A 71,415-nucleotide genomic window follows, 5' to 3' on the forward strand; every position below is an offset into this window, starting at 1 on the left:
GCGTTGACTAACATCCCTCTTTTCTACAAATACAGGTGACTGCTGGCAGAACTCAGTCTGGTCATCTTAAAGGCTCGTGATATATTAATCTTTCACAGACACAAGAATAAGCAAAACTCGACAGGTATAAACAGACATTATTTCTTGGCCTGGGGCACTCGGGGTTAGCCAGGGCACCAGGGACCCTTTCCCGTGTGAGCAGCGAGCCCTCCTCCTTGCAGGCTCCACTTGCTGGGATGTCTCCGAGATGGGCAGTGCCCCACGCCTGCTGGAAGTACTGCACTTGCCACTAGCCAGGAGCACAAAGCCAAAGGCAATGTGCTTTCAGGGTGCTGGAAAGATAAATCAGCTGCCACCCCTGTTTCAACCATCTCCAGAAACTGATGGTTATGGATATACTGAAATAAAGACGTGCTTGTTAACTTGATGAACTTATTGTGCGAGGTTATGATTTTAGTCCAGTGGTATGACATTTGAAGTGGACTGTCAGACCCTACCTACTTGTATACGGCAAAAAAAGATCAGCTTTGGCCTTCGCAAAGAACACAATGAACTGAATATTAATTTTTTCTCTTCTTGCAGAAGCACCCCCTAAATTCAGTGATGAACAAGCTTCCCCAGACCCCATCAACCCGCCACAGCCACATGCGCTGCTGGTCACCGTCGGCTGCACGTGCAGCACCCGCCACATGCCACCATGTGGACAGCCAGGATTGCTCTTCTGTCCCGGTTCATTTCTGAAGGGGGAAAACCCTCTCTGTTGGTTTCCAGCCATGAACGTTATTTCTCAGACTTCCATTAGCAGTGACATTTACACAAATTACGTATTGGAGAGAGAAAAGTTTTTCTTTTTATGATAGTGCAGATCATGAGAGACGTGGTTGATTTTTCTTTAAGATATAATCTAATTCTGAAAGCTGCAGCGAGAGCACAAAGAGTCTCTGATAGCTCAGAGCTGTGATGTTCGATCTTCCTTGTACAGTGCACTTACTCAGGCACAGAAGAGACTGTTAATTTTGTGCCCCAGCACCGAAGATGAGGCACTTAGTGTGGTTTTTAGACATGGTAACAAAAGGCACTCACACAGAGCTTGCCATAAGACCAAAGAAGAAGGAGACAGAAAAGTGCTAACAAGAGATACCAGAGCAATGTTTCTTACAGCATACCACACACCATTCTCCTTATGGCCATTTATGCTGGTTTCCTATTGCCCCTTGTACCCTGAAGAAGTACTTGAGTTGTCCTTGTGGTTCAAGAGAAACCCTGAATGCAGGCTTTAAGCATGAAGTTTTACAGAAGCCTTGGAACTTTTATAGAAGTCTACAAAGGTACTGACAAAAGGTATGTATATCTTGTTTCTATTTTTCTCTCCATCTTCTTCTAGAAGAAGTCTTGTCACAAAATTTGTTAATGAGCTCTCCAACCATGAAGAAAGAAGACTATCAACACAATGCTGGGATAATTTGCTATATTGCTACTCTTCATATTTAGACACTATACTGCTCACCCCATATCTTCACAAAGAAAAATTTACAGTTTTAATAGCATGCCTTTTAAAACTAGTTTAAATTTAAGAATTCCTGCTAGGCTGCACCACCACCACCACCCCCCCAAAAAAGAAAAAAAGATACCAAAATACATTTCTGTCTTGATACTAGAATGATAGCTAAACATGTGGGGGGGAAGAGTAGATGGCAACAGCATTTATTCCACATTTCACTTCAATAGCCACCTTCCCCAGAGCAGATGCGATACACAGACGCAGGTCTATATTGTGTGATAGTACCTTTAACCGCTGAAGTTCTCCACTTCCTTTCACTGGTATTTGAGAGGAGTAATATCATTGGCACTGAGCCAAAACCAGAAATACCCAGAGGTAAATTGCAGTGAGACACAAAGGAAATCTAAGGTTGAGGAGGAGGCAGCCACTAAACAGAGGAATTGTCTTTTCAAGGTTTGTTAGTATGGATTTCATGGATCACAGTCCGATTCTCAATAGAGAGTGCAAAGTCTTGTGCTACCATCCCTGCGAGCGAGCCCACTGAACACTTCAGGTGGAAGGTCGAGTTTTGCACACCAGTGAGGTCCGGCGATTGCTATGGCCCAGCTTGTGTGCTTTTACATAATGAGTAGAGAATGAAATCACTGACAGCACACAAGCGGCATCTTCCAAGCTGAGTTAAGTCTCTTAAGTGATTCTCTTTCTTACTGTAAATTCTTAACTAATATGTTACGTACTATGGATAAACTGAAGATCAGCTGTAATACTGGTTTCCCCTTAAAAACTTTCCCTTCGCTCTCATCACTGAGCTGCTAGCCATGATATTTACTGCTCCAAACACAATTCTTACGTTCGTTAGGATTGCAATGCTGTACATGAGTCAAGTAAGTTTAAAATATTTTCTCAAGCTACTTCTGTTTAAGAAGCTTTAAAATTTCTTCTTCAGTGAAGTGGAAGCTGAAGTTTCCTCTCTCACACCTCTCTGCCAGGCTGTCACAAGCCACCACGCAGTCTCTGAAGAATTCACACACCCCGAGGATGTGCCGCCAACCAACGTAAAACGTTCATCCTGAGCATGGGAGGATGTACATGAACACACCTGCAGAGCATTCCTAGTGTCTTGACTCAAGGAGGGAAACATCGTTCCCAAACTCTAGGTTCTCCTATGTAATTGATATTATGGTACTTTATTACGAAAGAAAAACAAAGAGATTCCCAGCAAACTAAACACGCAACGTTGATACATAAATCCTCATAAGTTTCTCTCTTACATGAATGTTTGATTCTGGCTTCACTTGAGGGTTGGCTGATTCTACCCCTCCTTTTGTCCCATAAAACTATTTCCATTTCTTGTCTGCCCAGGTGCTTTGTCCAATGACTACAGTGTCTACTCCAGGAGGAGACACCTAAGGACACAAAATGGCAGAGGAGAGAAGGGTGGTAGTGGCTAAGGGACTCCCTCCTCAACCTGCTTCCTCAACCTGCTTCCTCCCCTTAAGAGCAGACTTAGTAATCCCTGTCGACAGAGGGTCAGGGCATCATGTGCCATCCATCTGCTGACAGCAGATCAGCACACAGGGCTCGAGATGGCTCTGCTGCCAACAGATTGGAGCTGCTCTTCCGTATAGTCAAAGTGCACTCGCTGCAGCAAGCCTAGGAAGGTAGGAAGTATACATGCTTTGAGATTTCACCGCTGCTACTTCGAAGAAGAGAAGGAAAAAGAAATGACAGTTTCCCTAAGAAAGCCCTTTTGGATGAAGTTTGGAGGACAACCCCTCTCTACTCATTGATGACAGAATGTCCCAGAAAAGATCAAGGTAGAAGAGTTTAAAAACCTTCAAAAATGAGACCTAAGATTGAAACCCTCCAAGACCATGACTCAAATACAGTCACAGCTTTTCAACACAGCATAAAAAAGGCAAAACAGAAATAGCAGCTTCAAAAGGAAGCCATGAACAATGCTGATATCCAGAATAGACCAAAGATACAGATCAATAGAAAAGTTTTTAGTGGTCTCCAACAGGTTGAAACATCCTGGGAGTCAGTTCCCCAAAATATACTTCCAAATGCTAGCAGATAAAACCTGCATTAATCACAATGTGGTAATTTGTGAACCTGATCTGGCTGCACTAAAGCCCTCCAGGAAAAAAATAGAAGTATGGAAACGAAGCAAAGAGGATAGGGGAGAAAAACTGAGAATGTGCTAGTCTCAGGAAGAAATGTGAGGAAAGAGGGAAGCAACTGCAGCTTTTACTGCCTCCCTAGCTGGCATTTTGTTGTGTGGTTTGTTGTTTGGTTGTTGTTGTTTTTTAAAAACACCACTAACGTCTTTGTTCATGCGTAGGTATAATCTGCAGGTTACCCGTTCCTTCCTCTGCAAAACTTTCTACTGCTCCTGCAGAAAATCTTTCTGGACTAGCTATTCAGTTGTGACCCTCCTCATAAAAGCTATGCATAGTCTACTGACACCTGAAAACCCTTGCAAAATCATGCAGTGCACCGCTGTTTGCACAGTTTTTCTAAATGGATACTGCAGATTCCCAGTCTGCAGTATTTGCCTCTATATTTGATTTCAAACTGGTCTCCTATGTCCATGGGCTGACTGAATTCTGCACACTTTCCTACCCTGTGCCTTCCCAGAGCTTGGATTCAATTACGTCCATGGTATCAGAGCTCCCTCAAGCCTTCATGAGCACCATTTTGAACTTCAGTGGTCAAATTTGGGTGGCATTGTTGAGAGTTAATTTTCTGTCCATCTGGTCTCCAGCTGCTGGAAGTGCTAGGAAGAACTAGAGTGGCCCAGCTCACGAGAATGGCTCCTCAGTCTTACACCAGCCAAAACCTATTCTCAGTTTTCACCTTCCTACCGTATTAATGACTCCTCTGTCTGAGCTTCCATTTCCACCAGGGTATGATGGGAAGCGCTATGTAAAACCTCCACTTGCTGCCTCCATTCCCAGAGAGCAGCAACACAAGGAAGCTTCTGAATAGCCCATCTTCCGCTGCTCATTTCACTCCTGAGCCTGGATGTTTTCAGTAACTGCTTGGCTGCAAGTTGCCTAGAGGAAGCCAACTTCACACAGTGTTCAGGTCCTACCTGATCAGTGCTGGGTGCTACCAGCAACTGCCATGGCACAGAGCAGAGCCCCTGAAAGGTACAATTCCCTGCATACAGACCATGAACTCCTACGGAGTGCATCAAACCCAAAGAGAGTACTGCATGGTGGTGCTTACACCCACGTGGATGACATTTTAAATCAGTAAACTGGGATGGGTGAATTCTTCCTGAAGAGCTTGATGGGGAAACGCTCTGCTAGTCCCCATGTGGCACCCCGAGAGGGAGGCACCGCGTGGCCCCTGGGCAAAGCTGGGGGGAGGCAGCGAGAGTGCTGATGGGCAACAGCCCAGCTGCCAAAACCTGCGCCAGCACTGAAAACCAAGCACATGAAAAAGGGCAGGTTTGGCTCTGCTCTGGAAGACAAGCATTTCTGCACACCCGGGGGCTATAGGCATGGTGAGCAAGTAGCGCACTGCTCAAGGGGAAAAGAAACCGAACAAAAATGAGTAGTAGCTGTCCAGAAAAGAGCATATCACAAGGGCAAAGGGTGAAAGAGTGGAATTATGTTACTCTAGGAATTAGCTGGCTGACTCCAGAAGTCCTGAGTATTTCTAGGACCTTCAAAACATCCCCGGTTTTTGTTAAATTGCTGCCTATCCTCTGCTTTCAGCTGGCAACATTCAGAGTGACAAAATTATCACAGCACTGAAAAGGGAGGAAGGCAAAGACATGCCCGACACAAGGCTAGCCTTTTAGGAAGGCCAACAAGTCAGATGTGGTCATTAAGAGCCTTTTCATACTGTACTGGTTTCTTTTTCACATACATGCTGTTCTAGTTTGTGGGGGGGGGGAATAAAAGCTTTCCTTTGGTTAGGAGAGCAGCTGAGGTGAACTATTGAACAGTCTCTTCTCATTGCATGGGGCTCCCTCACCTCGAGTTTCACAGTCAATGTTTGGACTTGCTGCTCTTCTTTGCACAAACTACATGCAGGAATGAGCAGTGGTTTTCCCGTAGAGAAATCCTGGGCAGCAAGTCTAAGGAAAGCCCACAATCACAGGGCCAAATGCTGAGACGATACCCAACAAGTGCTGGATAAACCCCATTAGAAAAACCTCCGCATGCTACACACCAGTGCTTTCATCTGCAAGGCACATGTTCGGCCATTTAGAAGGGACATAGCAACTCCCCTCTTTTCCATGGGCTGCTACCATCAGGCATCTTAGGGAACGCAGAGACCAAAACCTCTGTTTAATTCCCTTCACCTGATTTCATTGACAATGAGCATTTTTTAAAATGAGAGATGCAATTGTATTTATGGGAGGCAGCGCCTGCTCCATCGGCCCTGTCCCTCTGTAACTGCAGTGCTGATTCATGGAGGCCATCACCAAGAGGAGAAACCTGGGCGTGCATGTGGACAAGTGGTCGTCGGCTTTTACACAGCACTTGGCTGGTCACGGTGCTGCCCCGTGCATCCGTGCGGACAGGTATGTGCCTAAACCCCTCCTGCCTCCAGGGAAATACAGGCTGGGGACAAGCAAAAAAGCAGAGTGACCTCTGCAGGTCACACAGTAATGAGGAACCCAGGAATTGTAAATATTATGGTTTTAGTCAACAAAAATATATCAGTTATGCTCTCTTTGCTGCTAGCTGATGTTGGAGTAACCCCTGCCTGAAACGCTCTCCCACAGAGCAGCTACCCCAAGAGCAGCTGTGATGTTTTGTGGCCACTGGTGAGGAGGAACAACCCCAGCATTATCACTTGGTTTCACAGGACTCTTGTAAATGAAGTAAATGTCATTAACCCTGCTTTACGAGCAGCAGCATTTCTTGCCCAAGGTTACAAGCGCCCCTTGAGGAAGGAGCAAATTATGTTATTTAACCTGACTAGCAAATCTCCTACAACCCACTACACTGGAGCGCAACTTTCATGAAACCTTGCGATAACTTTGTGTTCCCCCCAAGCTCTGACGGTCGCATAAGCAGTCACGGGATGGTTTCAGCCTGCGGGGGCTTCGCGTGAGCCTGCGGGTCAGAAAGGCATCCTGCGCACCGCCGGAGCAGAGCCGGGGGGAGAGCCCATGCATCCAGGTGTCGGTGCGCCCCGCAGATGCTCAAAGATGCTCAAAACGAGCACCTCCTGTCTCCTTCCCTCCCTGGCAGGACATTCCCCCAAAGCTTTTTTCTGTTGTCGCTCAGCGAGACCGAAGATGGGGCAGCGAACGTGCTCCAAATGCAATAGCAGCCGGTTTTGGATACAAAAGAGTTAGCTCCTTCCCCTGTCATGGGCCTGGGCACAAGAGGGGAGTGGGAGGACAGGCTCAGTGTGTGAAAACAACTCTGCACCATTTTTCGGAAAGGGAAGACTGTGAGTAAAAGCAGCGACTCACTCAGCCTCCTGCACTGAAAAATACATAGTGTATGCGGGCATCGGCTCATGGAGCTTAAATTTATCAGGAAAAATCTCAAAACCTGGAAACTGGCCACCAAAAAGCCAGCCCAGGCACTGAAATACTGCATATCTCCCCCCAGGTGCACTACAAAAGCCAAGCAGGGTAGACACACAAGTGCAGCACACCTCCTGGTTGCAAGGCTAATAAACAGTAATCAGCAACTCGTGTGTCAGTGTAAGGAAGACTGAAAACTGTAGAAAGAGATTGCAAGCAATACATAAGGTTAAATCAAAAGGTGATAGCACTGGGAGAAAGCATCCAAGAGGAGGTTTTTGTGACATTTCTGGATTGTTTACTGTAGGGTTAGGATGTCAAAGCTGCTGCAAACTTGGACTGCATGGGACAGACCTGAGCACTACAGGGTCTCAGTGCTGCTGTTTCTGAGGACATGGCATCAGATGGAAAGCATCCTCTGCGTGGGAGAATATACGCATAAAATCATGGCTTGTTGTATAACTCGGCTTTGCATATACAAAAACGTATACACGTTTTTTTAAAGAAGACAGTGTTCCTATTGCCACCACTGTATGCATCTGTATATATTTCCTGCTGAGGCAGTATGAACGTGCTGAAAATGAGTGAAACTCTCTAGATGCGTGTATAAACCATATAAACCCACGCACCTGGTGAGCGTGGGCGACACTGAATACACGTTCAAGCACTAAAAACCACTTCCAAAGGTTATTTCTTCGGAATATTATGGTGGCTTGTGGTAGTGATTCAGTGAGATGCCAATACTGCCTAGCATCTGGCTTCATTTCAGGCGTAACACTTACACAGACAAAAAGTAAAAAAAAAAAAAAAAAAAAGGGTATGAAGTTTGTACCTTTTTTTTCTATCCAGGCTTGAGGAACCTGTCAAGCACAACCATGAATCACATAAAAGCAAAACTAATGCTACAATAATTTTCCATTCCCCGGAAGAGAAAAAATATGCATGCATAGTTGCATCTTGATATGAAACATGGTGTGAGTGTTTCAGCAGTCTCAGTGAGACACCTAATTCAGCCCCCTCAGCTCTGTGGTACCTGGGCTGTACATAGCATTCCTCACAGCTTTTGCTTGAAAATATCACTCGTTAGGCACTCCCTGGCCCCTTCCTTTCCCAAGCCTTAGGTTATAAGTGTAGAAAACGTCTAGGTGCCGGCTTTGAACAGCGGTTCCTAGAGATCACCTTTCAGAAGTCTAGGCGACTGTAAAAGCAGCGTCAGTAAAGGTTTATGCTTTCCTGAAGAGGGCTCTCCGTCTCAGTTTATATAAACAGCTTGCCGGTTTTACAATATCAGGAAGGAAAAAAAAAAAACAAAAAAGAAAAAAAAACAAAACAAAACAAGATAGACGATACCTGTTGTAACTCCATCTACTGTAAGACATGGTCCTGTTGCTGCCGACACCATCCATCTCCGGCTTGGCTACGGCGCTTCCAGCATCGCTCACCTCCCGCGGGCGCCGGCCGCCAGGCTTGGAAGCCAAACACCTGCCCCGAGACGGGCCCACCGCCGGGATACGGGCGGACGCCTCCGGCCTCGCACGGCCCAGCCAAAATTCACCGCCGAGAGACGGCTTCGCCTTGTGCTCGGGATGCGCGGAGCAAACCACTGCCCGCGCCAGGGAGGGAGGGAGGGAGGGAGGGATGGAGGAAGGGAGGGCTCCCAGGGTCCCCGCCGAGGGGACGGCCGCCAGGATGCTCCCGGCTGCCCGGCAGACACAAAGGCGCTCAGGTAATAAACTGGAGCGAGGGTGCTAAGCCGCTTAAGAGATATTCGGCGAAGCCGTGCTGGGGAGCAGCAGCTTGTACGCCTCCTGCTCCGGCACACGCGCTTCACTTATTTATTTATTTCTCCTGGTTGCCACAGATACGGGTCCATCGCTCTGACATCAGCCGTCTCCCACCCCGCCGCGGGTCCCCGGGTCTCACCGTCGTGATTTTCTAGGCAGACAGTGATCACGTCCCCTGGGCGCAGGGGCAGCTCCGCAGGATCACCTCCCTGCCGGGGACACGGCCCCGCCGCTCATCCCGCCGCGGCCCCTGCGCCCGACAGGTCAGCCTACGGATTTCTCCAGGGGTCACTTGGAGTACGGCAAAAAATGCTTCTCGTACCCCGTTCCAGTGACCGGTTTTGCGCGGCGCACAGCCCCGGTTTGCCCCAGAGCCAGGGCGTTAGCGTGGCATCCCTCCAGCCTCAACGGGACTCTTTCTGAGGGCAGGCCTTGGGCACAGGACCAAGAGCCAAGCTCCTGCCCCTGTTTTCCCGCTGGGCACCATCAATACTCAGTGTTGGGGCCCGTGCCGTGGAGCTGCAGGCGTCTCGCAGAGGGGTTTCTCACCTCCGCCAGCAGCAGGTAGCACCGGGTCTGCTCAGCTCCCAGGTGCCCCATCCACCCCTGTGTGCTGGTGGGAATCAGACCTTGCTTGCTCACTATTTTCTGATCAGTTCCAATAATCTCACTAGGAGGGGAGTGTGAGACAGTAGTTCAAATTGAACCACTTTACCAAAAAAACCCAAAAACCAACCAACCCAAAAAATTTTCTTCAAATCCAGTTGTGGTTTTCTTTTCAGAAAAACAAAAAGTTCAGCAGAACTTGCACAGCATCTCTGCATTTTCAAGCCACTTTATTGAACAGGTCTGCCTTCAAACTGCGCAGTGGTTTCTTGCATCTCTTAAAATATTAGCTTGCCATCAGTTTCCCAGGGCCACACATTTGTGAAGTTTGGTTGCCAAGATGCACAGCTGTGCAATGACAGGCATACAGAGACAGCTGGATCATGACCCTCTGGACGGGGCATCCATCATAGCTCCTACCAGAGTTTGATTTGGGCAGCAGATCTCAAAAGCAAGCCTTACTGACAATGCTTGGTGGATGCTCCTGCGACAAGGAGGATGTCTGCAGGGTCAGGTGTAGGCAGGCAGAGGGTTGTCTCTCCAGAAGCCAGTTCAGAGCTGCTCAAACCTTGTCATGCACAGCTGTGCTCAGGGCATCATGTCCCACTCACAGCCCCAAGGCACTGTGCTCTGTCCTACGCTTCATTCCTGATTTAAGGAGTTACGGCTTCCCAATAGCCCAGAATGCCACGGGCACAGGGGGCTACTGAGAAGACCTGACCATACGTTGGCCAAGTGAGCTGCTACCTGAAGTGGTGCCAGGTCAGCACGGTCAGCCCCCGGCATGACCCGAGATGTCTACGTACACACGTAGGGAATGGGGGGACCGCTTTCAAACCATTCCCAGACAGCTTCAGCTCTTTGGCCCACATTAGCATCTCCCGGCCCTTTCCCTCGCTGCAAGGCCAGCCAAGTGCCCAGCCCTGCTCTTAAGCTGTAGGACGCACTCCCAGCTCCTAAGATCTCCCAACAGAAATGACTAAAAATCCCAAACATACATAAATAAGGACTGGAAGGGACTTGGGTTAATCAGGCCCAGTCCTTCATCTCACAACCAACCATATCTGATGAGAGGTCTCAAGCTGAAGCTCCAGAGGCTGGTAGTGAAGAGCTTCTAGAAGCTCCTATTGCTCCAGAAGGTAGATGAAGCTCCTAGACTTTCACCTGCAGACAACCAGAGACCTTCCTGTATCTAGCTCAAAAGTATTCATGGACATCTGAGATCCACTTGGTCTTTCACCATTCAGTTCCTTTAGTTCAAGTTAAATCCTCTTTCTCTTGAATACCTGCAATCAGTCTGTTCATTTTCAGTCTTTATTTTGGGAGGGTGAATGGGCCAAGCTGTTAATCCTTTCACACAGGGAAAACATCATCCAGGTTTCCTCAAGATGGCAATGAAGATGCCCAGGCCCAAGCCTCATTCCTTGTAACTGTGTCTACCCTGTGAGTGTATCTTCCTGACTCCTGTTACAGATGCTCTTGTCGATGTTACGTATAGACAGTGTGTTCCCATTTATCTCATGTATAACCTGCACTGAGTGACCTAGACAAAATGAACCAGCTGGAAAGCAGAGAGTTAGTCACAGCCCAGCTCCTCCACCTACCCGCATCTGCTCACTGCTGTGCTCACACTAAGAAAGTCGTAAATGGGCAAACCAAAACCTGACCGTTTACTTGGCTGTTGGATTACTCAAGCCAACATTTTCCACAACAGACAAGGCGAACCCATACGAGTCCCTGCATCCCAGGGAAGACTCCTTTGTAAGCAAATACTTCAAGGCGCATCAATAAAAGCAAGGAGCACAGGTTGGCTGCCGGAGCACGGGCTCTCCTCTGCATGTGCCTCACCTGAAGCGTAGCTCACTGGCACTTCAGGCTCCTTCTCACTCATCCTGGACCAGGGCGTTGAGCAGGAATACACCAACCATGGCGGCTCATGCTGCGACAGGGGGAAACGCAGCTGTACACCCAGAGTAGTCCTGTCCCAGGAGCCTCGTTTCCTTATACTGTCATCAGAAATTAAAACTGTCCTGGCACACTGCAGCAGGTGGGTTGTGAAGACTTTGGGTTGACCCTGCTGAACTTCATGGCAAGTACAGCCTCTCTACGTGAGTAACACACCAAAACCCAAACCCCACATCCAAGCTCCAAATACAACAGGGTATTGCTTTGCCAAATCCGTGCTTTGAGAAATTCCGCGTGCCTGCTTCGGGAGACCCCTCCACAAACATCCTTGGACAAGAGACGCTCCAGAATAAAAACAAGTGCAACTTCTCCGTTGCTGTGCTGCAGGTGAATGACAGTTTGAGGCTCCTCAGAAAAATAGTCTGGGTGGCAATTTAGCCTCCTAGGACCCAAGTGTCTCCCTGCTTCCTGCACATGGATGGCAAACTCCCTGAATGCGGGTATGCAAAAACCTCCCAGCCCTTCCTCCAAGGCATTTCTCAACTCCTGTGTCACTAGTTCAAAACAAACACTGACAGCTATGATTAATTGTATCTACAGCTCCTGCTGGGCTGTGGCTTTCTTATGCAAGTCTCCCGGTGCCACTTTTGCCATCTGACCCCACAGCTTGCATCGCTGACAATATTACTGTAAACCTGAATTTTTCAAAACAGCTTTGAAGGGGAAGACAGGGCACTCATAAGCTTGTACAAGGTGAAGAAACACAAATCAGATCCCCGCTGGAGTTCGCTCAGCCTCGGAAATGTTTGTCTTGCCATTTGCTCTGCTCCGTTAGCAGTGTCACAAGGCAGGTGTCGTCATGTGTTTGTGCATGGGCACATCTACACACATCCGAAATGAGTCACATCTGCTCCCTGTTTCAAGAGATTCCCTCTGACCACTGAAGATATGGGGGCATCTCAAAGCGGGTATGTTTAATCCAGGAGGGAGCAAGGGGGCTAGGCTTCTGGATTACAATATGTTAATGCTGGAGCAATAATAAAATTTCAGTTCTTCGTTACAAGCGTTGGAGAGCCACACCACAGAGCAACCGTCCCAGTGCCAGCTGGGGGAAAGGTTGGAACTGAGCACTAAGAAAGCTCAAAACCTTCTTTTTTTCAGGTGTTTAGTATACGGCAAATGACCTTACCACCCAAATAAACATGATCTGCAATAATGGCTTGAGCTGTTGAAATACCACAGAAATGAAACTGGCAGGAGCACTGAAGCAAACAGGCTGTTCCTGCATTTTTATGCTGGCACATACCACGCTGCAAACAAGTGACAAAGTACCCGCTGAGTCACTGGATGGTGTCTAACAGGTTTAACAGTGGAAAGTCAAAAAAACAACATGGAACAACTCCAGATTAGGTATTCTGGAAAGTCTATGAGGTTTAAGCATACATTTTGGGCATCCCCAGACAGTAGTTTTTCCAGCAAAACATCGTGTTCACAACAAACCACCTGTCCCATCATCAGGTGTCTGTGGCTGCAGAATCTGCCCCTTCGTTACAGCCCAGTCCGAGTCAGGAGGTGAGCTCTAGAGAAGGACAGACAGGTCTCTGCATCTGTCCAGCCAGAAAGGCGCTGGCCAGAGCCGACTATGGCATTTGCTTTCCTGCTCCAGAAACCCACCACTAGCGTGGGTGCGCTCTGTCAATGAATTGCCAGGATCTCCCTTCGTATCAGATGGGGCTCGAAGCTGCACCTGCCAGCACGGCTCAGGTCATTTTCTAGCCACAGCCACAAAAAGTTCCTCAATGAGATTACGAGTCCTTCAGCAGTGCTAATTAGTACTTACGCAAGCGAGGATTTCTCCAAGCCCTCGGGCTGCTGCCTGGAGGGGAAGATGCTCCTTGGTCTGCAGGCAGTGCCCTGTGACACAGGGACCTGCGTGGGGGCAGAAGGGCACTAACTTCCCCCTTCTCCGTGGTTTCGACCAAAGAATTCCTCCCCTCCTCCTCCTCCGGAGGGGCTGCCCGTGTTCAGCCCCGTGGCCAGATGATCTCCAGGTGACGAGGAGATGAGAGGAGCGAGTGAGGACAGAGGACTCCAGCCTCCTAAGCGCCACTGTAAGCAGGGGCTTTTTCAGGAAATCACCATCGCCTGCTTTGAGACACCCGCTGCCTCCGGCACGCTGCCGGCGGGGAGAGTGCCAGGGTGACGTTTATGAGATGTCAGCAGGAGACTACTGCAACCCAGTGTCTGTGTCAGCTGCAGAGGGACTCAGGCTGACTTGAACAAAACATGCGTATTCTCCTTCAATAATCAGACTTATTTTAGGAAAGCAACAGGAAAACCTCGAGAAAAACAAATTATAAACCCTTTGACACCTGGGCAAATGTCCCTGCGTCCCCCTGCAGAATAAATACCTGGGCCCTGCTTAGAAAGAGACTTGGGTTTATACCTAAGCCCCTACACGACGACCCCCTGGGGTTTAAGCACACCCCTCAGTGAGGTGCATAAAACAAATGAGCAGAGCCTCAAAGCTGGTCACACCCTACCCAGGCAGATTTGGGAATTAAAAGCCTCAATCATTTGTTAGCACCGCTTGCTGTTCCTGCAGCTAAAGATACTTGGCCAGCAGCAATGCGAGATGCTATAGGTGTTCACGGGAACGGCACTGCAGAGCCTGTCCTCACGCAGGGCTTTGCCACCTTAAAAGAAGCACGAGATGCCTGTGAAAAAACACTACATAATTAAAAAGAAAAAAAAAAAAGGAAAAGACAGTCTGCAAGGTACATTATGTCCTACCACAGCTGAAGAAAACAGCTTAAAAGCATCTGTGCTGCCAGAGAACAGCTAGCCATAATGAGGAGAAATCCACACCAATGGGATGAGCAGTGGAGACTCCAGGCCACCTAACATCTATGCTGGGGACTAATAAGCCAGTGCCTTAAATAAAATAATGTTTTATATCAGGGAACAAGGGAAGTAGGAATGCTGCTGTTTGTTTTTCCACATGTCCTCATATTACCCTGCCAAAATTAAGCTCATGAAAGTTGGGCTTAACAATTTTCTCTGAAAAGAGGGTATTTACATCCTTAAGAACATCTGCCATATTTCTGTATTTCATCTTCTTTTCAAAGGATAATGCAGCTTCTAAAAATTCCCTCCAAGAGTCATTATAATTTTACTCTGCTCCCGATATAATAAACAACTTCATCTGTCAGTCTCCAAGCACTTCGCAAAGAAGCCAGCATCACTATTTACATCTTACAGAGAGGAAACTGAAGCAGCACAGCTTTCCCAACAGCAACCGAGAAACTACTGCCCGTAGTCTCCCACATCCCGCTCCAGCACCCCACACATTGCTACTCCCGCAAGTCCTACACGTGCACAGGACAGCACCGACCCTCTGACAATCTCGCCTGAAAGCATTTAGAAACCTGTTGTCCTTCCCAGCTGCCGTGCAATCTGTGCCTGTTTCAAAGTTCCTCTCTTTACAAACACAAGGAACTGGTGCTGCGCTCACAAGAGCTTGACTTCTTTCTTCCTTTGAGGAATTAGGAAATGCTGTATTTACTATATATGCTACATGTATGCTATATTTACTCTACAGAAAATACTATAATTACTAAACCAGAGAAAGTCCATAGTAGCATGGGTGCTGATCTGTATTTTTTAGCAGACTCTGCCTTCCTCATGGAGCATATTACTGAAAGGACCTCATGCTGGTTTTAGCCATTTGTACAGTCCTAATTGCTAAGGCAATCTCTTAGTAGCTCTTTTCATCCTCTACTCATCTCTGTAATATTTGGTAATTTCCCACATGTGCAGAAATTCTTGTACTTCAAACTCAAGATTGTGCTGATGGATGGTTATAGTGGCCTTCAGCAAAGCATTACTCCATTAATAGGAGTAAAAAATGAAATATGAAAATTGTTTTGACCATTCAGAATTTCCCTTGGGTTAAAGAAGGTACAAAGCTGCTCTGGATACTGATGCTACATTCAACCGCATCCCCCTCCTTTGGGACACTGGCGGCTCCCCAATGTTTACTTCAGGCTGCAGCAGCTCACATCAGTCCCAAAGGCCCCCAGGAGCCAGGTCACAGCTCTGCTCTTTGGGAAAAAAGTGCAGAGAATTTGACATAGTGCATCAATCCAGTCTGGTGTTTGCTGTATACAGGCTTTGCGTTTCAAAAAGTTTTGTTTCTATTGCTTAAGAGGCTCTAATGGTGCTAGACTGGACCTGGGCACGTGATTTGAGAAGGCAGCGCTCTGCTAATGTGGATCTTGGTTCAGATGGACCAGCTAACAACACAGATATAAAAACTAGAAAAAAACAGAGGGGAAAGAGCGAAAAGTGGCATAAGAGAGGGCCTAGGAGAGGCAGAGCAGAAAAACGCATAACTGCAGTGGGCAGCTACACAGAAAGAAGCCGAGTGAGTAATACATGACCCCAAAACACTGCTCAGGACCAGCAGCCGTATCAGATGCTTCAGCTCCAGAGACAGGCTGTGAAGAAATCATCTCTGAGTTTAGAGGACTGAGAGGGATTAAAGTTATCTTTGATCTTTATTTAAAAAAAAAGAAAAAAAAAACACAAACAAAATGAGTTTCATTCCAGTCTCCATCTGCTGGAGGATTTTTATAGTGCAGCCATTTCTCTGGACCAGCATCTTCGTATCTGTGAAAGAAGTTCCTAGCTTTACTGACAGAAATTCAGGTTCAACAGAAACAAGGTGGCTTTTAAAAACGTATCTATTTTTAAGAAGCCTGGATAAAACAGTGACTGTGCCTACAGTAATCCACATCATCTGCAAGGAACGGAAGTAAAAATCTAAGGATCGGAAAAGATGAACGACTTTATCGCAGCTAGGCCGAAGCGCCCAGCCCCGCCACGTTCAGCTGCTGCGCGCGCATGTTCATAACCCGGCGGGGGCAGAGAGAGGGGCTGCTCTCGGCCGACCCCCGCCAAACGCGGTGCCCGCGCTGGCCCCCGCTCTGTTCCCCAACCCCCGGAGCTCCCGCGGGCACCGAGCCCTTCCCCAGCGAGCTCCCAGCCGGCGCCCACCCCACGCGCCGTCTCCCGCAATAATTAAACCAGGCGATGTCCTCGCCGCTGGGACTGAGCTGCAGGCGGGGAGGCAAACGAGCGTCTGGGACGTCCCGCAGCAAGAGCGAGGTGAAGAGCGAAGGACGGGGAGGACACCGGCCCCCAGCGCTGCCTGCCTCCGCACTGCGAGGTGCCGACGGTTCGGAGCGTCCTTCAAACCTCAGGGTCCTGCGGGAGTGACGGCATCGGCCCCGGCACTGCAAGAACCGAGTCTCGCAGCCGAAAGGGGTTTAAATCCTCGCCCTGCACCATACCTGGCATTGCCGCTGCTGTTCCTCCACGGGTCCTGCCGGCTTCGGCATTCAGAACCAAACCGTCAATGCCTCTTTGGCTGCGTCCGTGAACACAACTACTGATGCTCCTGCGGATTTCTGTGACTACCACAGGCAGCAGATAGATTAGATACCCAGGCAGCCCTGTCCTTAAAGCAGCGCAGTAACGAGGACTGTCACTGACTGGCTTCTACTACGGGAAATTTTAAGCAACAGTAATCTTGCTGGAAAAGAAACTCAGCACCAGAAGCATTAAAGCAGTGCTCCTCCTCAGCTTTTTTATATCTGAATCTGAAAAAAAAAATAGCAAATTAGCCAACTTACCCTTTTAAAAATTAATTTTTAAGCCTTAAAAAGTGAGTTGATGTTGTTTAAACGTCATGGGAAACCGGGATTACTCTAGGAAGGTAACCAAACAACAGAACCTGAAGTACACAAAAATACCAAACTGTTCATTTGAGATTTTACAATGAAATCCAAGACAGACACATGCCCACATACCCACTTACTTCAGGCTGTTCCCTCTGCTGGGGCAGTGGGAGCTTTGTCACCTCAGTGCAGTGACACAAGCCAAAAATGAGGTGGCCACCACACCTCAAACAAATGCCATCTTTGGGAGAGCTAAAAAAAAGCACCAAAAAAGCCCCATGCAACTGTCAGCTCTACCACATCTCAGGGGTTTTATACAAAACAATGACAGATTTCATGTTGGAAAACACCCCAATTACACTTTCCAGCTTTTTAATATCATTCTGGCATGTATAAAGTAATTTCCAGTTATGGAAATAAGTCACTTGATCCTGCTCTGGCTGAGAAGAGCTTTGAATTGCAAAATCCTTCACTAGACCATAAAACCATAGCAGAGATTGGCTCTTGCACAGGGCGTTGATGTCAGAGGACCCATATCTGAGTATTAAGTAGCAGAACCTTTTTGCAGGTAATCAGTTGGAAACTAAACTGAAAGCCTAATAACTTATTGATTTCCCATTCATTAAAGACCAAAGCATCTTGTCCTTCCAGACGCAAGGTACAGTAACTATTTCATCATTCACTTGAAAAATCGGAACCTGAGCCGCAAACCACCACCGTTCGTCTCCTCGTCATCCCACTCGACAAGCTGCTTCTTGCCAATAAACAATCGACTTCTCTGTAGAAGAAAGTAACATTTAACAAACTCGAAAATATGATTAAGGTATCCGATTATCCCCCTAAAACACCCTGGTCCCACAAGCCGCTGCTCCTCGTTACTACCTTCCCCTTTGGCTCTCTGATGAACATGCGCCCGCGATGCTCCCCTGGCATGCCCTGGGCAGCCACCTGGGCACAGGTGCTCTGCTCAGCTGAAGCCGTAAGCTGCTTTAACTGAAAAGTCTGGTTTTAAAAGTTCTCTCAGGAACGTTTTTTAGAGACCCCCCCCAGACGTCCCATCGAGGTCCAGAGCGCACTGCAGTACATCCAGCCAACGCCTGCAATCCGTTGAGGGAAGCGCGCACTTCGCAGCTCAGGTTCCATTACCGTTCAATGGCTTGGGTGTACAATCGCCCGTACAGAACCAAAGGTAATGTGTGGTGGGTGCTTGTCACAGTCCAGGTGGAAAGGGTTTGATAGGTTAGACTTTGATACACATCTCGGGTTATTCCGGTTTGGGCTCAGGGCAGCTGCGTTATTCACCACAGCCAGCATCCTTCATCCCCAAAAAACCTCTCCAGGACATCAATTATAATGATATTCTTACTTATTTTCCCAGAAGCATCAAAATGAGAACCACCAGCAATTTCCCTCACAGATGTAACAGATCTGAACGCATATTAGACATCACCACTCTTACTATCATCAGATTAGGTGGGAGAACTTTCTTCCCTTTCAAACTGAGCTTTTGCTCCATAGTACCTATACCTTTTTCAAATGCTGGTCTTCTGTAAAAATCATAGGACAATTAAAGTTGAAAGGTATGTCTGGAGGTCTGTTACTCAACCTTCTGCTCAAACTGGGGTTAGCTATGAGGTCAGCTGAGGTTGCTCAGAGCTCTATCCTGTAAGGTGTTGAAAACTTCCCAGGACAGAGACTGCTTGGCCTCCCTGCGCAGCCTGTCTTCATAATGAGAAAGTTGTCTTTATATTCAGTCTGAACCTCTCATTTCAACTTTTGTCCTTTGTCTCTCATCATGAGCCACTGAAGGCCCTGGCTCTGTCTGCTCACTGTCTTCTTTGCAGGCACAGTAAGGCTGCTGCTTCCCTCTCCCCTGCTGCAAGCTTTCCCTTTTCCAGGCTGGACAAACCCAGCTCCCTCAACCTGTCCTCCCAGGACAAGTGCTCCAGCCCAGCTCCCAGATCTCCTTGGTCACCCTCCTTGGGGCTCGCTCCAGTTGATCAACACCTTTCTTGTACCAGGGGACTCAAAACTGGATGCGGTTTTCTGCGTGGGGTCTCACAAGTGCAGAGAAAAGGAAGGGTGTTAATCTCTTCCCTTGATCCAACGGCCACGCTCTTGTCGGTACAGCCCGGGGTGCTGTCGGCTGCCGTCGCTGCCGGGGCACGCTGCTGGCTCGTGTCCAGCTCGCTGTCTGCCAAGACCCCAGGTCCTCTTTGGCCAGACGGTCCCCAGCCTGTGTCGGTGCGGGGCTTCGCATTTGTCCTTGTGAAATTCCATAAGGCTCCCGCTGACCCATTCCTCCAGCCTGTCAGGGTCCCTCTGGATGGCAGCTCCACCCCAAAGCAGATTGACCAGTCCCTCCGACTTGGTGTCACCTCTGCCCATGGGATAAGGGTGCACTCAGCTGTCTCCTCCAGGCTACTGGCAAAATGTTTAACGTGACGGGAGCCAGGCTAAACCCTGTGGCACCTTCTTGTCACTGTACTCTACCTGGAGGCCAGCCCATTACCCTCCAAAACCAACCCACCAGTCAGTTTTTTCCCCATCTGGTTGTCCATCTACCCAGACCATAACGTCCTGGCTTTGATACAAAAATACCATGGGAGAAAGCAGCGAAAGCCTTGCTGAGTTGCTCTCCCCTCAATGACACGTTCAGCCATTTTATCACAGAAGACAATCGTGCCGGTCAGGTGTGACTGGCCCTGGTAAACTGGCACATTCATGCAGAACGTTTCCAACCACTTCTCTTTTATGTACCCAGAAATGTGTTCCTGGAGGAGTCGCTGTGCGACTTTCCCAGGACAGGAGGGAGGCTGACTCCTTGCAGTTCCCTACGTTGCTCTCCAGACCTTGCCTGGAGATGGGTGCAACACCACTTGCTTTCCTCCAGTCACCAGGAATTCCCCTGATCCCCATGAAAGTCGGTCCCAGACCTTAGGACTTGGCAGTGACCGATGCCTTCCCAGGCACCTTACAAAACCAACAAAACGTGGTATGAGACCCTGGCAGGTGTTGACAGTATCATTCAGCTGGTTATTGTAGTGAGGATTTGAATGATCTCAAGTTGGTTGTTCAAGAGAAAGATAAACAGGAGAGGTCTCACTTCCTTTTAATTCAAAAAAAGATCAAGAAGTTAAGACTATTAAAGGCATAGTTCATAAAGGCAACTGGAGGAGAGAGGTGAGCAACATCAGTGTGCAACTTGCACATTAGGAATCCACAAGACAGAAAAGTCCAAAACATTCAGAATTCACAAGGTATTTGCCCTCCCGTTTCCCAGAAATACAACTGGATAAATGGAGATTTTAAAAGTGAGATTAGAGAGGAACAAAAAGTTACAGCAAGCATGTAATACTTTCCAAAACCTTGAAAAGGTAGCCCTCAGAATGACCAAAAGTCAGCCTTTTGAATGTGAGGGATGACTGCATAAGTAGAAGAGGTACCAGGCCATATTGCCAGTATGGTACTTTATACTTGCATTGAGGCACTTAATTAATTTGTAAATAATAAAAATCAGCTCAAGACACAGAATGGCTTAGTCTCACAAGGAAAGAAATAGGACGGAATGGCTTTTATGGTGAGACAACAAGCCTGTCATGTTCAGGAACATGACATTCTTCTGAGAGGCAGTGAAGGACAAGAGTATTTTACAGGTTGCAGAAGAAATATCAGAGGACACGTGAACTTTTACTGCTTAAAAGGCACAGCAAGTGTTGCCTGAAAGTTGCAGTAAGAAGGAGAAACGCATTAGTACTCTGTTTCACTTTCAAAGGTCAGCACCGCATTCAAGAGATTTCCCTGCTCCTCAGGGAAATGCCAGGACGGGAGCCTAGAGGAGATGGACTACATTTTTCTCATGCCAACAGTCATCTTCATTTAGATGTATTATTTAGCTGAACATGAAGGGTTTATACATAGCTTTCTGACTGCAAATTGTACATGTTACTAGTGTTATACAAAGAATATTTGTTTTTTCTCCTGTATTTGTACTATATTGTAATAAACGTGCATTTAATGTTTTAGATTGCAAGCATCCTTCCTGCTTTTCACGAATTTCTTCAGAACCACTATTTATAAATCACTGTTTTTTCCCTAGCTACTGACCATCCGGATTTTACAGAGTACACAGAACAAAATACTCTGAACTAGCACTGACTCATGGCCTCGTTTAATTATAGATCAACGGCTTTGTTATGGTTCTTGTCATTCATTCCTACCCTGCTTGTAAAAATAAGAACCCTAACTCTGTACAAGGGTCTCGGTAAAAGGAGCACTTAAAAGCCCTTGAAATACATATGTAAGCCTACCGATAGTGACATCTTGTGGTTGTCAGTAAAATAGTTTCCCATGCATTTCACATTTACAGCAGAGTTTATTGCAGACCCACTCCAGGGCCAGAGCAACCTGGTGGCAGCACCCCCCTACCCCCCCTTTTGGACACACCACCCCTTAGGAGCAGCTGCTCCAGCTTTGCTCCAGCTTTGCTCCAGCTTGCCGTGCCCGTAGCCAGCCGTCTTCTTTAGCATTTCCCCCTCCTTATGCCTTCACTGCACTCCACATGGCTCTTACCACTCGTTTTTTTATCCCACCTTTCAGCCCACGCTTAGAGGTGCATTCCCTACGCAAGTCCACTGCTTTATAAATAAATAATGGCAACCAAAAGATAATCCACCATCTACTCCAAGCAGATCCTTCTTCTTTAAGAGTACTTGTTTTACCTATGCAGATTACAGCTTTTTACAGGGAGGACAAACTTGTGTTATGTTTGCGTGGTGGACTAGATATATGGTCCCAGATAGGGCTCAAAACACTACTTTACAGAATACTTTCTAAAGCATATAAGCTATTCATATCACTGGAGTAAATTCATTCTTTACATTTGTCATCAGAAATGTGAGATGCACTCAGAGGAGTATTTGTACCTGTCCCGGTTTCAGCTGGGATAGAGTTAATTGTCTTCCTAGTAGCTGGTGCAGTGCTATGTTTTGAGTTCAGTATGTGAAGAAAGTTGATAACACTGATGTTCTCAGCTGTTGCTCAGTAGTGTTTAGACTACAGTCAAGGATTTTTCAGCTTCTCAAGCCCAGCCAACGAGAAAGCTGGAGGGGCACAAGAAGTTGGCACAGGACACAGCCAGAGCACCTGACCCAAACTGGCCAACGGGGTATTCCATACCATGGGACGTCACATCTAGTATAGGAACTGGGAAGTGGGGGCGGGGGATCGCGGCTCAGGGACTAACTGGGTGTCGATTGGTGGGTGGTGAGCAATTGCCCTGCGCATCATTTGTACATTCCAATCCTTTTATTACTACTGTTGGCATTTTATTAGTGTTATCATTATCATTATTAGTTTCTACTTTTCTGTTCTATTAAACCATTCTTATCTCAACCCAGGAGTTTTACTTCTTTTTCCGATTTTCTCCCCCATCCCACTGGGTGGGGGGGAGTGAGTGAGCAGCTGCGCGTAGTGCTTAGTTGCTGGCTGGGGTTAAACCACAACAGTACCGTACTATCACTCTTCAGCAGTCCAGTTCAAGTGAAATTAAAACTGTCTCATAGTATGTATTAATTCATGCCTAGGACTAAGAGACAAGGAACTAAGAGGTTTTATCATTGCCTCTACTTGCATTTTTGGTGCCTGCACTTTGCTATGGTAACTTCTCGCTCCCTACAATACTTTCATGTCAAGCATTTTTTAAAAATTCAGTAATTTATGAAGTATTCATGTCACTACAAATTAATGAGTACCAAATACTCTGTGTATCTCACTACAGTTCACAGGATCCCATTTAAAAAGTAGCTGAACAGACCAGTATTTGCTTTCCAGCAGCAAGATGATGCATTTAGTTCTATATATTACTTGCTGGCTGGCTCAGGAACATTACTAATTATATTACATGCCTTAATCCAATTCAGCTTTTGTGTGGGACATCACCTGCCCTTTAATCCACAAAAATCTCTCAAACTCACCAAAATAACTACAGTCTTAAAAATCTAGTAGCACACCTACAGAAAGCAAGCATAGCACACACTCACAATGTTGCTCCTGGGTATTACGGTCTCCTTGTAGTTTAATCCATTGCCTTTTCCACATCTGCTGCTTCTCATTTAAAGCTCTTTATCTTCCCAGCTAAAGGCTACTAAGACGGTCCTACCCATCCTCATTCCTGCACCTGATCTGTTGCATGCACTCAGGCTACAACATAGGAAAGCACCAAGGCTATTTTCTTTCTTCTTCCCTTCATCATCACTCCTCGGTGATTTTTCCCCATTTCCTACTGTTCTGCGTATAGCCTCAACAAAAGCCTAGAAAGATCAAGGAAGTGGCCTAGACAGCCACAAAGTTTTAAGAACAAAAATTGATTCCTTTCAACCAAATGTTCCTGTGGTCAGAGCTCCATAAGAATATCTGAATACCAAGAACATTCACAAGTTTTATGGCCTTACAACACGTGCCACACAACACAGGGATTAAGACCTTGAACATACTTTTGCCTACCCCCACTTAAAACCCAGAACCTGCTCCAAGCCTCCAATTTTAACTTAGCTTTCCAACAGAACTAGGTAAGGATGGCAGAAAAGCTATACAAGCACTGCATTTACCATTCGAGATGCTCTGAAGAAGAGCCCATCTTAACAAATGTAAGCCTTCAGGTTTTGGCAAATACTGCTGCCCTGCAGCACGACAGCCAAGTAACAAGGGAAACCCCACCACACCGCCGCATTCCCAGCATGAGCGTTTTTCTAAATTCAGTTTGAGTGTTTCTTTTATCATGGGTTTGGCACATGAGGGTAATCCAACTTCCAAAGTCTATGCCTGAGTCAAGTGAACAAAGCATTCCCTGTTTAGCAGATTCCCGAGCTTTTCCAGGCAATAAACTTCTAAATAATAACGGCAGATAACTTGTGGCAGCGCTTGGCTTGTGGTTACCAACTTCAGTAATCTTCCATTTGGAATAAGCTCGTTAAAGCTTTGTAACAAGATTATGTGGCAAGGCCAGTCAACGATGGCTACAGCTATTACACGGGTGAAACCTTGTCACAAACCGACAGCAGTGGAGCATTAGCTAATATTTTTCTTTGAATCCAGACTTAAACTTTATCAACGACGACTAATCACAAGGCCATGCATAAAGTCAGTTTTCCTTGGCATTGGTGGGTGTTAACTCCTTCCAAATATATTTGGCTTTATTAACCCTTTTACAACAGCTCATCTCATTACATGCTCCTACACCGGGCCAGCCAGGCTCGCTTAGGGCATTTATCTGATCGCCTGTTGCCTGACAGTCTCACCAGCGAGCACTTCTGGAGGGCCCACAGTTACAGGTCAGCGTGCGGAGGAGGTGGCGGAGGGTGCATCGTACAGCGTGTCCCGCACACCGCTAACTTAATATTATTAGAAAAATGAAAGGAAAACAACTTTGACAGGAAGATCATTCAACCCGCATGCCTACACAGCTCTGCAGTTTTCCCACACTAGGTTAGTTTTACCTGCAGCAGATAGGCTGACCGGCTGCAGACACACAGCTGGGGCAGATGCCCAATGCAACAAGCTAGCAACACACTAAGCAACTACTCCTACTTTCTATTTATCTCTTTTCTGAACAATCAAGGTCAATTTATAATTATCATCAGTATCAGTGGCTCTGCTGCCCCTGAACAGGCCACGTCACAAAAGAGGGCAGATTTTAGAGGAGGTGATGTAATACTTCTGGAAATTCTCCTCTTTACCTGTCTTTGTTAGTTAGCACGTGAGTACTGATACAGAAGAGTTGCTAGGTCAGAGAAAGCCAATACCAGAGCAGGCATACAGTATACTTACATGGAAGTAATTCTTCCCTGATTGTGGACCACCCATAAAACTTCATCAGTTGCATAAAAAGACTTTTGCCTAGGAGCAGGTCAATCCTCCTCATCCACTGGAGTAGCAGGCTCAGTAGTATGAGATTCCAGAAAGAGACAAGTTGTTGTGTGCTTTGAGACAAAGATCCAGAACCTCCTCTGTGCTCTAGGAGGAGCAGGATGGCATTTGTGGATACATTGTAAGTACCCCAAATTCCTGAACTGTGAATGTAAGTGATTTATGGATGTGGCCTTGAACTGATGTAACTACAAACATAAGCGACAAATCTTTAAGCCCTTCTTCTGCCAGATAAAGTCATAAGAAACTCACTCTCAGGTTGTCAGCTAAACTGCTATCCTACAGTAAAGGTGGCAATGTTGCAAACTCACAAACAATCCAAGGCATACATATGTGGACTACTACTTTTGAGAAAGCTGACAAGGTCCCTATTGCACTTTGCAAGCTCCACACAAGGGACAGAAGCATCATTTTCACCATTACCTTCAGGTACAAAAATTAAAGCAAATCATTTAAATACCTTAAGCTCTTTCGAACTCACAACTGCCTAAATCACCATTACTGGCCAAAAAAAGGTATTACTTTTCTAAATACTTAAAACCTAAAGAGTAGGATCAAAATGCCTACGTTTAACAGCTCCTTAAAGTGCCATATACAAACCAGCCTCAAAAAGAGACCATAACATTACATGAAGATTTCCCTGCACATTCTCTCCAGTAGAAGCCTTTAAAAACAGATGCACAAGAATATACTTAGTTAATAAACTTAGAACAGACTCCCATAGCAGCAGCTGGTGTCCCCACTGCTGTTTAACTTGTTTATAAAGTTCACCATCGTTGCAGTATGGCTGAGCAGATAGGAGTAGGTTGTTCAGCATCAACCACCTCAAAGCTATTCTTTCTCTATGAGGCAAAGCAAGGGTGTGGTGCTCTCCACCTTCTCCACGAATTACATAGAGTATTAAAAGACCTACCTATATAACAGTCTACTATTTTAAAACCAATCTATGATGAGTGAAAGGTTAAAAAAAAGGAAAAAACTGATGAAAGATATTTGCACCTCACAAATTCAGTCTCAAGACAACAAATTACAGCATGTGCGTTAACTCATTCTAATGCTACACATTTAATGACTTAACTCCAGAGAGCTTTAACTACTTGAGAAAACACGTGGTGTTTGCTACAGGCTGTAATTTCTTACATTTGACTTGAAAAACATAATACATCTCCCAAATGTCCTTCCACTCTATCTTCTTGTTTGAATCTTCTATGCGTTATTCATAAATTGCCTTTAATCAACTAAACTTTATTTAAAGGGGAGTGGAGGGGGGGAAGCTAGCCACTATCTCAAAACAGTATTACACAACCTAATCTAAATTACTTTAAAAAAACCTTACTATGCATGGCACTAGTGTTACTTCTAGGTTTAATGCTTTGCTTCTGTAAAGGTAACTGGAACTCATTTAAGCACTGTTTTCTCAGCAGAGACTTTTACAGATTTATGGCAGAGCACCTGACAGTGAGCATAGCCTGAAAACACAAGAATTGTTGATTGACCACCGACTGCATACTTCAAGTCAAAACAAACATCTGCACTTATCTATCACGACTTAAACTAAAATGGCTTTTCTTTACTTCCAAGCTTGAAGAAGGGTCACGCAGACTTGCATATCTATCTCCTAACCAGATCCCTCCACCACCTTCTTCCCCCCACCCCCCAAAAATTCAGGTTTTGGAAGAGAGTCAGAAAGAGGCAATGTGCTTACCCCCCAATAATGGTTAGATCATCTTTAATTCTAGCACCTGAAGTTATACAAGGGTTTGCTTAATAATCAAGTTTCAAAGAACTGTTGGACACATTCAGTAAGGTGACAACTGTGCAATACCACTCAGTATTTCAATATCAGGGACCATACTCTTGAATTGTTTAAACACAATCCACAGAACTCAAAATTAAACAACCATCCACAGTTTAACTAAACAATCAGTTAAAAGTCTTACAGTTTAATAATTCACATAATGGTCAGTCTTTAGTAAGGGATACTGAAATTCATTAAAACACAACACTAGATTTTACTCTATGGGTGTGCTGGGCTGGCACATAGTTGGCCATTCTTGGGTATAACCGGAAGAGTAAGGAGAAGTTTACCACAGTTTGGCAAATCCCACATTTTGTCAGTTAAAAGTGAACTGTGAGAATTAAATACTCATCTTTACATATACACAAGTTATGCTGTGAAAGCATATTTGCTTACAAACATATAAAAATACTTGTTAACTAGTTTGATAAGAAAATAATGTATAAAAGTATATAGCAAAAACATTTAATCATCTCTGACAATGGAAAGATCAAATTCATTTTTATATCACATGAAACAAAAACAGCTACAATTTTAGTTTTCCTTAATCCCTTACCCAGAAATACAAAGGAAGACACAATTTGTTTCCAAACAAATGATGTGAAATTTCTTAATAAGCTGAAATGCCTCAATCCAGAATGAGCTCAGGTATTTGGCCATATCCTAATAGTAGTAGTAATCATCCTGTAGCTGTTCTGGATTCATAAAATAAATACAGTAGACTGTTTTGGCCACTGAAATAAAACTGCAGCATAAATGACAGATGAAAATTTTTGCTGACAATGAAATTCAGTGTAGGTTTCTTAAGGCTAGCTGAATACTCAAGTCTAATTTAACTGAGGGCAAAAAAAGCCAATCCACCCCTTTTTTTAAAAGTATTCTTTATACTTCAATATAGGTCTTTGTAATAGCTAATGAAATGTCAGAAGTAAAAATAAATTAATTCACAAGAGACAACTTAAGCACAACTTCAACACCTTGTCCTACACGGTTTTGTTTCATCTCCTTTGCGAATAAAACTCCACAAGGTGCAAGCTCTTAAGGGAGAGAAGGAAGGAACTGTGGTATTAAAGAAGCAGCCTTAGTGTTTTGTTTTGAAGTCTGCCCCAGAATGACTGAGTCTTCTTCAAGAACTATTCTGCCAGCTTCTTGGACTAAGGCTATTCTGGTGACCACTTTTAGGACATGCACATATAAGGCTAGACCAATACCAGAAGTGATGTAAAATGATGGATAGAAAAAAAAATAATCTGGCAGCTGATAGCTTGGTTCTTGGGATTCTCAGAAAATAACACAATGGCAGCCTTTCTTGTCTTTTTCTTTCCGTGTTGGCTCTGGTGAAGGAGGGCACTCTTGTTCTTGAAATTTCCTGGAAATAGATATTTCAAATTAAATTCATAGAATCATTTTCAGTTAAATAAAAGTAAATATTGTATTTAAAGTTACAGTTTTTACACTTCTGTAGAGGATGGACTGACTTTTGACACTCTACTGATTAAGTGAGTGGTAAGAGGGGTTTTGGGTTTGTTTTTTTTTTTTTTTTTTTTTAAAAGAAACCCCATTTTTTACGGAAGGCCAATTTCAGATTTAGTCTATCAGGCATACTTACTGGGTGATCAATAAAATCTGAGACATTAAGGTGAAGAAATTCTTTCAAATACATACTACATTCGTGTAAATATTTTTCCTAATACACAGGAATATTTTATAATGGAGAACATTGGTCAAAGTTTACAGGTAACAGCAGGCAGAATTTTCTTAGTGATTTCCCACTACATTTCAATACATTTGCTGTAGCTATCCATTAATTTAGGGACATTAATGACCTGGTCTCAAGTTATCATACCTTATAACTCTGACAAGTTCATGAAAAGCTTGGTCTACATTCAATCTGATTTTTGCCGAGGCTTCCATGTATGTTACTTTAAGTTGCCGTGCTAGCTGCTGACCTTCCTCTTGCGTCACCTGTAACAGATACCAATCATTAAGTTCAAGGCTTCTAGCAGGCATGTTCGTATCGGTAGACGCTGCGTATACATGTTAAGGATCTATTTTCCTCAAACAATAATGCTTATTTGGCCACAGAAGAGTTTCCACACTGTCCACACAATATGACTGGGAAACAAACCCATGTAATGCATCTTTTCAAACGCAAGTGAAGACTTTTTTTAAAAAAGTTTCTGCAGTAGACAAAGACTGATCCTCCAAGGAATTTCCCTCACTGCAGCTGCTTCCACTTCAGTTCTGCATAACAAGACCAAGTTTTCCTTCACAGGCATGCAAGAGTCCCTCACTCCTCCCTCCTCAAAGCAAGTGCTTCAGTCAGCCTCTGATGGATTACTAACACAACTGTGAATACTATTGCTAGATTCACCTTCTCCCTGTGCCAGCTAAATCTAGAGAAAAAAAAAATCGGATTACTAGTTTTAAAACAAGAACTGATGTTTAGCTTCTGAATCTTTATAAAAGTAATTAAAAAAATCTGTTTATGACACAGCAAAATATTAATACAGCCAGTTTTAAACATAGCTTAAATTACAAGAGATCTAAGAATCCATGAAGCCCTCAGGCTATCCAGAGGCGTTAAAGAAAGCCTGTCTACCTCTTGACTCCTTCAGACAGAGGAAAGGGAGATGAAGAAGAAATAATGAGCATCGTAAAGAGATGGCATAAAATTTGAAGTCATGAAGCAGAAGGCAGGAAGCTAGTGGACCATTATAGAAAGGAGTAAGTCAGTCACAGGGCAAAACCAAAGGAGATCACTGCATAGTTTTGGATGAAGTAGAAAGCAGCGAGGTCAGACAACAGAAGGCCACCCTGAGCAGTGCGAGGCATGCAAGGCTTCGACGGGAAGGTCGCCCACAGGGCCAGGGAGGAAAGGGCAGCTTCCAGCGATAAGAGGAAGTACAACAGATTTTGCCGAGACAATGGCTCGTGGAAGAAATGTCAGAGATTACACTGCTTTCACAGAAAAACCTTAAACCAGCATGTAGAGGACTGATACGATGAGAACAAAAAAGTATGAGTGTTTATTTTTAATTTAGTTTTGAAGAGGCACTCAGATATTCACTTAGATTAAGAAGCTATACAGAAATGGAAATAGATGGGAATAGAAAAGCATCATTGGCAGCATTCACCACAGCGCAAGATACAGAAGTACTTTTTAGCTTGCAAAATACTTTAACAGCTACACATATGGTTTGAGCGCCTTCGTGCACAGCATCTCAACGCTTTTGATCCCTCTGTCCTTACCACCCTCACTGGTATTTTATATTCATAATCATGCTGAATTGAGGGCTGCTCCCACTAAACCCTCATGAAGCTCTACAAGGAACCCCAGCACCTTGTGCCGTTAGCTGTACTAACTCAGGATGTATCTGGTGATCTCAAACGCTCATGGAAACTCTACATTTATTTCAGTGTTACTACCATCAGCTGAAGCCAAAAACCACCCTCAAAACCAACCCAACCCCAAGATCAACTACTGGAGCTGCACTTTTAACTGCAGGGCACAAAGTGAGAATGACTGAGATCCTTCAACCCTCCACTGCAGCCTGAAAACTGAATGATATTCAAGATTCTTGCTCCACTAGCTAACAAATCCACTTCCACCTTCCTCTCTAGCCCCAGATGTTGAAATATCCTTATTCCAAAGCTTATGAAGGCTGCACTGGGAGAAACATTTGTAGCTGTTTTCTGGCACATCAGTGACATTGCAGAATCCCCCAAAATTTCCATCAGGGCTTCCAGAACCTTCTGTGCACCTCTGCCTCCTTCACCAGACAAAAGTAAGTTAAAAGTATGGATATGGCAGTTTTTGCAAAACCAAACCCCTTTACTTTTCTTCATCCCTCCATAGTCTACTGTAGCCCCAGAAAGTGAGAGGCTAAAGTCTAATAAAAATAAATAATTGGAAAGAATGTATAGTCCTGAAGACAAACTGAACCCAGTCTTTAAACATATGTGGTTACTACTTTCTTCATTACTGTTATCTAAAGCACATTAGAGGTACAAGTCAAACAAATACCACAATAAAGTCAAGCTACACTTCCACAATATTCTGCATTATTAGGGGCAACATTAAAGTCCTTATTGTATTTACTAGAATATCTGTGGTTGCTTAATTCCAAAATAATCTCTTTGTCTGTCTTACAAGTATATTGTCAAGTAGCTTGTGATCAACTTTAGTGACCTCAAAGTCAGTTTAAAAAAAAAAAATTTGGTTTTGGGCACACTACAGAAGCATTTGCAGTGCCCAAGCTGTAAATTAGAGGCCAGAACATACCAGTTCCATTTTCAAAGCTGAGGGAAATGTAGTAAGTACAAACATAGAAATGCTTGAAAAGATATGAATTTACATCTTTTTATTTTCCCTTCTCACGTACGACAACCCTGTGTCATGACAGGCTTTTCAGTATGTGTGATGGGAGAGCTTAAGTGTCAACAGCAAAATAAAAACTAAATTCTTTTTCTTCAAAGAACACTGTATTTTATTTCAACAGAAGTAGAGAACCACAGATTTTCGTAACTGTGTGCATACATGTGTGTGTGTTGGTTCTGCAGTCAAAGTCTCTTAAGTTTTGGTAAGCTTAAGGCTGAATACAAATGGGAATCACAATGCTTATCCTTTATTATAGGATATTTTGCTGTTTGTTTTTGGGTATCATTCATTCATGCTGTTCAGATATTTGGTAAAAGTTTCTCTAAACACCATTACAGAAGATGCAAGTGAGCAAGTCAAACATGGAAAAGCTTATTCCGCAGCTCCCTAAGTTAACAGTCTTCTTACTGAAAGAGTTTCCCTTTGAGTATCTGTGCAAGAATCCTGTGAACATATCGCACGTGGTCCTCCCTCTTCACTACTGTAGCTGAGAACCATCAGAAATATACTAATTTCTGAAGTTTCTGTTTTTTCCTCCACCTAAAGCAACTCTACGAGGCTGCCTAACCTAACACTGCATCTGTATTTTGCCTGGACGCTTATGCAAGACCAAGGGCCACATTGTACCTGCATCAGCAGGTAACAGTTTCCTCAGGTTTGAGAGGAATCCGCTTCTACCTCCTTGTGGTCACCCTACAGTGCTCCCTGCGCAGAAACATTGCCCGTTCCTGCCGAGAGCTCCATCACTCCTGAAGAGTGCATCTGTCATCCTGATTTTCTGCCTCAGCAGCCCACCCAAAAGTGCCACTTGTTCATGCTTACAGTGGGCTACCACAATGCTTTTCTGAAGGGGTCGTTCACTGTCCACTAACTCTATTTTGTCCGCATTCCCATATAAAAGGTCACTTTGGTGCACACAAACTGTGGTTATGAAGCACTGACACATATTCAAACAGACTGACTTGCTGTGTTTGAATACTGCATCAGATGCCTGATTGCTAGTTATCTATAAAGCTCAAAGTCAGGCAAGCCATGGGAAGACCTGAAGGTACAATGCACCTGTGAGAACAGAGGCATCACTATATATGGCCATAAAAATCTACCACCTCAAGAAGCTACTGTCACACTTTCATACCAGGTCACAATAGTTAAGAGAAAGGCCAAAAGGAAATGTTAATGAATTTGGGTAGGCCACCACCGAGGCCCCTGTATCCATCCACCCCCTGGAATAAGCCATCTCAGGCCAAGTAATTTGTGAAGCAGTGAGTCTGCAAAACCAACATATTAACTGCTTGTTTGCTAGCATCTAGGCTGATGCCGATCAAGGTCAAAGCAGGAGGCTGCTTGCCTGGGATCATCAGCTTTGCTCATCATCTACCTATGCATAAACTGAAGTCACTTGGACCTCTCTTTAAAACCTTGCTTTAAAGGTATCTAGCAGCACAGATGATCTTAGCACTAGGTCATTGTATTAGTCCAGTCATGATGCAAAAGCAAAAACTAGCATTTAATAAAACCCAGGCACTTTCCTGTTGCAACTTGGATTTTCCTTGAAACCCTGCCATCTGGGGAATGATCAGACTTGACCCAGTTTAAGCTAGCAGTTATCTACAAAAAGTCATACATATCCTGCACTGACAAGTCTACTCCTCCATCAGTAGTGGTTATTACTAAAACATCTGGTGCTCTACTGAATTGTCTTACTGTAAAAACATCCAGTGTTGAGTTGTACGGAATTAACCCATTTAAGAGAAAGACTGCTACGCAGCATTTATTTTAAGGAAAGAGCAATGAGAGATGGTGCTTTAATTTTGGTTTCACAGTCACCAATTTGTGACTGGGGAAGCTGGAAACACTGGTAACTTTATTCCTTATCATACAAGGACATTCTAAAGACTAACACTTACTCATCCTCTAACAACTCATTTTTCTTTGTCAACCTAACCTGTGGATATTGAGGACTTTGTCTCCCATACCACAAAGGATACAAAGTTACAAGAAGTCTGCTAAACTTCATTCAGCTATACAATTATTACCATAGCACATTACTGTTTCAAACTTCCTCTTTCACCTCTCTTCTTCCAAAAACACCTGTGAGCTGACCGATAGTATATTACAGCCACCACTATTTTAGACTACACCTTTAGAATGCCCCAACACCATCAAGATCATACTATCATCTGTGCGCTTCTGCTGTACAACTCGGTTGATTTTTTCTTGAGAAACATTTGCCACCACACAAAGACTATTAGTTATGCATAATTTGCTTCCAAATTTATGGTATCACAATGATAGTACTCTACTGCGTTCAACTACAAAACACGGTTACTTGCATAAAGATGGGGTCAGACCCTTGAGATATCCAAAACTTTTGTACATGTTTAACTCTTTTGGGCTCCAGGAAGATTTGTGTGTTAATTCTATTCAGTATCATTTGCCAATCAAAACACACACTAAATTAACTGAGTTTTATGCTCTCAGAGGTAGCATGTGTTCTCTATTATTTCACTAGTTCGCCTCCTGCCTTTCAGAAAGAGGTGGCAGATGTCTAGTACAAGTAGTTTTGCTCTAAAAACTCACACCCAGCTTCCTGAATTTCTAAAAATGCTACTTAAATCCTGAGGCTCAAAACCGTACATTTGTAATTAAACAAGTTAGGAAAGTAAGCTGACTTCCTGTAGAACTGCCAGATAAGCGGAAGGAGTGAGTGTGACACTCTAGCCTGGCCGATGAGGTTTTCGGTGTAACCAAAGTGAGGCCTGACACACCAGCAGACTGGCAATGCAAAAAATGAAGAGAACTAGCACTTCTCACATCTTGCCTACAAGTTAGAGCCTGGGGACACCCCACGCTTCCCACTCACCCCAGCACTCCTAACCAAGGGGAGGGAGTACTCTCACCTTTGCCCCCAGACCTCCCGTCGCAGCTGCCTGTGCAGCAAACCTGTAGCCAGAGCAGGACGACCCTGCTTGTCAGGCTGAAGTTTTTCCATACGTGGAGAGGCACGGGGGTAGGACTAGTTTTCAGCCAGATAAGCAAGCCGGTCCAGCTCGCTGGGTGCCTGCACGGAGAGTTCGCGTGACGGAGCGGAAACAACCCCACCAGAAACAACCCCACCGATGAAGTGGAGACTCTGGCTGCTTTTCACCCCCAGCTGATAACATCTAACTGCTTGCTGCTGCCAAAAGGCGAGGTCTCACTTTCTTCCCCCCACCCCAACTCCTCCCTGCCCTGCTCCCAGCCACAGGCCCACGCCTTCTCATGCTTTGAGCACTGGCACTCAAGTCTTTCTGCAAGCTGATTTAACTCACACAGGTCCCAGAAAGCCATTCCAGCTCATCTGTTTTCCTCCCCGTCTAGAGAGATGATTCAACTCAGAAAGTGCTTCAAGTGAGAGCTGGGGCCAGCAAAGGAAAGAGCAGGAACGTAAAATCAAGGGGGATCTAAGCCTCTCCCTTCTGGGGACTGATTATGTCAGCTCAGCATCCCCAAACAATTCCTTCAGACTGACTTAAGGCTAACTGAAACACACCATGTGCAGGGGAAGGGGCAGGGAAGAGTTAAGAACACACAAGTAGCTGTTCCAGCAATCCTGGAAGTGCTTTTTCAGTTACAGCCGTCTAAGCCCCAAGTTATGATGGAAGTCACAAATCCACCACTTTCCATGTAAACTGTGTGAGTGACAGCACCAAACGTTATGCGCCTCAGCACCTTATCAATTAAGGCAATGAATGTAGCCATAAAAAGCAAAAGGAGCTTTTGGGGACATATGCTCTTATTTGTGTTCAGATATAAGCAGCAAAACTGTGAAGTTAAGCAATTTGAAAACAGCTACTTTGAGCTCAAACATGTACCAGCCCATCATCATCTGAAAAATCAGCTAGGAATCAGGTGCAGAGGGACTGGCAGGAGAACAGGGGACAGGCACCTCTTTCTACCATTAAGGGAGAAACAGATGCAGCGTCATAACATTAGGAAGGTGGAGGACAGAGACCAAAGTTCAGAACTGTCTCTAGAAATGGATCTACAGGATTACAAACTACATTTGCAGGTATCCTCTGAGAACTCGGGTGACAGCAATGATGTTACTTCCCTCCCAAAGCATCTGGATGTTTGTCCTTCAGCAATTAGTTTGCAGAACAGTTCAGTTTCACCTACATGATCTCCATGCCAACATTTGTGTGTGAGATAAAGTACATTGTGTTCCAGGACCTACAAGGCTATATTCGGGAATTTTGATGGGGGCATGACGGTAACTGAAGAGTGAAAGAGTTTCACTTCTGTCTCAGGGGTAGGCTGATAGTTCTTGTGCACATGTGAGCACACAAAGCTACTTCTGATGACTTCGTGAGCTACTTCTGTGAAAACTTCTTTCAAGACAGTATCTTTCTGCATAGGTTTTAATTTTATCGTGATCTTTCTACACAGGTTCTGGGGTAAAGAGGCTGTGACAATCAAGGAAGCATACTCAACAGGGACTTTTTTGTACTGAAGGTTTTATGTTGTATTCGAGAAACTCCTTCAACAACAACATACTAACCCACTAAACTCTTTATTTGTTTTGAACCTAATTTCTTCTTGTTCCAGCCACTGTTTTTTGACAGAGAAAAGATTTTATTTAGCAAAGAACAAAACCTATGTAAGCACTTGTGGACAGAAAATTAAGTCATGTCCTGGGACACAAATCTGAGAATATCTTGTTTAAAGCTGTGTTTTCCTTGTGAAACTCTTAAAATAACCATGGCAATTTTAGTAATATTTAGTTTACTCTCAGATAAAAATCAATCATGTGTTTGCTACCAAGCTTTAAGGGTCATCTTACTGTCTCAGGAGAAAATAGTAAACTTATTTCAGAAGCTGCTGAAGAAGAAAACAAGTTTGATGCCTGTTCCTTTCCTGCTGATGTAGTAAGATTATTTTCATTTCAGCTCAATTTGATTCATGAAAAATCAAGAGTAAACAGGGAAAACAAATTTAAATCTTCAAATCATTCTAAACCAAATCTTTTAAGCTCTCTTACAACTAGAGGCGAGGTTGACATCTACTAGTTTTAAAACTTTAAGGTACATAAACACGACAGTAATTGTGTTGCTGTACTTCCAACTTTTAAAGCTTTAAGTCACTTACGCAGAAGATGAGTGGCCAAACAGAAAACAGTGAACGGCTACTCATTTATACACAACGGCAGTGAACGGTAAAAGCAACAGCACTCAAGTCTCAGGATCGTTAGAGCTAGTGCTGGAATGCACTCTGCTTGGCACAGCGTGCTATGGTGAGTAACAGAACAGAGGAATTAGACACGTTCATGCCTGAGTAATCAAGTCATGACAGAAAACTCTCAAGTAGATGTGAATAGATTTGGTCTCAACATAACCCCACTGAGTCAGCCAGAACATGTGCTGTATGTGGAATGGCATCATGCTTCTAAGATTCTTCAAGTATAGAAACTAAGTGTAGTTGTGTTTCTTGCATTGGAATTAGTTAGCATGATATGATTTTTTTTTTCCATTGTTTCTTGTTCCCACTCTATTTTGGGGAGGAAAACTGTAAACTTTCTTCTAGAAAGTGAGGAGTAACTAATAGCAAATGAATTACCTGTCTTTGGTGGTCCAGATCTGCTTTATTACCAACTAGAATCATAGGAAACTCATCGCGATCTTTCACTCTAAGAATTTGTCGCTGAAACTTATAGATTTCTTCAAAACTGTAAAAGAATAGAAGTAGAGTATCAGTGTACTAATTCATAGATTCTCAGGTTCTGTAGAAATTCAGAAATGATGAGTCACCTATTTGGACTTGCCCTGTCATGCCACACAAGCACAGCTGCAGGCACTCCAGAGTCCACCGTCACAGCATGACCAGTTAGAGAATCATTCAACACTCAAACTAAAAGAATCCTCAAGTTAGCAGTGTGCTATGCACTGGACTTAGGTGGGGCTGCAGGGTAAGAAAAACGCTTACCGTGTCTCAATCTAGAGGGACCCAGATGCCCATGTGTGGCAGAGAAGCAAGCAACCACAGTCCATTTTACAAATATTGACTTTGGAGTTCCACTCTGGCTAGAATATTCAAACTACAGTCTACAGACCCTGGTGATCAATTTCAGCTGGCAACCTCCACAGCTACTTCTAGGAATTTTGGGGGAAGCTATCAAAGCTGGAAAATTTTATTTCTTGAAGAACCAAAAAATGGCAAGGCTAAATGATCAGAAAGCTTTCCAGTTACCAAATAAGTTATACCAGGTATTGATGCTGTTCAGTAAGGAATATTCCAGCAGTGCTTAAGGGAAGGCGAGCAAAGCAGAAAGCTTCTCCAAGGACAGTATATTAAACAAGCTAATTCTGGCCTAAACAAGGATTTTTGGAGGAAAAAAAAAAAAAGCACTGCTTTCAAGTAAACACTGTTAAAGCTACATCACTACATAAGGAGCTTCAGCATGGATGCTTGCAGACAATTATACATCCTTTGGAGCAGACTTGCCAAGCACCATGTTTAGTCCCAGGCATATGAAGCCATTTACACTCAGATTTGCAAACTAAAATTTAAAAGCAAGATGATCATCAGTGAGAAAGCTGCATTAAAAAAAATTATGTAGTCAGATATGACAGTGCCAATCCACCCGATCCATAGAAAGCAATTATGAGAAGGAAGGTGAATTAGAAGGAAGTGTGCCACTAAGCACAGCTGGACCTCCATTTAGATATGCTGGTTCGATACTCTGCTCAGAAGTCTGTAGCAACTGGAGGAAGTGTTGAAAGTTACCAAGTTGTGTAGATTTTGTCTTGGCTACAGAATTACTTTCTACCACACAAGGGACAGACAACCCTAGCAGTTACTTCATTGACAGGCAAGGTAAATGAAAACTCTGCTCTTCAGAAGTCTTTGAGGGACTTCAGAGAGGACAGCAATATACAAGTTTAATGTGTCAAGACTTGCTTAAAATCAAGGCAGACCCTTAGCCAGAAGAACCGAGAAAAACTTAAGATTTTTAGACAAACCAAGGAGTTCAGGTGACTACTTCAAAAAAAAAAATCTACAGTCCTCTGCAGCAAAAATATTTATGTTAACACAAGTGCTCAGTATGTCTGAAATTCACAGACCCAGATCTCTGACAGAAGTCTAAGAGTCTGTTCTGGACAGTACATCAAGAGAATTTATACATTTCGCTGCATTCTTAAGTGTAAGATACAGGTCCAACAGAAACATGATCATGCTCCATAGAATATTTATCTTAATTCTCATTACAGAGCTGTTCATAAGATAAGTAGCTTATTAGAGCCTAGACTAAATCTGTAAGGGGGGGGTGGTGGTGGTGGTGGAACAGACAAAATTTTGTCACTTGATTGCTCTTCTGTTGCAACTTGAAACAAGTGGAAGGACAGATCCCCGAGTATTTCTCCTTTATTAGTACATATCTGATAAGCTCAGTGGAAGAAGATCGCAGCCAAAATGCTAAGCGACTGCCTGTATATACACAGCAGTCTCCTACTCTTACAATGATCAGGAGCTACCTGACCAAGCTCCATGAGCTTCTAAGAAGGTATGTTTCATCTCAACTCTGCAGTCAATCAGTTATGCAGGTTCCAGTCAATTCCTGGGAGTAATCAGAGTAAGGACTGCCTGCAAAAGACTGCAGAGACATACCCTGAACTGGGTACACCTGTTCAGAAATCCAGAGCCAGGCACTCAGCGTTGATGACCACACAGCAAGGGGATCTTTCTAAGAAGTGATCAGACCGATGAACTGATAGCATGTTGCCCTTAGTTTAAATTTCTGTCACTTCCAGGAAACTAGTATTCTGGACTGTAATGAAGTGCTTGAATAGAGCTGTCATTTTTTTGTGTATACTTGCAAGTCATCTATTGCAAGAGACAGATACTTTCAGCAAGTGATTGGTTTAAAATAGGTTTTCATCAGGGCTGAAAGAGCATCACACCATAGAATCTAAGAGTGCACGCATACGTAATGTTTCTGTTTGAGATTGTTTCAATAAAGGATAAGTAGCAATTTAAGATTAATTACAACTTTCTTGTTTTAATAACTTGACATCAGGCTTACCTTCCTCTATCAGTGACTGAGAAAACAAGCAGAAAACCCTCCCCTGTCCTCATGTACTGTTCACGCATGGCTCCAAATTCTTCTTGTCCTGCTGTATCCAGAACTGAACATAAGCAAAACACCGATTACTATAGTTCATGTTCCTAGAGTATAGGCCAAGAAAAAAACAATCCTTCCTAACAGAATATTGTGAGAACCTCTCCTATATACTGTAATTAAGGAGAAATCACTTTTCACAGATACTATTGGATTTTTGCCAAGATTTCCAACAAGTTCTTGGACCGACTGAACAATTCAAGACCAACCAACCAAACTGAACAAGAAAGTATGGTGGACTTTTGCTAAGTCACAACCAGCTGAAACAGCTGGAAAATGCTTAGAGAGGACTTAGGGATGGGGGTTGGGAAGGTTGCTGGTTTGTCCTTAAAAAAATCACTGACAAGGGAGAACTGAAGCTTTTAAAGCAAAACATTTATATTGCACTTGGGAGAGGCAGCACACAACAGCCAAGCAATGTGTTTTTCATTCCACCATGTCACACAGGTAACTGCCAGGAGTTACATAAATTCTTCTAGTTCTGTAGTCACTAAGGCTTTGGGAATAATTCTTCAAAAAAACATCCAATTTACTTGAGACACACATAAATAAGGCATAAGCACTTCAAATCCTGGGTATCTCATTAATAAAACAAAGGTAGGCAGCTTTTATCAGCCACACACTTACATAAAAACCACATGCTGCACAGTTGTTTACCTGCATTATATTTTATGCATACAGATGCCAGCACTGGCACCAACAGCTGCAGGCTGTTAGTACTGTGCTTTAGCCGGGCTACTTACTGTCCAAGCGCGCAGCTCTTTCATCTATGACACACTGCTTGGTGTAGGAGTCTTCAATCGTTGGATCATAATCCGTAACAAAATAGGACTGCAGAAAATAAAACAAGTTTGTGTGTAAGACAAGCATATATAGGACACTCATCAAGCAAGATGCTAAAACTGTACGCTTAGCAGCTTAGGGAAGATGAGCAGGTTTTACCTGTATATAACCATTTGCCACTATCCAAAAAGATCACAGGTAACGGCTTTTCTATTCCTAGTAAACACTCGTAAATCGTAGAAATGACTAGAAGAGTCACTGAATTTACTGGATTCCTACAGAATTTCTAGCATTTTCTAGAGACTTCTCATAACTCCTGGAATTTCCCAGCAGGATTCCCTAGAAAGTTTTAGTCTCTAACAGCTTTTAAGGTCTCCAGAAAGTGCTAAGTTTCTCTGAACTTCTGGTAGGGTTTAGAAGTTTTTTTGAATTCTCAAAAGTTTCCAGGATTTCTTGCCCTGTTCCCAGAGGCAGTAACTTCTAGGAAGTGCCAGGATTTTTTCAGCTTTCTGGAATTCTCTAGCAGTTTTATAATAATTTCTATAAACAGCTCCATGCTGCTGGCACTTAAGTTTGTAAGCTGTATAAAGTTTAGTGTGTCATCCTTGTTCCCAGCACTTCTCTCCCGGTTTTAGTGACTGTAAGCACACACACCCTCCCAAAAAGACAACTCCTGAAAGCAGAATAAGCTATGTGTCACCCATTGCCTAAGCCCAAGGCTCCACCAGATACTGCCAGTCTGTTATCACCAGAACTGCAAAGCAAAGCACAGTCTGGTACATCTGTCTAGAGACTGGGTGACCTGGTATCAAATACTGGGGTAACAATACTATCTGAAGACAACGAGTTCAGAGTTCAAAGGATGAATGTGTAGCTTGCATGCAGTCATAGCAATGTTGTTTTCACCCAAAACTAAAGCACTTCAGCATAACAAATCTGAACTCTGATCAAATTCATCCCCCCCATGCTCAATGCAGCAGCCACCGGGGATGTGTACTACCCTGACCGTTCAGAAATCAAGCACATCAGGCATGTGTGCACCCAAATGAATACCACAGTAACTGAAGAAGTACTACTTGCATACATTACTCAGTTCTGTAAGCCAGTAAGGAAATAGGAATGCTTTAAAACTATATATTGGCTCCTAGGAAGGAAAAAAAAAAAAAAAAAAAAAGGCAGGTATTGTTCTTGCATTAAGCAGGTATCACCAAAACCAGAGTGCATCTCCCTATTCATGTCAAAATTAATAGTTCTCACTGAAACATCTTTCCCATCACACAAATTCAAAGACACAAACAAGGTACTACTCTGTTCCTCTAAACTTACCAAAGTCAAGTTAACAGATGTCATGGTAGGGGAAAAAAAAGAAAAAAGAAATAACTGAAATTACAGCACTAGCCCACTAACTTTCTCCAGACACATCACTGTCAGTGCAGAATACAGTTAACTCTGTTCTTGCAGACAGTTTTATTAACGTGGTTGTACTTGTTCTTGTCCAGTTTCAGTCTGGAGTTGCCTACAGGGCTGGGTGCAGTACTCTGTCCTGGCTGCACCCAGCTGCCTCCCTCCCACCATTTGTGCACGTTCGCGCTGGGTTTCTGGTTTAACAGCATGGACACGGGCTCCCCAGCAGAGCTCATCAGCTGAGCTGCAGCTGCCTTCCTGGGAGGAACACATCACTAGTTCTAACACACTTTACCAGCTGCGTATACTATATATAACCTATGCTCATATACCACAACCTCACCGTAACGCGGTTGGCTACAGGAAGAGTACGTACAGGTTGTTGTTGACCTGCTCCTTTAGCTCCGGCACCATACTGAAAAACTGCTGACCCCTAGAGCAGAGACACTGAACAGCTCTGCACATCATCTCCTTTGCATTTTAAGCAGACATGAATAAACAGTCCTCTTGGGATACACCTACACAGTAGTCTCAGTCGCTCTGCATCAACGGCACCAGAGTGTAACCAGCTACCGTCAGGTAGCAATAACATTAAAACCACCACGTTCCTCTCCAAGAAGGATAAAATCCTAGCAATCTGTCCCACCAGAGATACCTGTGACACACGAGATGCTGTAATTCACTCCTTTCTCAGTGTTTCACGTAAGTCAAGTTGCTCATTTCTGGAAAAGAAATGGCTTCTCCCTTGTTTAGAACATTCGCCCAGGCTAAGCAATCTCCTCCCTCCAACCCCCTCCAAAACCCCACTTATGCAAAACAAAAAAACCAAACAAAATCTCCCCCCGCCCAAATTCAAACAAACCAACAGGCATGGGCTCCTAAATGGAGCACAGAAACAAACTTCAAGTCTTCCAGCAGAAAAGTGCCAATTCACAGACAGCAGAACATCTCACCATGGAACAAGCCCCAGAAGATGCTGTTCAGACTACAAGTTGTTCCTTTACCTTGCTTCTCTGCAGATTTAAAGAGGAAAAAACACAGCCTTCAAAACTGTTCTTGTCTTTTCTTTTGCCTGCATCCATGACTCAAAAAGTGCTTAAGAACAGACTTTTTGAGGAATTAATTTATTCATAAACTATAAATTAGGTCTCAAGTCTTCTGTGGCCTTCAACAGTCTTTGAAAAATGGAAGAGAAATTCCCTTATGAGAACATACAAATGTGTAAATAATTAATTTACAGAATCTGACTTTAGAAGGGACAATCGTAAGGAAAGGAATTTAAATCCTATGTTTCATTAAGGAAACAGAAAGTGGTATTTATAAAAAAAACATTAGGTGACTAAACCATGGTCTCACCGTCAGTATATCTAGAAATTCAGGATTCTAATTTGGAAGATAGAGCACATGCTCTGAAGTTACTCTAACCCTCTCCAGCTTCAACTTTCATTTCTCTGTCCTGCAGAATTCAAAGTTACTGTCTGAGCCTTTACATCTATAAAGCGGTAAAGTATGCCAAGTTTTAAATAAAAGGGAGAATTTGGAATCAATTTATTTCACTCTCACACAGCAGTATTAGTAGAACACCTAAAGCAGCAAGTTTATGTCCAACAAGGGCAATACTTTTCACTGAGAGAAGTCAGAAGAACAGCATAATAATCTCGGACGGATTCTTTGTATTTCCTTATTCTCTGTCCAAAGGCCAAGAGCTGCAGCATGTTTTGTAATCTCCAGAGCATTTCTGTGATTCCCTCCACCCTTTATTGGTTTGGTTTTTGTTTGGTTGGGGGTTTTGTTTGGGGTTTTTTGTTTTGTTTGTTTGTTTTTTAAATGGAAACTACACACAAAGTAAGAGTGCCAGACTAGGTACAGAGACATGGAACACAGTTCCTCCCTCAAAAAAGGGAACAAGACTAAGTTGCCCTGATCCAGCATCAGCCATACCTCAAATTCAGAATGAGCAGATACCACAGTTTCCCCATTTAACAAGTCTCTTATGAGCAATTTCTTCCTTCCCATGGAGCTGCCGCTGCCAAATCCGTTGTCACAGCACAGGTTTGCAAGACAATTAACATTGTGGTTTACCTCCGGGCACTGGACAAAACTAATGTGGCTGAAATAGCTACTGGTTTTGAAGGAGTCTTCCCAAATTGCACTGGGACTATTTGCCACAGGGAGCATGTCAACCACAGCTTGCAGGCCTTATTCAGTCAGGGTTGATTTACAAAAATTAGATGTAGCCAACGCAGTATTTATCAATCTGAGCAGAAGTGGACCTTACTGCTGCTGTACAGGCAGCGTTTAAAGAATTAAGGGATGGCAGAGCATATCCCAGAACACTCCCCGAGGCTGTACCTTTACTCCCGAATGCTATCCCACAACAGTGGGAAGGTGCCTGCACACCCAGCAAGCCCAAGACCATATACCAGCATGAAGTAGCTTTGTAGAGGTCAAGGAGTTTGTGGCAGAACTGCTTAAAAGACTAATAGGAATGCAATTCCAGCAGATGCAAACCACTGCCAACCTACTGGTTTTAAACCAGCGCTGAGTCCAGACAAATCCGAGGAGCACGCACACACCGCAGTGTTTGAATACCCAGGGCTGGCTGCCGCGGTCTCCTTTGAAAGAAGCCGTACGTGCAAATCCTAACACTTCAAAGCGGTCGTCCTACTAAACTACCAAAACACCAGAAAGCAGGTGTCTCGGATGCCAGCTGGTACAAAACACATTGGACCACTCTCTAGAATGACCCGTTACAGATCAGGCTGTCAGAGCTGCTCTTCCAGGAGCACTTCAGTTTCTATGACAAATTGGAGGAGCTAAGCCTCATTCAGCTGGCTCCTCCACAGTTGGCCACTGCCTGCAGGAAATAATTAGAAGAAATTAAGTTTCTTCTGTGAAGATAGCAACTTGAATATGCTCTTCTGTTACACCACTCCCTTAATCACTAGCAAAATCAAGGCTCTTTCCACCCACTTCTAGAAGGGAAATGAGAAGCCAAGCCCAATAGTCTCATCAACCATTCAATTTACCCAAAATATTATGCAACAAGTTTTCTAGGTTTCCTCTTTCTAAGAGTGCTGAGGCAATCAAGTCCAGATATGGGAAAGCCTGCCAAGGACACAAGCCCTTTTGCAGAGGTAAAAAAACCAAAACAAAACAGAAGAACAACAAAAACCCCATCCCCACACCACCTACATCATTTGCAGCTGGGCAACCCACCACCGAAATCCCTTCCTATGCACACACTTGTCATCTTAAAAATGTATTTCAAACACAATCTCCAGACCTTTGCAGGAGTTTTTACTTGTGGTGCTCGGGAACGATGACACTACTACACCAAATACTGCTCTAGCAGTCCCTCTCCATTTAAGGTAATAGCAATCCCTAAATCATTGTTTCAATCACTTGAGCCTTTTGGCAAGGAGAACATGTGAAAACCCGCTTTGAGTTTATCATCTTTCCCCTTTGTTATGCTGCCTTTAATACACATGAGGGAATTCCTCCATTAGCTGGACTTGCTTACACCCTCAGGAGTCCCGTTCCATAAATTAATAAACACAACTAAGTAAAGATATCTTACATAGAAAAATGGAGAACCCCAGTGCAGTTTCACAGCTCTTATGCAGCTTTTCTTATTTATTCTTTGTAAGGTCATCAACAGTCCGCAAGCTGAAAAGCCACTGGATTACTTTCTTTTGCACCAACATTGAAGTTTTAAGGCAAGAGACAAGTCAGATGTTATCAATGGAGAGCTGCTATAAGCTGCAGTCCAGAGGCTGGTTGCGTAAGGTGCTTCTTTTTATCTTTACACAAAGCTTGCAGGACATGCAATGAAAGGCAGCCCAGCACAGTAGAAGCACACCGCTATGAGCGAGTTGAAGGAGTGGTACATGACAAAATACATATTCATCCTTGCTGTGTCTATAATCTCCATTTGTATTTACTAAATATACACTTAAGGTTTCGAAGAGCCACTAGTTGCTTATTTAAATTTTTTCCACATATTTAAAATTTTGGTTTCAACCCAGTGAAGGCAAGGAAATAGAAGGGTTTCCACCCTCCAGCTGAAGTTCCAGACCAGCTCTGGATTTAAATAGCATCTACAATTTCAGCATTGCAAATAGCCCAAAAATCCTTCCTAGCTATAATTTATAAGTTAGAATTTAAAACAAACATGTTGGTGAATGCCACACACCAAAGCTTCAACTTGAGTACATTTCCAAATACCTGAAATATATGATCCCAAGACAACTCCTAGGCTGTAAGCACTACTTGACAGACTATTTATTTTGATAGTTTCTCCTTTGACTACCTCTAACACTATCACCTCTTCTCCAGGTTTTTCCTCATTTCCTCTGCACTTCACCAGAACATCTGTCTGCTCCTGTTCCACTCAACAGATGTAAAGTCCAGTTCACGATCTGTAGCAGCAGGTCCTCAACATGAGCATAGAACAAATAACAGTACCAACTACAGCCCTTATGCACCACATTGATCACATCAGAAATACTTAACCCAGAAAAAGACAGAAACCTGACCTAGGTCTCTTCTAAACAGCTTTCTTCATTTAAATGAGTATTTCTGGCATTTGTTGCAAGTCATAGACAAAGTCAGTGCCATAGTTTAAGACCAGAACTCTAGAGCCTTGGCCAATTAGTAGGACCATAAGTGGACACCTTTCTGTCTGAGGTAGCTTTTACGGTGTAGCCAAGTTTCTCAGACTGTGAATTAAGATCTAAATGATTGACCGCACAAATCAGTTTGTAACCTTCACTGCTTTGCCACCCATGGAAATCCTAGAGCCTCTGCCTTCAGCTCTTCTACCCAAGAGGAGTGACACAGCATCCAAGCCTATGCTGAAGTGCCCACAGTGTCACCTTGTACCCTCCTCCTGGCTGCAGAGGAGGTTAGAGACCATTTCCAGGAGTTTTAATCTGCATTTCTGTCCCCGTGCCTTGAGGAGCACAAGCAGGTTCAATGTCACCACAGACACGTTCCTAGAGGAGGGGTGGCAGTAACCTGCCACCTCACTCAAGCACTACCCTGGCCCCAGTCCAGAACTAACCCACCCAGCAGATCTGGTAATTAAGCAAAGCAGCTGCTAGGGCCTCAGCACCTGTAGAGATTAACTGAAGCACCTCCTTTCACACAACAAAGGAGACTACTCAAGTCATTTCTTTAGAAATATTTGAGTTGGCTGGCTAGAAAACAAGGAAAACATGCAGGAAAAAAAAAACCTGAACTGACTTCTGGAAGCAAACTTAAACCCAGACTGGATTCCAGAATAAAGGAACAGACACAACAAAAAATACAAATTTAGTATTTTGCAGAGCCCCATGTACTTACATCACCAAAAAAAACCCCAAACAAAAAAAAAAGCACACCACTGATTAGATAGCCTTTGACAAGCTTGTTAAATACTTAACATATACCTCCCCAAGAGCAGGTGGTTCTCGAGGACATGATGTTTCCAGACAGGTCTAATTGGTTGGTGTTGGGGGAGCGGGAGATGGATGCTGGTGGGGTTGACAACAGGGAATTCCGCCTCTGCAAAGGGCTTGGGCACTGCACCAAACAGTACCAGAAAGACTGCAGGAGCTACCCGCAGCAACCCAGCATCGTTCTCAACAGAAGTGCTTGAGACAGCTTTGAGCATGCTTTGCTGGCATAGAGAGTCACACTTTGTAGAACAAGAGGAAGTGTTTTGGTGTTGAATATGGGGGAGAGTGGGGGACCAAAGGTCTAAAATTATGCCGATAAAGAGCAGACTGCAGAGATAACACATAAAACACTATCATGCTACAGAAGGCCAGGTGTATCCTCCTCCAATTATCCCATATTCATACAAATCTTTAAGAGTAACTTTCTTTTAATTATACAAGAAGTAAGATCATCTCTTCTTATCTTCCCAAAAATACCAATTAAAAGATAGTCAGTGCTTGTGAGCAATCAACGATGCTTCCCTCAATTTACACTACTTCCCACCACTCTAATGTATACTGCCAGCATTGTTATGGCTATCCAGGGAAACAGATGTCATTTGTAACTACAATTACTGCAATTATCCAGTGATGTGAAACGCTTGATAATTTCATGAACAGTGAAAACTGAGACACAAAGAGAGAAGAGGATTAAGCTGAAGAAAGAAAGTTATAGTGAAACAAAGATGCCATGAGCCATATACAAGATAAACCCTTTGGAAATTTATACAAAGGTTGAAAAGTTTTTATTTCTTCCTGAAGAACTAGCATTACATATACGTAAAATACTGATATTCATGATTAAGTACATGCTTAATCAAATCTTAATGGTTCTGTTAAAGATGCAAATCGTAACTGAGAATGCAAAGTTCTCGAATGACCCATGGTGGCCCCAGAGTGCCTCCATTAGATTACCCCCCCCATAATTCAAAGACAGAAGAGATACAAATCTTAAATTCTGAATAAGATATGGTAGGATAGAAAAATAAACATCTGACTTGGTTAAGTATAGGTAAGTCTTCCCCTTAACTTTTTTATGCAACGCAAGGATTGTCAAGAGCTTGTGCTTGGTCTGGAAACACTAAACAAAGCATAAGTTAGTCCTATTATACAGCCACATACTCTTCTCTCTCTCCACTCCCTGCCCTTCCATATACAGCAATCACTGAATGAGCACATCAGAAAAGAGAAAACTATTAAGAAGTCTGTGTTCAGTGCATGGGCATATTTATTGCCCATAGCCAAATATAACACAGCTCTTTTCTTTACGGGCTTTGTTGTGATCACTACCCAAAGTGCCTAAAGACAAAACTAACTTTGCTTCCCTCACAGGTGTTGGGAAACATGAGTTGGGATGGGGCAAGCAAGTGGAGAAAGGGTATAAAGTGCCTTCAATTTGAAGGCCAATACACATACCTGAATTCTGTCTATGCACCTTTAATTTTTTTATTTCCAAAATGAACACTTGAACTTTGTATCCATAACCACACTCATTTCCAATTAGGTTTCTCTACATATCCATACAGTAGGGAATTCCACAGATTTCATCCACAGTTCAGCAGGACTGACTCACATTAAGGATTTAAAAGCCATGTTGGTTCTGGAGCATCAACTGATTGTGCAGGTCACCCAGCAGACTAAGACTCAGGAAGATGAAAGACTGAAATCAAACTGACTTTTGTGCTCTGAAAGGGAATATCCATCAGCTCTTTACACCCTTCAACACTCCTAAAAAACCTGCCAGTTAGTTTTTGGCCTGCCCCTAATTGCTACTTATAACAAAGCAGCTTCACCTTCTCCAACCTCACCTGGGCTGCAGCAGCACAGGAAAGAATCTCCCTTCTTTTCTCCCTCAAACTTGGCACTCAAGGCATTACTTGCAAAACAGTTCAGGCTTACAGGTAGAAATCTGGAGTGTTTTTAACTGCTAAACAGATAATTACAAGATTCTGTGAAAAAACTAAGAATCCACCCAGAGACAGCAGATTCGCTTGGGAAAAACAAAGTTTAGAAGAAACATAACTAAGGCAGCCTCTCAGTGCTCTCTCTGTTCAAATCACAGAGGTTTAAAGAATAACTGTTACAACTACTTTATTGAAAAATTACATGCCTTGTTGCTAACATCCTGCCGAGCTTAAACATACTGCTAGGATAACTCTTGTAAAGCATTAATGCAGCCTCAACACTTGAATTATGGACAGAGTGGGCACTGGTTACATGCATTTAACATGAATACTACTGAGTGGGGGTTTTTTAATATATATTTTGAAATGCACGTGAACATCTTTTTAAACACTATCTTCCTTAAAAAAAGCAGATTGATACTTTTTTAAAACAGCTTTCACCTATTTATAATTCTCAAATTTCTCAAAATCAAACCATACCAAACACCAAGTACACTCACAGAAACTTGATTTAAGCAGTACATGTATTAAACTTTGGCTTCTTGAATACTTCCTGGTGATGCAGTTTTCATTACTCAAGATCAGAGAACGTACACTTCCACTGTCTGTTAAGACTTCTTTGTAATGCCTTGAATTAATGCCCTTTAATGCCAGTAAGCACCTACAAAATTCTTTGAAGGCGGCTATATTATTTCTCAAGTCGAAACATGTCTGACTCCAAAATGTGCTCTATACTGCAAGCATCGATGAGTCTTGATTTCATTTTTGCTCCACAGTAAATATGTGCAAGAACTATGAATACACCAAGTACTTAATCTTCCCGATCTTGGCCACTTGCAATTCAAGGAATGTTTAAAATATTTGCTACATACCATCTTTTCATCCATAAAATTTTATCAGGTTCAGACAGTTTTCAACACAGCAGCTCACACAAACTCTTCAGGATGAGCTCTGGTTTTTACCTCAAGAAGTCCAAGATATTTTTTAAAAAGTACATATCTGGTTTTAGGGTATGCGTATGCCCAGGTAATGGGGAATATAGCTATGAGTGAAAAGAAAGGTAGGTTACTCAAAAAAATCCCCTGGTGGGACAGAAGTAAAGTTACTGCCTTTTCTCATACACATGAAATCATTAGAACACCTCAAGATATATAGTGTAATGTAAGAGCTTTTGATTTATAAATGTAAGAACAGTAACAGGGTAAGACTTACAATCAATTAAAATAGCTCTTCACTTCAGTAACTTCCACTTAACTAAAATACAGTCAGCAACAGACTTCATGTTAAAGGCTATGAGGAGACCTATCTTTAAGGGCATTTACAGTCTATTAAGAAATAAGCCACTTCACAACTCCTTGAGGAACATACTGGAAGAACTGAAATGCAGTTTGAAAAAGCTAATTCCATGGCAAAAAAAAAAACCTCTTGAGAAGAGTACAGGTATTCATGTGAAATCTGAACCTTTAAAATATGTTCAAGTTGCAAACAAATTGCTTGTTAATTGGACTTCTCAGGTTGTCTAGCCTTGGTTATGGACATTTGGACCCACACAATTACCTTAATGCGGTAAGAAGGTTTTTTAGCCCAAACAAGCCAGTAAAACAAAGCCTCACTTCAGCAGCTCTAGTGCTTTTTAGTAATATTAACTCCTACTGCACATTTTAAGTACTTGGCAATGTTCGAGCCCTGGGACTCCACAGGAAGCTAAGGTCAAAAGTCTCTGAAGTTAATACCTTTCTTATTCTGAAAGTAGGAAGTAAAGACCCATTTTCAGTAGTAAGAGCGTTTTCCTACCTTCACCATTGCATTTCAGTTCTCTACAAAGCCAGGTGCTGTTGTCAGTTGTGCAGGTTTGGAACACAGTTCACCAGAGCCAGGTAGAAAGCCTGAAGAAGGCAAGTTCTCTGTGTTCTTCCTCTCAAAAGATTTAACACTGCAATACAGCCAGGTTAACTACCCCATTAAACCCAGAACCTATAGTTTTCTGGAATGATTCCAGTTAGGATTAAGTATTTGTAGGATAGTATTTCACAATACAATTGAACTACATTAGCAACTTCCTGCTAGTGGAAGAGGGAGGTTTTGTCATCCCCACTCCTGACCTTCCACCAGGGTTCCCTGCTGCCTGCAGCACAATCAGAAGACCAGACAGTCCAAATTGCCAGCCAGAAATTAAAAAAATCCCCCATCCAAACACTAGCCAGCTGCAAACCACCTTTAAATGTCCAGACACTTCAGGAAAGCTCACAGCATATCACTAAAAGATGCCTTTTTCCCCCACTCTGACATATATAAAAATATTTTTATATAATTTGCATATATATATATAAGAATAAAAAGCACCAAACAGGGACTGAATCAAAAGAGTGAAAGATTCCAGAAACTTTCATTATACCACTCATTCTGTTAGAAAAGAGACAGAATCATTAGCACACAGGTAATTAAAAGTTAAGATGACTCTTTCAGAGTCAGTAACACATCTTATTTATACTGTGAGATCACTGTAGTCATAGATAACAATACAGTAGTTCCTGTCATGTAATTATTCCCCCCCCCCCCCCCCTCCCCCCATTACCACAGTTAATCCCATGGAATTTTTGAACACCAGCTTGGACAACACCCAACATGAAAACATTCAGCTTCATTAGCAAAGTCTGGAGTACTTTATTTTTCGAAGATTTATTGACTGATCATTAGAAGCTAATTATTTAGGAAAAAGCTATGAAATACCACTTATATCTAGCAAGAACTATTGTGTCAGAAGATAAGCACAGTTCTAATAGCTTTATTTGCCCAAATTATGTGTTTATTCAACTCCAACCTTTTGGCCTGAGACTAGACTGTCTAGACTCGTTTTGCAGACTACAGACAATTACTATAATCTTTAAGTTTTGGAAGTGCCATCACCAGAAGTGCCAAGAATGCTGAAATGGCAGCTATAAGTGTTTAGCCATCTATTTTCATTAGCAAAGCTAATTTTTGCTAGCCTTCCCCCAAAGTCCTTGCCCAACTAAGTAAAATACACAAAGCAGTTAGAGACATAAAAATTTTTAATGAAAGAATTGGTTGCCCACCTATGAAATAATGGACTTCTTGAAAGTGTTAAATCATTCAGGAATGCCAACACCTGAAGCTGCATGATGCACATATTATAACAGTAATATGTGCAGCAAAATCAATTAAAATGAAAACATACTAGGCAACTTCCCCTTAGAAAAGGCTATGTGAACAGCTTGCAGGTGGCAAGCTGTCAACAAAAAGTTCATGCTAAAAAACTGCAACAGCGATAACCTGCTAAACGCACACTTTTAAACAAGGCCGTTCCCAAGTTTTCTTCGCACCACAACAGACACAGCACGAAAGCCACACCGAGCCAGGCTGACCGACTCAACGCACGCAAGCCCCACACCGCAGTCTCGCCAGCCACGGCAGCTCAGCAGTCAGGGTACCCGCCAGGCCCCAACACCATGTATTTTTGCACATCGGTATCAGGCATCACACTGTATTCCAAGATGAAAACGTGCTTTCTGCCTCCCAAAAAATATTCCGCAGGAGTTTGTGGCTAAGCAGCAAAACCTCAGATAGGGGAGAATCTGTAGCGGTCAACAAGCGTTTTTTCCATGTTATCTGTACTTTCAGGTTTGGCAGCTCCGGGCAGGGCCAGCGCGTGGGCTCCCACGGGGACCGGGAAGGAGAAGAGAGCACCTACGTGCCAGTCGCTCCCGAGCCCAGCAACAAGCTCCATAACCTTAACGTCCCCCCTGCGAAGAGAGGTTTCTCAAGAGATTAACATTTCAGCATCAGATTTTTAACCCTGACGCATCAAGGAGAAGTACTCAGAACCTTAGTTTGGGATTTAGAGCCAAACAACAAAAAGCTTAAGAGTATTTTTTGCCTGGTCTCTAACCTAGGGTGTCAGGTGAACCCACTTCGTTGTGAGAGTGAAAAGGAGGGAGGGGGATCTCTTCCCAGGTAGGGCAGGCTGTACAGGCCGTTTTCGCACAAGGGACAGCGTGTTCAGATCTTCCCGGCACACAAGCAGTCCCTTTGTTTTGTTTGATTGCTTGGGCACAGCATTTGACAGATTTGATTATCAGAGAGGAAGAAAAAACAGACCGGACTTGGTCATTGTCAACTAAACTTAGCAGAGCAATGTGTAAGTTACTCCACCCTTGAGGCAAGACAGAGAAATCCTACCCCACCTCAGCAGAGATACCCAACACAGAGAGATTTCAGTGATGCAGGCTGACCTGAAATCGTAAGACATGATACCTGTCAAAAAGCGCGAGTATTTTAAACAGAGGCTAGCCTCACAGATGTAGACACTACTGCTTCATAAGTCATGGTTCAAATTAATACCACTATTTTCAAAAACTCCAGGTTTCTATAAGAACAAAATATAAGAAATCCAATATGTGGAGTTCAAGAAACATGCAGCATGGACTTGTGTAACTGAAATGAAGCTTCAGCTGGACAAACAACTTCAAAAAAAGTAATATTGAGTATTTTCCATGACAGATACCAGCAGACTACAACGCTTTTCTTTCCAGCCTAATCAGTGCTTGCAGAGAAGTTAAACCTTAACATCCTTGGAGAATGTCTTCATAGCCTCTCTAACTACCACCAACAGTAGATTTCAAGATCAAAGGTTATTACTCCTTCACATCTGACAACAGTGTAATTCAGAGTGGTTTTCTCATCAAGTGGTAAGTTGCAGCACAGTGCAAGAGGACTGTTTACCATAGGAAGTGTAACATTTCATTTCTGACCTTTCAGAAGCAAAGCCATGTGTATTGGAACTTTTACATTAGCGACAGTTAGCTGAAGTTCCTAGAAGAAATACAAGGGGTCATAGAAAAAATTTTATCCTAAATAGAAATAAAAACAACACAAACCCCAAACCACCCGACTCATGGTTGGGAAGACTTAGAAGTTACTGTTCCATGGTTTGTGTCAGTGTCCCACAAGTCAACCCAACCACACTGTCCTACAGTAGCTCCAGCCCCTATGTTTTATTTCTGAGGTCTGTGCCCCTGCCTGTGCTACACTTACATCCATACCTCAGTGGCACAAAGTTGCTCAGAATCGGTGGAATTCACTTTTAAACCAGCAAATTTGCAGACTAACACCTGAAGTTTACATACAACCTAATGTTTTCTGTGCACCTCACCCCCAATCCATACTTACTTGTGCTTAGCTCAAGATCAAACGGGGCAGTACCTATTTTACCCGAATCATTTTTACAGTGTGCACAAAGTCACATCAACGTCAGAATCACACGGCAAGAAAACAGGGCGATGCTCTCCTGGCAGAGGATGCAGGGATGGCCCTCCCTTGCGTTTCACCAAGCAAGTGGCTGCACACAGGCAGACCCCAGCAGTGTGGCAGTCACGAAGCTGAATCATTCACAACCGAATGTTTACTAGGGAAGTTGACAGAAGCAAGTTTTTAAGTGGCATTATCCTCCCAATTAAGGAAGGCTTTAAAAGCATAACGTGACCGATACTGTCGCAACTTAGATATGGGGAAATGCATACAGACTCAAATTCCAGGAAACAGAAACTATCGAGTGGTTTTACAGTTGCTAATCCTGACATGCGAGCAAGATTTCATAGCGCAGAACTGGTTACAAGCACTGTCTTGCTAAAATTAGCTTGGTAGCTGATCTACAGGGAAGAGATCCTAAAGCCCCAGTAAGCACAACTCAAACTCTCTTAAGCAGTGCCAGAATTTTCAGCCTCAGCAACTTTAGATTTTAAAGTCAAAAGAGTATCAATTGGAAACATGCTTATGTTCTCAAATTTTAGTAAAAATGCTTTTGCCTACAATATTCAGTCTACATATTTAAGCAAGCATCAATTTCCATCTAAAAAAAAAAGGCATATTTACCAGCAAAACATTTGCTTATACTAAAACCAACCACAGTGTTTCTTCCCCTTTGTCTCTGCACCTGCAGGTGCAGTACCAGTCTTAGTCAGCACCACCCCAAAATCACAAGACAGGGAAACATGTAGAAAACTCAGAGGCAGCTTACTTTTTGCTTGGAATGATCGTAGACACTGCATGGAATACAAAAAGATAAAGATAACCAAGATTTTGTCTAACGTTGTTAATGTTGCAGACGTTAAGTAGAGTTAGGTGTTAATCCTGTCTTTTACACTTTTACAGAATTTATTATCTTAACAGCAAGGACTGTTTTACTTTAGTGAGAATATAATTACCCCCAAAGCAAGTGCTGTTATAACTAAGGCAAAAAAATAAATGCATCTCATGTAAGGCACCATCCTCCTACAATTAACAAAACCCAGCGACATAGTATGCTAAAGATGAGCATTAGCAGACTTGTTCTCATGTTAAGATCTGCTTCACACTACTCGATGCCACGCACTATAATTTTACGTGCAAATACCTACTTTCACATTACAAAAAGCCACATCTATTACGAACCACATCAAGAAACTGCAAGCAAACATTCAGCTGAGGCGCTCCATAATCAAACACCACACACAGTCAACAAATGTTTTTACAGTATGGCCGTTTATGGTAGCAGTAAAGAAGGCAAATGAAAGATTGGAGCAGTTTTACACCAAGCAGCACCACTTCCCATGGTAGAGCTGACTCTAAGTAACAGATAAAAACATGATTTGCATTAAACACTATATCCACAGATGAACCCTCATTGTTTAGGGAATTCGCAGTTTGAGCCAGAAGCGTTTGCCTGAGCCCCGTAGACCTTACGGTCACCGAAAAGCAATGTCTAGTATTTTCTTCTCCAACATCCTCTCCAGCAGTATGTTAGAGCAGGTTCCAGAATAGCTGTCTACCCACAGTTTCTGCGTGAGGTTCCTCCACGGGGAAGGAGAGCTTAAGGATCAAATTGAGAGCAAATGCTATAGACAGTCTCATTCAGAAGCACAAAAAAAACTGCTAAAAGGAAACAGTGCTTTATTTCTTTGAAGAGCTGGATGCTCTGGCAAAACCTGAGCTCTACAGTGAAGAGCTTTTCTCATGAAACTACAGATGTTGCAATTCATTGTTTGAAGCGCAAGTGCTCCAAATATTAACCTAGCCACACATGCTGTGATAGCACAGCACTGAGACAGCCGTTCTCAGATGGTTCTGCCATCTAAAGCTCATAAACACATCTTTGCTTAAGTAATTGGATAGCAAATTAATACTGCAAATAGGGCTTTATCATCAAAATGCTCTTCCTCCAGTATACCAGCAAGCTCTCTGGAGACCATTAAATGAACCTACAGAACTTAAAGACCATTGAGACAATGCCAAACCCCCATCCGATCTAGAAATGCTCATCCTCCTTTTTGCATTCTTCCCTTGCTCCTTCCCTATCCCTCACATTAAAAACCACAGGGAGCCCGCCTGCACTACACTAGACACACAAACCCTTCCAAGAGGGTATTTCTAGTATCGCCTTTGCTGGTGTCCCGAAGCTCAGCAGGCTCCCCTCACCCAAAGGTCTTTCCTTTCTGCCGATGGTATCTTATTCTTTCACATGCTTTGCTTTAGGAAAATGCCCCATCCCAACTAGAAGAGGGCAGAAGCACTACCAGTTTACACTCCACAGATGTCAGCTCAATTCAGTGAAGCAAAATATTTTTCTCATTCTTTTGCAACACTGTAACTTTCTATGCTTATTTAAACACATTTGAGCCCAGTTTTCTGTTGGCATTTCTTATTCAAGGGACACAGCTAAACCTTCAGAGTCACCCACAAACCTTCAAGGACAGCTCTTTACCAAATTTCACTTGAATAGATTCATTTATTCTCTCCCTCTCTTGCTGCTCCTGTTTTGAATAAAACACAATCTTGTATTTTAGCAGGCTTTCAAGTTTTAAGGGAAAATAAGGGATGCACACCACTAACAATGTAAAGCATTTGTTAATTCTCCTACACGGTACTCATGTTGACCAGTTCATCATCCCATCCTCAAGACTGGTAGGCTTTTGGATTTTTAGGCTTGTTAAAGGTGTGAACTTAAAAACTAAGGGTTCAAATTCAGATAATTCAGTTTAGTAACAGCATGTAGTCAAGTTTTGCTCTGGGGGTTTCCAGCAAGGTGATTTCCCTTCTGTCCCCTGTGTGCTCTCATTCTTACAAAGAATTTACATATATTCTCAAATAAACTTGTTTTCTAAACTTACGAGCTACACAGAGCAGCCAGATCACATGATTTACTTCATTTGCATTAGAGGATACATGCTGACTTCTCTATATAATATTACTTTACAGACATCAGTTGAGGAGAAAAGCATCACTATCTGGAAAACACAGGTGCACATCAGATTAATATAGGTCATGAAAAGCATCAGTAAACATTATCTAAACCATGTACAAGTATGATCAAAGTGAGGAAGGACAAGGGCTGATGAAAAATAACTCCATCATGCTAGTCGTGTTTCTCCACTTAAGACAAGTTGGTTTCACTACCTGCTGCTATCTCTCTCTGATTTTATGATTACTAACTTGTAACAAATCTTCAATGAAGTAAGCTACCTTCTTCAGGACAGATTCCATGAACAGCCACTGCCACAAGAGCAACTCAGTAATTTGTTCATTGCTGAGATATTTTGCCTTTACAAAAAAGTTACTTATACCAGTATTCTTAGAGCAGATAGCAAGCTCAGAAAAGAGAATGCTAGTATGAATCCAACAAAGAGCAAAGAAAGTACCAGATTTCTACACAGGCTAATAGTGACTTACAAGGCAGACCCTTTTCGGTTATCATCTTAACGTGACAAATTTCCACTACCAAATGCCATAATCAGCTACAGTATGCTAGTTTACAGTCTTTCAACTTGACAGGTCCCATACAGTTTTCCAGGAAGGAAGCTGTTACTCCCGAAATGTAACCTTGCCGCTCTTAGTTGCCTTTTGGACCGCTCCAAAGCGATCCATCCATTCCTCACCTCATTTCTGGAGGCCATAATCCAAGTGGAAGCTGACGCTACAGTGCAGAAGGCACAGCACCAGAAGAATTAGCTATCCCATGCAAAGTGCAAGAAGAAAGAAGGCAGCCCAGGACTTTCTGTAGCATGAAATAGAGCAATTGTGAAATCCCCAAACAAAAACATTAGAAACAAAACAAATTCAAGTTCTCCTCTCTCTGAGCAAGCTCACATTGATAGAAACTCAGCAGCTAATAAATAAATTACCTGAGCCCAATTCCTAACATGTACAGAAGTGAGGAACTCATACCAAACTAGTCAAATTCATTGCATGCAGCAGCACCTTTAGTATTGTAACAGGTTAGCAGCGCTTGAAAAAGTGGCCTTATTGTACATCTAGTAGGGAACACAGCTTAAAACATCTTGTGCTGAAGGAAAGAACTCACTCCATCACCTAAAAGCACTCACTTGCGTTAAGAAAATCATCTATACAGCAACATCTAAATTTAAATTGTCATGTGCAGTATTCTTCCCTGGTCTGACAGAGACACACAATAAAGTACGATGTTAAGTAGAGAACATCATTATTTGATTGCTTTCTTGAGAAAAGAACTTATGCAAATGTTTTGTTTAAAGGTATAAAGAGATAGCAGTACAGTGAATGCCATCTTAAAATGTGTGAGCAGTGTGCAAAGACCTTCAATTTGTTTACTTTCAGAAGAAGGTTTTAGAATGCACAGGGTTTGATCAGAAGGGTTTTTTTGTTGTTGGGTTTTTTTGGTTTTGTTTTTGGGTGTTTTTTTTTTAAAAAAAAAAAAAAAACTACTGCTATTTCCGCTCCCATATTCTACCGACCAGTGATCTTGTGGTAAAGGCATTCAGTGAAGAGAAAACAGAGCGTGGAATGCACAGGCAGCCAGCCTTCTGCACCAAAACCACAGGAAAGCACAGTAGTTTCTCTCATTTTTATAGATTAGAAACAGGTTCTTCAACTTCATCATACTTAGAATAATGGACTATTCAGTGTTATTCAGATTTCCAGTAATCATAGACGAAGTCTCTGGACAGGCAGGACATCAGTATGACAAGCAGAAACCCTTCAGAACAGCTTATCTTCTTGCTGGTTAACTCCTACATCGTGAAGTGTGAACATACTTCTGAACACACCATTACCACCACACAGCTCTGCCAGCTTTTAACATGCAGAAAAGCTAATGTTATTTACAAGGACAGAGTGGATGCTACCAATTAAAGGCAAATAGTTTCTCTTCTGAGCTTTCTTCCAGCATTAGAAAGTGTTTTAATTTAAATCATAAGTGTTCTAGACTAATTTCCTGTGCATGTGTTAAAAGCAACCTTTCATAATGACCAAAACTCAAAACTGATTAGATGGGCCATACACATTACAACCTTGTTGAACAGAATCAAGACCACACTAATACATTGTTGGTTTTGGGGTTGGTTTTTTTTAGAAAGAAAGCAGAGTTACAACAAAGTCCTCTTCAAACATGTTTTGGCACTGATGGCCTATGTGCTTCAGGTTTAGGAAGTGATTGTCAGATCCTAAAGATAAAGACATAAAAACAAATCTAGGGATATTTTCCTACGAATCACTATGGTAGCCCGCTGCTAGGAGAGCAGGCAGCCACGGGTTTGTGACAGCACACATTGAAAAGCACTAGCATGGAAGCTGACAAAAAGCCAGCGCTCCAACTCGGAGGTGTTCACTCAGCAGTAACAGAACTAGCAATACACCTGAGGTTTTGCCCTGGAGCATCAAGTAGCACAAGTCCCTTTTTCACTACCCACACTTCATGTATTTTCTAGATCTAGGAGAGACCAGAGACATCATAATCCATTCAAGGAAGAAGTTACAGAAAGATGATAAATACCTCGTTGAATAGTGTTAGGCAATCACAGTAGCATCTCATAATAACTACTAGCACTGGGGAAAACCTGAGGGACTTTTAAATTTCTAGGGCTACTCAACTGGCATGGAAGTACTCATGTGCAAAACAGCTAGCTAAAGTACATGCACTGCAGGAAATTTTTAAGTTTTAACATAAGCTGTTCAGCTGTTAGAAAACTCAGTCTCAATTATCTAGTCTGAAGCAAGTAGCTGCAGCTTAAATTATTCATCTTCTGCAACCACCCTGAACAAATTCTTCCAGATCACCACCTTCACTCGCACAGGGAGGCAGCCAGCATCTTTTTCAGGAGATCACATCAAGAGATGCAGGGCTTTTGTTCACTTTCTGCAGAATATTTGTAAATTGAAGAAATACACAGAACACAGAATTTCAAGGTGCAATTTTAGCTTTTAAACTAGAAAAATCCCAAGCTCTTAAGCCTTGAGCAAAATCCCTAACTCAGTGGGATTTCAAAACCCCAGGTCACAATTCCACTGAACAGACATCCAGGCAGCACAGATCAGATTATTTTCAAATTCTGCTCAAAGTGAACAACTCTATTATCAGTTCCCTTTTTTGGGAGAAGGCTTCTGGTGTGTCAGTCAAAATATTCAAGTCCTCCCACAAAACAAGTCAAAGCAGCTATGGAGGAGGGGAAGCCACTATTAAAAATGTGTGGAATGTAACCTACTCGGAAGAAGGCAGATAATATTGGGACGCAGACGTCAACTACTTCAGATCTGAGGCTCTCTTCCCATACAGTTCCACCAACATAGACACTGGGCAATTTCAAATTTACAAATACTAGTGAATTTCATCAACCTTTGTAGAATGTTCACGACTAAAAATTAGTTCCACAGAAAAAAAAATATCAAATCCTTCAGTTACCTGATACACACTATATTCATCCTAATAGGTGCAAAAACTTCCAGATAGCAAAAGGAAAAAAAGCATCTTTAACTACTTCAAAAGCTGAGCTTTCAAGTGTCTGTTTTAAATTCAAAGAAGTTGAGATGTATGCATCAATATATTTGAGTCTACCTTTCCAGCAAGATCGAAACAAAGCAGAAACCCTGCAGGAGACAAAACATTTTCTACAGTTTAGTAGATTTAGGCCACAGAAACAGGAATTCAGACATTTTTCAGATTTGAACATCCTTGTTAATAGTAAAACATTCAATTTTAAAATGTCTCCTTGCACAAAGTAATGCTCTCAGAACCAGTACCCGAGGGGATCAAAGAGCTAACCCACTGACAGGCAGTAACTAACCTTCAGCCTTAGTGGTCTCAGAGATGCACAGGCACCTACCGTAGCTAGACTAGTCAGGAGACCACAATAGCTTGAAGCCTCAGAGCTGCCTTGACATTTTCAGCTGAACCTGAAAGAAATCAAGCCTCTTGCTCCATTAGCTGATGTGACACAGTCTAAAGTCAGAGAGACTTCAGCTGAACACCCTCTTATCAGATAAGAGGAGTCACTCATCAGTATTATACACAGGAGGCATTTTGCAGCTCTTCTTGTGTTTGCTCTACACGGTAAGAGCAACCACTCTTAAGTCTCATTCTCCATCTCGAGCAGAGCTGGAACAGGTTAGCTTCCCCCCCGTTGCACAAGACTTCACGCAGTTGTACACACTTCTTCTTCAGTGGTTAACCTACTGCAGAAGTTGCTGCCTATCCCATCCCTCCCCCACTCTGCCTGCTCATGGGTCTCGGCATAACTGCGCTGGTCCACGTTAGCTACAGAGAATTGTACCCGGGTTTTTGTGATCCTTTTTACAGTGTCGCCCCACTGGCTGAAGCAATGTAACAGAGCAAGTTATGAACTGCATTAACCGGTGGAAATGGAACCATCTTAAGTTACCTCTACTGCTGAAGACCTGTTTTCATGTAACATTTAATGCTAAAATCATGCTCAAGAAGTTACAGTGAGCAGCCCAATTCCCTTCTGATGATTTCTTGATGATTCTGGAGCGCCTCCAGATGATTAATCCTCCCATAATCCAGGTATGGTATACAGCTTCAACGTTTAGTTACTGCGGCAATCAAAGAAGATGACAGCTTTAAGGTTTTGTACTTTGGCAGTTGGTAGTATCACTTCTACAACATAATATTGCACCAAAAGCTAGAGAAGTAGTTAAACCATTCATAAGACTGTACAGCGGTTTAGTATATCTTTTCCCTTAGTTTATGGAAAGAGACTTCAGGACTTGAAAGAGCTAGAAGCACAAGCACCTGAACCAAAGCTAAGCAGTCAACAGCACCGTTGGTTGGTGACAACCTGTTAAGAGACAGCATTAAAAGTAGCAAGGCAGGATACTCAAAGTAGTCCATCCACTGGATGCCACAGGCAGAACACTTCATTTCTAGAAACAAAACAAAAAAACATCCCACTACACACACATCTCACCCCTACAGAGACAGAAATAAGATATAAAACTTCTCATTTAAATACTCTCAGACAGTAAGGCAAGACATATTTGGCTTTAAGAACGTAGAGTTGTTTTACCATGCTTATGTGCTAGGAAGGATTCTGGCCTCACAGGTTTACTTTCAAACTTGAGGGTCTGGAAATTGTTTATCACGGCATACAACCTACTGACAAGTTTTCCAAATTCACTGCAGCACTAGGAATGCTGCTGAGCACAGGAGGATATTGTCTCCACCCATGATATTTTAAGACCCCAAGCAGGATCTTGAGAACTCCCAGCAGGGTGAGAACCTGGTTCACAGGGAGGAGCAACATCAGTTAAAGGAAAGTCAAAGTATACGAAATCAAAATGATACAGCATGTATATTTGTATCTGGAAATCTCAATCAGGACACGCAGTCAAGATTCAGGTAACATTGGGATGTGAGGCAGGAGAATAAGATGCAAGGGCAAGGATAGTATGTTTCTGGAGAACTTTGAAGACAAACTGCTAGAAAAAGATCCTAAGCAGAAACTGAAATTGCAAGACAAAATTAAAATACACTCATAATTGCATTCTGAGTAATGCTGGGTCATGCAAAGCCAGAATCCTTTTAAATATATCACTGTTACCTAATCAGGTTTTGCTAATGATGACTTCTTAGTGTGAGCTAGTAGAGAAAAACATTGTACGCATTTTTAACAGGATCTTTTTCTTAAGTAGTAGAGTTGGTAGCACATACACAAGTATATTATCAACAACTGCTTTGTACACATGATTATAAAAGGAGAGATAAATGCAGAAATACTATTAGGAACATACAATTTAGAAACCCCTTACCTCAAGCAGTACATATTACTGTAATCCTACTTACTTTCCTTACATAGAGTAAGTCTAGTAACAGAAGAAATTTAGCAGATAACTTTTCTACCCAAAGATGCCAGATTTTTCACACATATTTATCACCGGCATCCTACCATTTCATAGTCTACTTACCACATAAGAAGCAAAATATTCGGATTTGCTTGCAAGTTTATAGATTCATATCTGCTTACATGAGGAATGCTGAAGATGCTCTGTGATATGAGCTGAGCAAGTTAGTTTTGTCAGAAAAACTTAAAATGGTAACTGCAGTGATTTTAACGTTTCTCCTTTTCCTAGCAAATACAACTAGTGAGTCAACATATTATATCACTACAGTTACAGAATACTCAGAACAGGACTGGAAAAATAATTTGCTTGTAAGTTGTGTGGAAGCTCAAGTTTTTCTGGCTTAAAAGACTTGAGGAAAGTGACACACACTAAGGTTAACCTGCTGAGCAATAATGCTTCTCATAGGTCTTCTGCATAAAGTTCTTTGTAGAGTACTTTAGTTATTAGTGTTACGCTATTTTTTTTTTTTGCTTGAACTGTAGCACTTTCATGTGTCAGTGCTAACATCTAGTTAATTATTAATGCATGCTGGTCCTAGCAGCTAGTACTTTATGCTATCTTTAATAGTGCCCTTCTGCATACATTCCTACCATCTGAACTCACTCCTATCTAGATTCACCAGAAACTACAGTTTACTTTCTGGACACGGCTGAGAAGCTGGTGCAGGTCCGGTTAAATGTGTACAACTGCCAGATGAAGTTGTTTGCAGAGCTGCACAGTGAACCAGACAGGGTAACCGATCCCGGGTAAAAACATTCCCTCGTTATTTTTAACTCTGATCACTTGCGGAGTTCCAGAGAACTACATGGAGTAAATAGCTCTAGTGGTAAATTGCTGTGGCAGCACGGGGACCTTCTGAGCGTTTTTCCTCACTGGTAGCACTAGTTTATCAAATTAAACCTTCAATTGCAACAAAGCCCTGTTTCTTCGGGCTTGAAGAATAAGAACATTTCTCCAGCCTCGTGGCTCCCCACTGATTGTCCCTTCTAAAAAGCAAAGAAACAACCAACTTGCCCTCGCTTTCCAGGCCTTTCAGTTTCGCCAGCGGCACCGGCACAACGCTCCGACCCACCACAGCTTCAGCAGCAGCCTCGTGGCCACGCACGCAGCCCTTGCCTTCCATCACGGTTTTGGGGAGCTCCACACAAGCCCATTCCAGAGGTACCTTCTCCTTTTCAGTCCTTTGTGAGCTTCTCCGTGAGTGCATTTGTACATTACAAGAACTCACCGCAGCACTTCACCACCCGCGAGGGTCTCCATCTGCGAGCCGAGCACACGGGTAACTAGAGAAGTGCCCCGCAGCCCCCCCAGTGATCCCTGCCCAGCTCAGGTCCGAGGCTCTGCGGGTACTTAAGGACAGCTAAAGTGCAAGTCCTCCAGCCTTTCCCTTTCCAGCGGCAGATAAGAATCCCTGACCTCACTTTAATGACGGGCAGCCTAATGCTTGATTAGTCGCAAGATCAAGCACTTCAAACGCGAACGCGTGACCTTCTTTAACTCAACCACGAACAGCCTGCGCGCTGCATTCCAGCCAGCCCTCTCAGAAGCAACCTAGTAAAAGCAAGCAATCTATAAAAAAAAGTAATTTTAACCTCATGGAAGTCCCACCTAGAAGCAGTGCTGTGTATCAGGCAGTTTACACATGGGGATGTGACTAGCTTAAGTATATGCATGGTGTGTCATCGGAAGAGAATAAGTTAAACCACGACAGTAAGAAAAGGCAAAGCAAACATCCTTTTTGTCTGCTATCTACTTCAAGTAATTAAGTTATAAACAGAGGAAAGTAGTATTTTCTTGTGTTACCTGTTCCCACAGAGTGCCTTACAGGCTATCCCGGACCAAAGCTACAACCACACTTAAGCTGTGAGACAAAACATAAAAATGGCAAATAACGGAAGGTAAAAAAAGCCAAGAAAAAAAAATGTGTTCACAATCACAGGGCATACCTCTCTTCATAAAGACAGAGTTCAAGACAAATAGGAAGGGCCTCACTCACTGCTCAGACAGAAATAATTCACCTGGGATCCAACTCAACTCTCTAAATCCGTAAGTAACAGGTTACCACTATTACCTGTCAGTATTTCAAAACAAAACTTCAGCAACTTTGTAAGGCAAACCATTTGCCAGGCAAACATTGCTTACCGGTATTATTTACAATTAAGCTTTTCGATCTGGATCCCATTCGCTCTACCCCTTTCAGTAAAAGTTTGTCTTGTTTGATCAAAGTTACATGCAGAAATCTTTGGACATGTTATATGAAAGCAACAGGGAAAAGTTAAAAAAAAAACCAAAAACCAGAGCAATTACAGTTACAGGTGTGATTTCAGTTTTAATGCTGGTTTTACACACTTCTTAAAATAGGACACATTTATAATAAGTGCTGCATTTACATGGATGTTACATTCTCCTTTAACGGTGCTTATGGCCGTAATTGAAGACAAGACTATCAAAGCGCAGCTAAGCCCCCTGAATCGTCAGAACCAACAGAGAAGTTATCCACTTGTGTCATACCAGTCTAGACCTGAAGAGCAACTAATTTAGGAAGGTCTGCAAAAAACCTAGCTTCCTACCAGCTAGCCAGAAGACTGCTACATTTCACTTCATGAAGCTGGTATTTATCTTCGGGTACCTCAAGGAGTTCAGTCACATTTTTAGCGCTGGCAATGCTTTCGGTAAACGCAGACAGGTTGCGTAAGGTATACAAACACGACCCATTCAGATCCTTCAAAATTCTCTGAATATAAGGGCTCTACTTATAAAAGCCACCCTCTACCACCACTACTGAACACTGGAATTCAGAGCTCCAGCCAAAGCCAGAAGCAGAAGCTTCTCCCTCCAGCACGGGAAGGAAGAACAGGGCTACGGGCCAGCGGCTGCCTATTCATCCCCAGGAGTGCAAAGGGCAAAGCAGCCAGCAGTCCGGGAAGCTGTGCCAGTACTCCTTGTGCAAGTGGCAGTAGAAGACAACCTGATAACCAAAAGGTACGTCAATATTTACTTGCTATACAAGCAACCGCTGCTAGGGGTTAACGCATGGAAAGGTGCTTTCTGACTGCAGTGTGGTTTAAGATATCCCAAAGGAATTTCACTTTGGGAAAGGACTGTAAATTCCTCAAAACCGGAATTAGCAGCATGTCAAGATTTAAGCACTACTCCAAATCTATGCCAGCTTTTGAACCCAGCTCAGTTCTACCTTATATGTACATTAATACATGGCGTCCCTGCTGGCTAAGTTACAATGCACGATACCATTGCTAGCTATACCAGCACACTAACATGCCAACCTTAATGCTTCCTTCTTGCCTGCAAGTTAAGCCTGAAGTCATCTACTACGTTTCCCAGGCTGAAGATCTACAACGAACCGGAGCGAGATGAATCTTTTGTTTGGTAGCAGTGCTCTAGCAAGCAAGGAGCTGAGCAGTTCAAGTTTCACAAGAATTGCAACAAGCAGCCCTTATTATTCCAGGTGACTGCATCATAAGTGCTTTGTTTTGATTAGGATTTTTATTTCCCACCTTTAACCTCAACAGAGGCCAACAATCAGTTGCTCACTCTCCTAAACTGTATTTCGTCACCTTGCCTTACATTGCACTACTTACTGTAAGAAGGCCCCACACTTTATCAAAAAGTAAGCATACCAGTCCTAGTGTAGCCCTGCATGAATCTGCAGCCTGGAATCCATGGCATTTTATTCCTTTGATTTTCTTATGCACTTACTTGAAGAACATTTTTTTGACGGTCGGCAACGGTTAGTCAGAATACCTAGAAACTGCAGAGGGATTTGCACATCCCCCAAGTCTAGCATACAAAAGTGGTACACTAAGACATTGGGGTCTGTCAAACATCCAGCACGCCAGCTCGAACACCAGCTGCATTTTCAGTTGTTGCTTTTCAATCTGCTTTACTGCTCTATTTTAGAGCTTTACCATAAAATTCAGAACAAGCTGTTTTCTTGCCCAACAGCTATATCGGAGATAAAAGATACTTTGAAATAACCCACCTTTAGCTTTATTGCTAGTTAATGAGAACTAACAGTCTTATGAAAGTAGCAGCTTGGAAAAGGAAAGGAAAAAGGGAAAAAGAGAGTCTGAACAGCTGCTCACCACCCATCTGCAAGTCATATATGCTTGCTTTCAGACAAGTGTCTAATACTAACATTAAAGAGTCAAGAAACCTACATCCAACTCATTTTACTCACTAGTTAGCAGAATGGTAAGCTCAGCTCCAATCAGAGCTTGTTACTGACAGCAAGAACATTAGGAAAGATATTTTATTTTACAAATTTGGCAGTAAGAATTAAGATTGTAAATACAGCATTAAATCAGTAAACAAACAAAAAACCACCCAAACACTGAACCCCTACATACATTTTTATATTACATTAAGCATTTTAGCAGTTTCAAACATGTTCATGCATTCCCATAGTTAACATTAAGCTGACTGACAAACTAAGCTCAACTCGGCCACACTAAATTACATCCAGTCAATACCATCTCAAGGTTTTAGGAACATTTATTAACCAATACATCCTTGTAAGTCACCAAAGTCTACTCAGTATGCAAAAATACACGTGTCACTGTCACAAAACAAAAGCTATAGTTTTATGAACAGGAAAAATAGTGTGACATAATTTTAACAATTTTGATCAAAAGCATCCACTATTTTGCAGAGCAGAGTTGAAAGAATAAAACACTAGTGGCTTTCTTGCCTTATACTGCTAAAACTCACTATACATTGTTCAGTTTAACAACAACAACAAAGCATGAAGTAAATGGCAACTGCAGTATAAAAAAAATGCAGAGGGTGATTGGGTATTTGCTAGGCTGTACTCCCTTTGAGCAAGGAAACCTGAATATTACAAAGGACTGAGTTAGAAGGGAATGTGGGGTATTTTGTGACAGACCTCTGCACGACAGCTGGAGAAAAGCTATTGTAGCAACAGCTGTGTGCTCGGCACAGCTCATACTCCCAAATACCTCAGCCTGCTAAGAAGGCCAGTTAACTGGCTGCAACGCATTTTAAAAGTTTTCTGCCTCTTGGGATGTGAGCATGATGGATTATTTGTGTATGTTTCAAATAAGAGAAGGCATGCTTAGTTCTATCGCTTACAGTTTTACAAAACGCTGTGGTGTAATGTTGAACTCTCATTCACTGCTGCTTTCCTAAAGTTTATAGCTGCGACTGATCCCATCAACTCTCCTCTACAATTCAAGCGTCTTCACTTCCTGTCTTAACAGTGCACAAGACTCGACACCAGTAACTTCATATATCATATCCTGATTTAAAGGAAATGATTTGATATTTCCAGGATGAAATCCTGGCCCACCAACAGCAATATCGAGCTGTGTTTATCTCCCCGGAGGAAGAATTTTGAGGAACACACCAGTCATCCAACCACTGAAAGCTTTGATCTGCTAATTTGTTCTCTAAAGTTTCTCCAAGTTATTAGCTGAACTTCTGAAAAGGGACACAAGTGACCGGTTACATCTCGTGTACCATTCCCACTGCACTGTAATAATTAGCACAACGATGCTGAACCCAGTACGTGAAAGGGCTTTCATTGTATGACGTGGGTTTGCTCACTCAGCCTCCTTACAAAAACATTGTTGTTTCAACTCAGACGAGGCACAACGATCTTCAGGAACTGATACTCTCGTGCACAGGAATACTTTACGTGCTGATCACTACCAAAGTGGGAGTCCAACCTCAGCGGGTGCTACTGTTATAAGAATGAATGCTCTCTGCTTCCCCGCCAACACCTAAGCAAGGCTGGAAATGATGCGCTGCGCACAAACATCAGGAAGCTGGCAAAAGAAAGACGACATACTGGTTCTTCTTACATCCTCAGTTCCTCATGTTTTTTACTTATTTTGTCTGAAATGAAGGAAGAGTTTTCCCATTTTCAGATATGAACCCCTCTTCATCTTTGAAAGATACAACATAAATCACAGCACATGCTTTCCCATGATATCCTACCACCACAACAGTCTTGTCTACTGGAAAATAATCAGCAGCACTGAAGTAAAAGCAAGAATAACTGTACTTGAGTACTGATTTACTGAAAATTAAATAGAGGATTATAGGAAAGCAAGACCAAGTGTGGAAATACTTGCTAGTATCAGTAAGAAGAAACTTTCCTTTTTGAGCTTAAAACCGAGTTGGTGACAGCCATATTTTAAACTCAAGCAATAAAGAAGCAAAAGAGAATTTAAATACTTCACTGACATCAAGATTTGTCATGTTAACAAGAGCTAGTACTGATCCACATTTTAGTGAAGACAACTAAGTTTGTCACTTAATCCTAAGAAATTCCAAAAATGAAACATGTGACTTGCTTGTAATCAATTTTAAAGTAATTTGGAGCAGTTTCTATGCAGTCTTAAAAGACAAACAATGTATTTGGCAATACACTTGCGGTACAGAAACTACAGAAGTGGTTGCAAGGCATCGCACACACTCGATAACATCATAGCTTTAAGAGCTCAGGAAGATACCATGGTATATAAATAATACACCAAGCCTTGTCTCTTATTATCTGTAACTACATAGCAAGCATGGAAACAATACAAAACTCTTCTCTAAGGTACCTGAGGTTCTGCTCAGAAGGTCTTTATTTCCCTGCTATTTCTCATTTTTTTAGCAGGTTGAATTTTCTGCTAAACATTACTTTGTGGTGGCAAGATTTTATCTCAAGATAAAGCAGCTGAGAGGGCAAGAAGATGCAGATAACACAAACTGACAATAAGTTGTTTTGAAAAATTCACCCTCAGCATGTCAGCCTAACACTACAGTGCTGTTGCCTCAACACTCAAAGCCAACTATTTCTTTTTCTGCTATTAATTTGAAGAGATCCTTACCTGTGACAAAGCAGACACAGGTTCTTCTTCTGCAGATATTCGCTGGAAGACAAGTGTCAGTTGCAGCACTTGAGCCCGAACTTTTATTTCTACAGGGGTGTAGCTCAAGCTTTTTTTTTAAAGAATGAACTTCTACCAGCATTCAAATACTGAAGCTATCTAGTACTTGGCAGGACTTCACTGCTATTAAAATAAATGGACATACCAAGGCATCAAGTGTGAACCTCACTTTTTTTCCTCCTTATGTCTTTAATAGACATTACAGCTTTTTTTTGTTGTTGTTAAGTTAAAATTATCCACAAGCCTTTAACATCACCAGGGACACCAGAGATCCATTCAGCAAAATTTTCCACTGCAGCCGCGTCCAGCTGCACACATTACTGTCACAACCAGTTCAGATGTCCACAGGAAGACGCAGGCAATACCGTTAAAGCAGTAGTACCATGTTTGAGAGAATGGCACTCTAAAGCAGCTTCAGTCAACCACAATAATTAATTATCTCCACATACAAGCAGTGAGGAATTCAATCCACACACCAAGAGGACTGCAGTTGTTCTAGCCCCATCACCTTCAAACAGACGAGCGAGTCAGTATCTTACCAGTACCTGACCAGCTACCTCATGACCAACAAACAAGGCACCTGTACCGCAGGCATTTCCTTCCCATCTCAAATGCACTGTTCAAACTGATTTCCGAAGAACTAACTCTCCTGAAGTGTCAGTTATTTTAATGTCCTGCACAATACTGGACCTTCTAAGCGTTCAGTTATCCAGTGCGCACCCAGATTTTGAAAGTGGTGTTTTCTATGTAGTTACTTAGTCTATGCTGCAGAGCTTAAATTCTCAACAGACGGTTACAGCTAACACACACATGGATGCATGCAGTAATGAAGAAAATCTGAAAAAAAGAAATAGTCTATTTGCTATCAGATCACCTGTTCCAACAGTACATTATTTGAGAATATCATTGCTCCAAGCGTCAAAAGACAAGTTTGCCTCGCTGTCAAACAGCCCGTCTTCAGGGTAGGTAGAGCATTACGGCCTCTCCTCGGTGGAATTAAGGAACACAAACAGAAAGTCATTCTCCCCAGATTTGCTGATCTGCCATCAGCAAGACCAGCAAGCAGAACGCAAGTAGCTGTCTCCTCCTTCCACCACGCACAGACAGAGGCAGATTAATAACGCTCCCACAGCAGCGCTAGAAACACCGAGAGCAACAGGGCAGAAGATGAAAATAAATAAGGGGGGTACGGCCGAATTGGCGGCGGACCAGTAAAAAGGACTCTTCCTCGTGAGACTGAGGCGCACGCTTCAAATCACCTATCCTGTCACGGTTTTTACCGAAATCGAAGAGAAAAAAAGTTCAATCATCCAGAAGTTGAAGATCTCGGAGGGGCGGGGGGCGACGGCCGGTCAGCGCTGGCCCAGCGCGCCCGCCGCCCGCCCCTCTCCTCCCCCGGGGGGGGCTGCAGGACCTTCCTCGCCCCCCGCCGGGCCGGCCCCGGCCCGAGAGGCGCCGGCTCAGCCC

At 43.0% G+C, this 71,415-nt stretch overlaps 1 protein-coding gene across 1 annotated transcript; it reads right to left on the minus strand.

Annotated features, from left to right (window-relative positions):
* Positions 1-26,680: 26,680 nt before the first annotated feature.
* Positions 26,681-40,185, minus strand: RRAS2 (related RAS viral (r-ras) oncogene homolog 2). Its single transcript, XM_010563925.1, has 5 exons — positions 40,044-40,185; positions 39,205-39,307; positions 36,741-36,849; positions 28,611-28,729; positions 26,681-28,133 (listed from the first exon to the last, which is right to left on the minus strand). Exons 1-5 carry the CDS (start codon positions 40,183-40,185, stop codon positions 28,046-28,048), a joined length of 561 nt encoding a protein of 186 aa, XP_010562227.1. The 3' UTR covers positions 26,681-28,045.
* Between the last annotated feature and the right edge of the window lie 31,230 nt (positions 40,186-71,415).

Source organism: Haliaeetus leucocephalus, unplaced genomic scaffold (genome assembly GCF_000737465.1).
Source record: "Haliaeetus leucocephalus isolate CR32 unplaced genomic scaffold, Haliaeetus_leucocephalus-4.0 Scaffold173, whole genome shotgun sequence".
NCBI lineage: Eukaryota > Metazoa > Chordata > Aves > Accipitriformes > Accipitridae > Haliaeetus > Haliaeetus leucocephalus.

Coding starts and splice junctions, on each gene's coding strand:
- RRAS2 (XM_010563925.1), bottom strand. CDS start 40,185: ATGAGTGTCCTATATATGCTTGTCTTACACACAAACTTGTTTTATTTT. Junction 36,850..39,204: donor TCAGTCACTGATAGAGGAAG/GTAAGCCTGATG, acceptor ATTCTTTTACAG/TTTTGAAGAAATCTATAAGT. Junction 28,730..36,740: donor ATCTGGACCACCAAAGACAG/GTAATTCATTTG, acceptor TATCTGTTACAG/GTGACGCAAGAGGAAGGTCA.